Source organism: Glycine max, chromosome 3 (assembly GCF_000004515.6).
Source record: "Glycine max cultivar Williams 82 chromosome 3, Glycine_max_v4.0, whole genome shotgun sequence".
Taxonomy (NCBI): domain Eukaryota; kingdom Viridiplantae; phylum Streptophyta; class Magnoliopsida; order Fabales; family Fabaceae; genus Glycine; species Glycine max.
The window spans coordinates 33,064,380-33,136,468 of NC_016090.4; the positions used below are offsets into that span (position 1 = coordinate 33,064,380).

General features: G+C 34.8%; 7 protein-coding genes and 1 long non-coding RNA gene across 8 annotated transcripts in view; 3 read left to right on the forward strand and 5 right to left on the reverse strand.

Moving 5' to 3' along the window:
• Positions 1–4,340, reverse strand: part of LOC106798243 (uncharacterized) — a 15,003-nt gene extending 10,663 nt beyond the window's left edge. The window contains exons 1-2 of the mRNA XM_014774225.1: positions 4,164–4,340; positions 3,858–4,073 (exon numbers count right to left, since the gene is read on the reverse strand). Coding sequence (XP_014629711.1) covers positions 3,858–4,073; positions 4,164–4,340 — 393 coding nt within the window. The remainder of the gene's footprint in view (positions 1–3,857; positions 4,074–4,163) is intronic.
• Positions 4,341–5,642: 1,302 nt separating this feature from the next.
• LOC106798244 (uncharacterized) lies at positions 5,643–9,993 on the forward strand. The gene is made up of 5 exons (XM_041013939.1): positions 5,643–6,948; positions 7,063–7,654; positions 7,725–8,339; positions 9,313–9,435; positions 9,902–9,993. Exons 1-5 carry the CDS (start codon positions 5,668–5,670, stop codon positions 9,991–9,993), a joined length of 2,703 nt encoding a protein of 900 aa, XP_040869873.1. The 5' UTR covers positions 5,643–5,667.
• Positions 9,994–20,167: 10,174 nt separating this feature from the next.
• Positions 20,168–20,934, reverse strand: LOC100793710 (ethylene-responsive transcription factor 1). The gene has a single exon (XM_003520382.5). The coding sequence runs from the start codon at positions 20,912–20,914 to the stop codon at positions 20,351–20,353; it is 564 nt and encodes a 187-aa protein (XP_003520430.1). The 5' UTR covers positions 20,915–20,934; the 3' UTR covers positions 20,168–20,350.
• Positions 20,935–24,533: 3,599 nt separating this feature from the next.
• Positions 24,534–28,321, forward strand: LOC102661394 (uncharacterized). The gene is made up of 7 exons (XM_006577581.1): positions 24,534–24,662; positions 24,743–24,887; positions 24,978–25,113; positions 25,411–25,527; positions 25,609–25,702; positions 27,117–28,046; positions 28,121–28,321. Exons 1-7 carry the CDS (start codon positions 24,534–24,536, stop codon positions 28,319–28,321), a joined length of 1,752 nt encoding a protein of 583 aa, XP_006577644.1.
• A 7,504-nt stretch (positions 28,322–35,825) lies between these two features.
• Positions 35,826–36,224, reverse strand: LOC106798245 (uncharacterized). The gene has a single exon (XM_014774227.1). The coding sequence runs from the start codon at positions 36,222–36,224 to the stop codon at positions 35,826–35,828; it is 399 nt and encodes a 132-aa protein (XP_014629713.1).
• A 555-nt stretch (positions 36,225–36,779) lies between these two features.
• LOC121174589 (uncharacterized) lies at positions 36,780–37,210 on the reverse strand. Its single transcript, XR_005890712.1, has 3 exons — positions 37,151–37,210; positions 37,016–37,076; positions 36,780–36,936 (listed from the first exon to the last, which is right to left on the reverse strand). It is a non-coding gene; the product is annotated as an uncharacterized lncRNA (long non-coding RNA).
• Positions 37,211–64,853: 27,643 nt separating this feature from the next.
• LOC100527194 (DNA-binding domain-containing protein) lies at positions 64,854–65,939 on the reverse strand. The gene has a single exon (NM_001249317.4). The coding sequence runs from the start codon at positions 65,742–65,744 to the stop codon at positions 65,073–65,075; it is 672 nt and encodes a 223-aa protein (NP_001236246.2). The 5' UTR covers positions 65,745–65,939; the 3' UTR covers positions 64,854–65,072.
• A 2,934-nt stretch (positions 65,940–68,873) lies between these two features.
• Positions 68,874–69,626, forward strand: LOC102661516 (ethylene-responsive transcription factor 13). The gene has a single exon (XM_006577582.3). The coding sequence runs from the start codon at positions 68,984–68,986 to the stop codon at positions 69,437–69,439; it is 456 nt and encodes a 151-aa protein (XP_006577645.1). The 5' UTR covers positions 68,874–68,983; the 3' UTR covers positions 69,440–69,626.
• The last annotated feature ends 2,463 nt before the right edge of the window (positions 69,627–72,089 follow it).

The following is a 72,089-nucleotide window of genomic DNA, read 5'->3' on the forward strand; positions in this document are numbered from 1 at the left end:
TCATATCTAAAAGGTTTGATGAACTTGATGTGGCTGGCAAAGTAACTCTGAAGAGTAAACTTTGAGAAATTGCATACCCTGATCATAACTCTATGTGCCCTCCTCCGTCAAAGGTCAACACTAAAGGTGCACCGAAGAAACCGATGAAAAGAAGTCAAAGATCCACAAAGTGTGATCCATCTTACTGGGAGTATGTTGATGCTTTTCATTCTGTTCAAAGCAGCAACTCTCCAGTGAAACGAAGTGCATCATGTTCTGAACCGCCTCAGCCAACAAGGATCATCCCGATATTGGATCAATTTGCGCCATTCATTCAAGGTTTCATTCGTGACGTTGTGGATGTGAAAGCGGACGGTAACTGTGGATATCGGTCCATTGCCGCTTTATTAGGTATGGGGGAAGATTCGTGGCCGTTAGTGCGTATTGAATTGATTAAAGAACTTGGCAGGTGGTCGCATGAGTACATGAACCTCTTCGGTGGCACAGAGAGATTTGAACAATTAAAGTTGTCCCTACTTGTTGATGGGTTTTCAAAGGTATGTTTTTAGGTTAATTTTTTTAATAAAAATCTTTAAATTACTTACATGTGTATGTTTGGTTCATTCAGGTTAGTGTGGACAAGTGGATGGATATAACGGACATGGGATATGTGATTGCTTCACGGTATAACATAATCCTTGTATCGTTGTCCCAACAACAAAGCATGACATTTTTTCCTCTTAGAAGTCAACCACCACCTGATTCTTTTGGCCACTGCATGATATGTGTCGATCATGTGTTTGGAAATTATTTTGTTCAGGTACATTGAATATAGTTACTATAACAATTATGCAATGACTTCGCTGGTTCGTTTGACACGGTCACTGCATGATATAATTTTTGTTCATGTACAACAGGTTTATTTGAAAGACCATTGTCTGTTACCGCCTCCAGCGTTGTTGTGGTCAAGCAATTGTTATTCTCAGGCAAAGCAGTGGACAATTCCATATATTAGTATAATGCAGCAATACACAAGCTTGATGTCATTCAAAACACACTATGTCGACCTAAATGATGACTAAACATGCATTGTTTACGTAATTGTATTCATTATGCGATATAATTTGTTGTAACTCGTTACTAACCAATTAATATTATTAAGTACTCGTTTGGTTAAGCAAGAAAATTGTTGGTCCAACAAAAATCATTTACGCGTGCAGCATACATCATTGTCATAATTGACAACACATAATGACATGCATGCGTATTACAGTTTGAGCGCGACAACACATTGGCTGACTTGACTATACATTCTGAAGGAAACATAATCACGAAACATGTTCACGCGTGTCTATTTTTTTGTAAACAAAGTTAAGCAATCGCTCGGTCACAACCATCTATATATATGGCAGACACGACTAATAAATCACACATTATCTTGCTTTCAAATAGTCTCCCAATTGATACACAAAGTATGACATTTTTAGGAGAAACTAGCAGTCAGACGATTGTCAACTCAAGGTTGGCTTTCATTTTTCCAAATGGATCAATTATTCACAATGATAATGGCATTTACTTCCAAACTTCAACTCCGGTGCCCATTCGAGTACCAAATAGCTGTGATTTCGCAAGCCTAAAAACCAGAATACACAATACCCTTCAGTTATCCGACAAACAATTTTTGGATGAAATTCACTACCGGAAACCATTCACCGATACAGGTAACCAAATTCGCTTTCAGTGTATGAAATTGATAAATGATGACGATGTCAACACAATGTTAATGTGTAATGATCAATTTTCTTGTGTTGGTCCGATTGAGTTATTATGCACCGTTGGAAGAACACCAGATGGAATAATAAACTTACTTGAACGCACTATGCCCCGTACTCATGACGCGATCCTGTATTACAACGGGAAATGGAACATGCCACCGCAGAACAAATTTGTTGGATGCGCGTTCATACGAAAAAATCCTAAGAAATTTCAAATTCCTTCAACATGTACCATCGATGAACTGAAGAATTTAATAAAGCAAGTTGCACCTAAAGGGATTCCCCCTCTTGGAATTCACGAATCACAAACGGTAAGACGATTATTTTTCCACCAACCAGCTCGCTTTGAGTATTCAGATACGCTTATAAAATATGAAATAAATGAGTTGATGACCAACAAAGAACTGCTGAAGGTGTTAGTACAATCTAACTACTGGAAAAAATATGGACCAATAGAAATTTTAGCTGTATTTACTAAATATGTTGTGAAAATTGAAGACGAGGTCACTGGGACGTAGCTAAACAACTAAATGTGATGTTTATTTTTTTTCTTTTTCGTTGATGTAACATTTATCTGTTTACGGCGTGTTTAATTCTCAAAATAAAGTTGAATGTGTTGTTTCAATGGTCCAAAAAATTAATTGTTAGAAGGGTCAGATTACTATTTTTTTTGGATTTTCAGGCTTTGTTTTTAGGTGTTATTTGACGGAACCGGGGAACAGGGATATTTTTTTTGGGTTCTTTGACGTTCAAAAATGAGAAATGGTCACCCTCCATTGTCTCACGGAACTGGCACACCCACGCAAAAAAATCCCAAACATGGGTACTTGAACATGAAAAAGGGTCGATTTCCTATTTTTTTGGATTTTCAGGCTTTGTTTTTAGGTGTTATTTGACGGAACCGGGGAACGGGACTATTGTTTTTGGGTTCTTTGACGTTTAAACATGAGAAATGGCCACCCTCCATTGTCTCACGACACTGGCACACCCACGCAAAAAATTCCCAAACATGGGTACTTGAACATGAAAAAGGGTCGATTTCCTATTTTTTTGGATTTTCAGGCTTTGTTTTTAGGTGTTATTTGATGGAACCGGGGAACGGGACTATTTTTTTTGGGTTCTTTGACGTTCAAAAATGAGAAATGGCTGCCCTACATTGTCTCACGGCACTGGCACACCCACGCAAAAAAAATCCCAAGCATGGGTACTTGAACATGAAAAAGGGTCGATTTCCTATTTTTTTGGATTTTCAGGCTTTATTTTTAGGTGTTATTTGACGGAACCGGGGAACGGGACTATTTTTTTTAGGTTCTTTGACGTCCAAACATGAGAAATGGCCGTCCTCCATTGTCTCACAGCACTGGCACACCCGCGCAAAAAAACCCCAAACATGGGTACTTGAACATGAATTTTTTTTTAAAGCCATCCTTGTAGTATCTTATATGGCGATTTCATTGTCATGTAATTTTTTTTTAAATATTTTGTTTTTGGTACGACCTTATATATTAATAGTGTAAATTATGATCGAATCATAATTTATTATATATGATAATTACTTTAAAAATCTTACTAACACATAATTATGAATTATGAATTATGAATGATTTAAAAAACATTTATTTTTTATGTAATTCTTACAAACAAAACTCATGATTTTATGTTCACTTTTTTTAAAAATAAATTTAAAACACTCGTAAACTTCGCTTAAGGACCACAATCAGAATAATAATCTATATTATAAAATTATAAACTGTGCAAAACACGTCAACTATATTAAACAAAAAATTGTAATAATTACTAATATTCATGTCAACTACAACACAAAAAATAAATACAATGATCAATGGTCCGTGCGGCGTCTCTGACGAGCCCTGACAGTCCCATCAGAACTGGGTCCCCCTCTCGCGATCGTCAGACAGTCCTGCATAATGTCATATAACTTTGTGCCTGCAGTGACTATCCTAAGGTTGAGCACACGCTCCAACCTCTATGCAATCGCCTCATATCCCTCGTAATCATCCTGTCAAAGTCATTAAAAACATTTATTATGAAATTTAAAATAAATAACAACTCATAAAACATTAAACGCGCAAAGAATCTTACCACATGTGGAGGGGGGTCAAATGCTACTGGAACCTGGGGGTTGGGCAGCTGTATGTAGTCCTCAAGGTCAGTAGCTGGTGCATCTCTCGGTTGGTCACCTGCCTGGGTCGGTATCATGAATGGGTGTGATATGCGGAAAAACCACTCCATGTAATCCGCAGATACCTGCCCAGGCACTAGACAAAGCTGACCCGCAGGTAGTAAGTGCTCCGCAAACTGCATCCACATGTCATCTATCTGATCGTGTGGCAATCGTGCACTAACAGGCGGTGGAGGGATGCTCTGAATGTAACCAAACTAGCGTACCACCCTCTCCGGTCGAGCTGTGACCACCATAGGACCCCATCTCAGCTGACCCTGGAAAGATGAAATCTCTTGAAAGGCCCTAACCCCGCGATGCTCCGTGTACGGCAACCAGGACACATTTGTGATGGTCAAACCATCACAGCGTGCCCTGTAAGGTGCTCCTATGATTCCCTTCATGTGCGCCTTCGACGTCAACCACCGAGAAGCACGTGGGGACGTCTCCTGGTATGTATCGTCTGTCACGCACTGGTGCAGACTAGGGAAGTGCTCATAGATCCAGCACTACACAATAATTGAGGTTAACATAACATAAAAACATGTTTAAATCATAATCGAACGTAACATATTAAAAAACGAGTGAATAGGCAATTTAGTCCCTGAGATTGTATCCACTTTGCATATTAGTCCCTGACTTAAATTTTAATTCATAATAGTCCCTAACTTTACCTCCGTTATGCAAATAAGTCCCTGCTGTTAAAATCTAATTTCCTCCGTTAGTCAAATGTCTATTTGGCAAACGTAAGCATCCAATGTGGCAGGTTTGAGTCCAAGTCAGCAATATTATGTGGCAAGGCAAGGACTGAATTGAAAAATTAGGTTAAAAAGAAATAAAAAATGAAGTAAATCCATTTTCCCTTTCACTGTCTTACTGCTGTAGGGTTTTTTAACTGTTTGCGGTTTGCTCTTCCCTCCCCTGCATTCTCGTGATTGAGGGTTCGCGCTTTTTGTCAGGTTGGTGGTTTCATTCAATTCGTTTGCATTGTTTTGGTGGTTTGATTTGGGGTTTTATATGTTCGAGGGGTTTCATCTGCATTGTCTTCGCGCTTCGTAGGGAGGTTTATGATCCTTTATTATTTTTGTTTATGATGGTCTGTTTTTATAGATGACAATGTTTTTGGTTTTTTATTGTGTCTTCGCGCTTTTTGACAATGTCAATGTCTTCGCGCTTTTTGAGGTAGGTTTTTTTATTTCCTAATATCTGACCATGTTTGCGATTTCTGATTGTGTAGAATGAATGACAATATAACTTTAGTATTGCACCATGGAGGAAGATTCACTCCACGTGCCAGTGATGGAAAGGTTGAATATATAGGCGGAGAATTTGACGTTTGGGAGGATATATCTGCAGATTGCCTGAATGCATTTATCTTATATGATCTGGTGAAAGCTTGTAAGAAGTATAGTAATATAGGAGAATGTTTTTGGTTGATTGATAAGGACTTAGATTTTAATCATGGGTTAAGGAGTTGTACAACTGATGGAGATATATTACACTTAGTTAGGGATGCTTTTGAAAATGAGAATGAGATAAATGTTTATTTTCATCATGAAGTAGATCCAATTTTAGAAGAAGTCCCACAGATGTTGTACTTGGAATGTGATCCAATTTGAAAAGCTGTTGAGAATGAGGATGATTTAGATGATGTACCTGTTGCTGGCCATGAGGAAGGTAAGTTTTAATTCATCTGTACTTGGTCCGACATGGTTACCATAATTAATTAATATGATTAATTTTTACTTTATCACCATTGATGCAGATGTTGGTGCTGGAGAGCAGAGAGATGCTGGTGAGCAGATGGATGCTGGTAAGCAGAGGGATGGTGGTGAGCAGAGGGATGGTGGTGAGCAGAGGGATACTGATGCTGGTGAGCAAAGAGATGGTAGTGAGCAGAGGGATACTGATGCTGGTGAGCAAAGAGATGGTAGTGAGCAGAGGGATGCTGAAGTTGGTGAGGAGAGAGATACTGATGGTGAAGAGAGAGATGTTGCTGATAGTGAGGAGGAAAAGGAAGTTGACAGTGATGAGACAGATGCTGAGTGGTTTATAAATTTCTCTTGTATGTTGAATGAAGTTGAAGCTGAAGTTGAGACAGATGGTTATCATTCAGAGGAGCTTAATATCCCCATTAGTAGTGATGATGAAGATGAGGATGTTGAAGTTTATCCTCAATATAGTCAAAGTAGTGGAGTTGGTGAACAGAAGTTGGAATTAGGGATGGAGTTTGGTACTCTAGATGAATTTAAATCTGCCTTGAGGGAGTATAGCATATTGATGGGCAGGGAGTTCAAGTGGAAGAAGAATGATAAACAGAGGGCTAGAGCAAAATGCAAGAAGGCATTTTGTGATTGGGAAATCTACTGTGCAAAGAATGAAGTTAGAAACTCTTTTCAGATAAAGACATTTAAGCATAACCATAATTGCTGCAGAGAAGTGAACAACAAACAAGCAAATAGACAGTGGGTGGTCAGTAAACTTGAGGGCAAACTCAGAATGCATCCAACCCTTAAATGTGTTGAAGCTTTGGAATATTTCAAGCAAGAGTTTGGAGTGCACATTGAAGTTACAAAGATGTGGAGAGCCATGAAAGAAGCAAAGCAATTAGTGGAAGGGAATGAGAGGAAACAATATGCCAAAGTATTTGATTATGCACATGAATTGTTGAGGAGCAATCCTGGATCAACAGTTAAGATCAACACAGTGCCAAGTCCAGAAGGTCCACCACAATTTCAGAGGCTATATATTTGTCTTGCTGGCTGTAAGAAGGGGTTTGTTGCTGGATGTAGACCATTCATAGGTCTAGATGGATGTTTCCTAAAGAGTGCATTTGGAGGAAACTTGCTCTCTGCTGTTGGGCTTGATGGCAATAACCACATCTATGTTATTGCTTATGCTGTTGTGGACATTGAGAACAAAGACAATTGGAAATGGTTTTTAACTTTGTTGCATGAAGATCTTGGGGATTACATACAGAATGGGTGGAATTTCATGTCAGACATGCAAAAGGTATGACATGGTGTGATTTGCAATTGTTATCATAAGTTAGGTATTTAATTGAAGTTAATGACATAAGTTAGGGACTAGTCCATAAGTATTTACTACTTTGCTGCAATTTTTCAGGGACTTATTCCAGCTTTACAGGAAGTCATGCCTGGTGCACCTCATAGATTTTGTGTCTTGCATCTTTGGAAAAATTTTACAAAGCAATGGAAAAGCAAGGAACTTAAAGGAATTGTGTGGCAATGTGCAAAATCCACTACTGTTGCTGAGTTTGAAGGCCATATGGCCCATTTGAAGACAATCAACTGCCAGGCTTGGGAGTATTTGAATAAATGGCCCAAACAAGCATGGACAAAAGCCCACTTCAGTACAATACCCAAGGTGGACAATATATGCAACAGCACTTGTGAGGTATTCAATTCCAGAATTCTGCAGTATAGATGCAAGCCTATTATCACAATGCTTGAAGAAATTAGAAGTTATATCATGAGAACCATGGCTGCCCACAAGGTTAAACTTTCTGGAAAACCTGGACCATTATGTCCAGTGCAGTATAAAAGACTAGAAAAAGAATTCCATTTTGCTAATCAATGGACTCCCATTTGGTGTGGTGATAACATGGGCCTGAGATATGAGGTCCACATGTGGGGGAATAAGGTTGAGGTCAATTTAGGTGAATGGACATGCACTTGTGGAGTATGGCAACTAACAGGTTGTGTTCTTTATAGTTTTTTTTTTCATTCCTAACCTACTTGTGTGCTGATTTTACAACTTTGATGTAGGGATGCCATGCCGACATGCCATTGCAACAATAACTCACAAAGGAGGGAAGCCTGAGGACATGTGTCATGAGTGGCTGTCAATAGAAGCTTATAATAAGACATACCAGCATTTTATTGAACCAGTCCAAGGACCACAATATTGGGCCCAGACACAGTATACACACCCTGTTCCACCACATAAAAGGGTCCAAAGAGGAAGGCCAAAGAAAAATAGAAGGAGATCTGTAGATGAGGACAATGTCACAGGACATAAGCTAAAGAGGAAATTGGCTGAGTTTACATGTGGAAGGTGTGGCCAAACCAATCATAACATTAGAAGCTGTAAAAATATTGGAGTTCATGTTAGGCCAAAGAAATATGTTGCACCATCAACTTCAAATGAGGATGACCACCTATTATCTCAAGATGAACAAGCTTTGAATGAGGCTGAAGAAGCTGCTGCTCATGTTCAACAAGATCCGGTGGAGATTAATTTATCTCAGCCTCATTTGTCACAAGATAGTGACATGGAGTTGATGGTAAATATTTGTCACAACAAAGTAGTTTTATCTCAACCTAATTTGTTGCAGCACTCCATTTTTATATATTACAATTATTCATGTTTGGCATTTACATGTAGGTCCCTGCAACTATTGTTCCACCAATAGCAAGGAATAAGCTAACCATAACAAGAGCCAAACAAAGGAAGGTTGCTAATAAAGATGATGCAGAAAACTGAAGAAGCATTTTTTGTTGCATTTTGAAGGTTGCTGAGTTTGAAGGTTGCTGATGAAGAAAACTGAAGAAGCATTTTTTGTTGCATTTTTATATTAGGATGTGTAGTTGTATATTTTGAAAACTTCACTGGCATGTGAAATGATGTAAACATTATGGCCTACTGAACAATTGCTTCTAACTACCATGCTTTGGGATGTCAAATATTATGTGAAATTGATCTAAAGTCATGTTTCTTCTCTTTCTTTTATAAATTATACACTGTGTTGGATTTGGAGTTGGAGTAGTACAATCCATCCCAACATACATTATGAGCTGCTTCTTATTACCTAATTCTCTTTCTTTTATTAAATTATATTTAATAAACTACAAATTTCAGCAACAAATTTCACCAACAAATTATATTTAATTGAAATGGATAATTGACAGTAGCAACAAAAGCTGCTATTACACTACAAAAGCTACTTCCTATTACAAATTCTTCAGCAAAACAACAATTGACAGTAGCAACAAAAGTTGCTATTACACTACAAAAGCTACTTCCTACTACAAATTCTTCAGCAAAACAACAATTACAATATCAAAAGCTGCTATTACACATTTTACCTAAAATACATTCCCCCTAAAACTAACATTACAATTAAAAATGAAAAACCTAAAAACACAATGTTTGTTAAATTTCTCATTTTCTTCTGCAAAGCTTCAATTTGTAGCCTCAAATCAGCCACTACCATTGTTTCTCTTGAGACAGAAGACGAATTAGAAAGTTGGTTTTCTTCTTCAACCCATTGAAAAAATTGACAGTTATCTGGGTCTGTTTGGGGTAATGCACAAGTATAGAATAACCTTCCTGGGTTCCTCCTTGTTCTTGCAGTTCGAATAGCTGCACGTCTTCCATGGTGGCATTGCCGAATGAAACTACCAGAAAATGCACAACAACTGCCACTTGCAGACATGGACAAATCAAGTGAACAAGCAGCAGGGACTGAGCCTCAGAGTAGAAGAAGAAGAAGCAACTCAGTGTGGGAAGAAGAAGAAGAAGCAACTCAGCGTGGGAAGAAGAAGAAGAAGAAGAAGAAGCAACCAGCAGCTTCGTAAACCCTAATTTTTTTGGGGAAGAAGAAGCAACCTTGCATGTGAGAGAGAATTTATAGATGCAGACCTCAGTGCCACGTTGGACAATCTACGTGGCACTGAATTGCCACCTATACACCTCACTAACGCAGTCACCTGAGAATTTAACGACAGGGACTATTTTGCAAAACTTATGTAAAGTTAGGGACTATTATGAATTAAAATTTAAGTCAGGGACTAATATGCAAAGTGGTTACAATCTCAGGGACTAAATTGCCTATTCACTCATTAAAAAACACAAAATTTACCTGAAGTAGCGTCAAGTACCCCGCAAGCTGTCGGGTGGTGGTCCTACAAGCCTCATCTAACTGGTCATACATATGAACCAGCGCGGCAACTCCCCAAGCGTAGCCACCACTCTGAGCGAGGTCCCGAAAAGCGTCAAGGTGAACCACATGCACGTATGTTGCACTCTTATTAGCAAAAAGAGTGTAACCGACAAGGTGCAGCAGATAAGTGAGAGCTGCGACAATTCACTGCCGGGCCTGACATCTCGTCTCATAAATGTCTCGAACCCATCCTAGTCGTACATATGCCCCACGTGTGAGTGTTGTCTCGGCTCTGGCCTCCTCGACAGACACCTCGAGCAACTCTGTCAGCAAAAATATGGCCTCCTCCGTAGAAAGAGCTTGGAAACTGTGCAAGGCGCCAGTGATGGGCAAATGAAGGAGTGACGACACATCATCCAATGTGATCATCAGCTTTCCTACAGGAAGGTGGAAGGTGCTAGTCTCACCGTGCCACCTCTCCACGAATGCGGATATCAGTCCAGGATCGCCAGTAATAACTGAACAATCGATCAGTGGACTTAATCCTGTGGCAGCCACCAGGCCTTCAATCTCAGGCACTGGCCTCCCAATCAGTGCCACCTTCCTCCCATGTGACACTAACTTCAAATCAGGACGTTCCTGATTTGAAGTACAAATTATACAATTATTAAAATAAATTAATGACAAACAAATAAATCAACAATGATAAATAATTAACAAATTAAAATACCTGTCCACTCCAAACAGCATGTGCAACATGCTCGGCAAATGATGTGAGCACTGACGGGTCACGTGGCCCACCAGGGAATCCCTCAGCAGCATCATCAGCATCTGACCCCTCACCATCGTCAGCACTCTGTATGTCCGCACGCATCTCAGGTGCCTCCGCAGCCAGCTCAGGGACATCGTCAGTCATGTCAGCAACATCCTCAGCCATATCATGTCCCTCCGCAGTCATTTGATGAGCCCGTAGCCTACGGGCTGAGGCAGTAGGCCTATGCCTCTCGGGAACATCAGCAGCATCCTGGTCATCAGGTCTATCTCTGCCTACAAGTCTACCTATGGCACGACCTAAACCTCGTGTTCTAGCCATGATCTGCAAATCATGTCGAACACGTATTTTTTTCGGTCAAAATATACGCAACTTTCTTTATAAAAATAAAACAAGTTTATTTATAAACAAATAAAACTAATTTAAATCAAATTATTTGAAAACATACACAACATAATTTTTTTAAAAAAATAAAACAACTTCATTTATAAAAAAAACACAACTAATGTAAAAAAATTAATTAGTAAACATCCACAACTTAGTTTTAAAAAAAACAACTTCATTTATAAAAAAACACAACTAATGTAAAAATAATTAATTAGTAAACATCCACAATTTAATTTAAAAAAAAAATAAACAACTTCATTTAAAAAAACACACAACTAATGTAAAATTAATTAATTCAAAAATATCTGCAACTTAATTTAAAAAAAAAAAATAAACAACTTCATTTATAAAAAAAACACAACTAATGTAAAAACAATTAATTAGTAAACATCCACAACTTTTTAAAAAAAAAAATACTTCCTTTATAATAAAATATAATTTATATCATTTATAAAAAAAATTAGTATTTTTAAAAAATTTCCAAAACACTCACAACTTTATTTATAAAAATAAACAACTTCATTTATAAACAACAAACACTAATTTTAAAAAAAAACAATAAACAAAAACAAACACAACTACTTTTATAAAAAAAATAAATAATTTACAAATTAATATTTAGTAAAAATACATAATTTAAATTAATAAAAAAAACATGACATCAAAAACCTAAACCTCATTTTTCATAAAATCTCAAAAACAAAATAACCAAAAAAAATATATAATAATTCATTTTTAAAAAAAAACAAAACAATTTTTGTTTTAAAAAAAAAATTGACTTTCCGAAAGAAGTGGTTCTTCCGGAATTGTTCCGGAAGAACCACTTCTTCTGGAAGGTTCTTCTGAAAATTTGAAAGGTCATCTGGAATAACCCTTCTTCCGGAATTCTTCCAGAAGAACTACTCCTTCCGAAAAGTATCCGGAAGAGGTGTTCCGGGAGACTTCCGGAAGACGTTTGGTTACTTCCGGAAGAACACTTCTTCCGGGAATTTTCCGGAACAGGTTCTTCCGGAACTTCCGGAAGAACCCCTAACGGGTCTTTCGGAAGCCTCCGCCGTGAGCCATTTTATCCATTTTTTCCGGCGTACTCTCGTCTTCTACCCTCTCGTCTTCTACCCTAAGGTTACTATCCTAAGGTAACTATCGTAAGGTTCCATTGCTACAACAATGCTGCATATTACAAGCAAAGGGTAGGGAGACTAACCTGTTCGCGGAGAAGAAGACAACCTTGGGCGCGCCTCGCGGAGAAGCAGGTTCACGGAAGAGAAGAAAAAGTTGTTCGAAGAAAGTGTTTCTTCCGGGAGGTAATTCACGCTTTTTATAATTTTATCTTAAAGGGTAAAATGACTCATTCATAAAAATTGCTGGGTGCACCAACAATATTGTTGGGTGCACCTAACATTTCCCATTGATGTTTTCCAACTACTCCTTCCCCAGTCCATTGAACAATGCGTCCATAGGCTAAATCAGTGTAAGGGTCATGAGAGGGACGGAGGCAAACTTGGACTAGAGAGGAACCTATTATAAAAAATACAATATATATGTGAAGCATTCTTGATTTTTTTTTTCTATCGATGGTTTTGTATATGAGACACTAATTACTTAGAGTTTTATCCCAAACTTTTATTTCTTTATCATTAATTACTTGGCTTCTTCAAAAAAATTTACTTGAGTAGTCTATTGACCCGTTCAATCCATAAAGCCTACATTTTAAATGAATCAAACAAGTTAGACCCATGAAATAAATAGATTTCTTTTAAGTTTATATTTGACTTGCTAAATTCATAAATAAATGGATCAATCCACATATCAAAATAATGATTTAAAAAATAAAAAAAATGTATAAAATTAAAAAAAATCCGTTCATTTTATAAACTAAAATCTATCATATTAAAATATACCATTTATAATGATATTCAACACTAAATATTAAAGTGTTAAGACTTAAAATTTACTAACATTTATAAATGTCTTAACAATACTAGTTACAAGATAACTTGGGAGTTCCCGGATAAAGCCCACTAAATTTATGAGTTTAACCACCTAACTCAACAACTCAATACAATTATGTAGACTTTAAAAAAGATATCCATTATCCAAAAAATTTATAAGTTTAACATACTGATAAAAAATCTAGATCCATATATCAACTCCTAGCCTTATTGCAAACAAGCACAATAATCACGTTGCATTTTGTAAAACCTTGTGCAAAAGTTATTGATATCCAGAAAATTTTCAAATAGATCGATAAAAAAATACATACACAAAACAAAATTGGAGAACATATATATACTGAAGTGCACAATAGTTATACATTATCATTCTTCATAAATTATCATATATAAGAATAATTTAACTTTTATAATAATTATTTTGAAAATTAAATCCAACTATTAATTGACCGAATAAAGATATATATACTAATAGTATGTAATCATTAAATTCAATAAATTTTAGCGGGAAAAGAAATCTAGAATTTATTCAAATAATTCTTAAATCACACAACTGTAAAATAAGATTTCAATGACATAAGATTAACTTTAAATTCTAATACCTTGGATTGGAAGAAGATGCTACCAAACATGAGGTGGGACAAGTCCTTGATTTAGGACCCTAAAAATAGTAGTTTACTATGACTATTTTTTTATTTCTATTTTTTCGTGATACTATCCTTCAATTAATAGATTGTCTCATTAATATATTAATTTTCGTCAAATTTAAAATCAATTATCCATTAATTTTAATTAAATAAATTATCTCTTAATATATTATTTTTTACCAAATATAAAATCAATTAGTCATTATTTTTAATTAATAAATTGTCTCTTCGTGTATAATTATATCATTCTCACTAAATTTTGCCTATGTTCTTGAATTAATTAATAAGGCCCCATTTCAAAAGTTACTCTAAGCCTAAAAATATATTGTGCCAGTCAAGAGAGAAAAGAGGTGGGAACGATTTGAAGAACAATGAAGACCGGGTGTGAAGAATAAGGTTATAGGTTTTTTTAATAAAAAAAAAAAAGTATTTAGGCAATAAAAATATTAAAACCGAAATCTAATAACTTGGGAACTGCTTGGACATCTAACATTTTTGTTAGTACAGCCATCAGTTTTTCAAAATATCAAAAATGTTCTTATGGGTATTTTCGGTTATAAATAATATAGTAGGTTTTTTATTTTTGCAGTGCCTTTTTTTTTTCGTAAAATCGTACTCTCTTAATGTAATTTGTTTCCGTTAGCATCCTTTTTTAAGTATTTGTTGTCTTCGGTAGTGTACATGCGTTGTTTACGAACATACAGTGAAGTTCGGTGGTTTTTCATCGCCGGAGAAGAAGAGGTGCATATTTTTTTCAAAACATACGAATTGACAATCCGTATGATTCATACAGACTGTTAATTCATATGAACCATATAGATTGTTAATCCGTATGTTTTGAATTTTTTTAAAAAATTATAATTTATTTAATTTTTTTTAAAAAAATTAGTATTTATTTAGAATGTTTTTAAAAAATTGTAATTTAGTTAGAATTTTTTTATATATTTAATTTATTTACAAAATTTGATAATTAAATAAATTTAATATTTAACTGAATGTTATATTTAGATGTTTATTACAGTAATTAATAATGAAATAAATTTTGTATTTAATTGAATGATGTATTTAGATGTTTATTACCGTAATTGAAAATTAAACAAATTTGGTATTTAATCGAATGATGTATTTCGATGTTTATATATGTAAACAAATATATTATTAGATCAAAATTAACTGTAATAAGGTCAAAAAATACATTAGTAGATTTATGTTAATAATGTATTTTTTTACATATGTAAATTTTTATTAAACTTATGATTTTTATTTACAATTTATATATGTAAATAAATTAATTATTAGATAAAAATTAATTGTCACAAAATTTATTATGTAAATTTACATGTGCATTAAATATACATTATAAATTTTAGTGTTACATATAGCAATATTAATTATTATATAACATAATTAATCTATTAGTTCAGTTGGTCAGAGCGATGCGCTAATAATACGAAAGTCACAAATTCGCTTCCTGTTTAGATCATTAATTTTTAATTAATTTGTAAAACACATTTTAAATTGACAATCCGTCGGCTTACGGATTGCATATCCTATCAATTTTAGGGAAAAGGTAAAACCGAAATTTCACATGCTATGTTGGTGTTCCAGCAAAAATGATAGATGTTCAAAGCAATTTCCTAATAACTTTTGTACTTGAATTTTTAAAGCCCAATAATTTAGAGTGAATTGAGATCCAACTGACTCAAGGGATGTGCCTTCCTAGCCAACAAATAGGAGTGAGAATAGGCCAGGTCGGCCTACAGGGGCCTACGACCTGGCCTACATAAAGTCTGGCATGAACTGACCTATTTAATTAAAAGATTAGGCTCGAGCTTTTTTAAAAGCCTATTAAATTAAATATACCAGACTTAGGGTTATTAAAAAGCCTTATAAAACCTGATAGACCGGCCTATATATATGTATATATACTTATATTATTTTTTGGGTACAATTAATTTTATTTTTTTTAAACTACCAAACTTTGATTACACATTACTACTCCATAACTTTCATTCCTATAATCAAGTAAGACTTTAATTACAATTTAGGTGTGAGTCATGTGCTCCTTTATATTTATCATTATTTTTATTGGTTTTCCTATTTTCCTTTCACTTTCCTATTGCCTTCCTACTCTTGAGCAAAGGAATATTAAAAGATTTAGTGTGAAGAAGGCTTATAAAAAGACTATCAGGCCAGACTAGACTTTTAAAAAGGTCAGGTCGAGCCAAAATAAAAGCCTTTGATAGGCTCTAGGCCAGGCTCAAGCCTCAAAAATTCATCGTAGGTTAGGCTCTGACCTTTTAAAGTCAAGTATGGCCTATTCTCACCCCTACCGACAAACTAAAAGTCGTTTTCTCTTCCATTACATTCTAAAAAGTTCACTCTGATATGCAATTTACATTTTGGAACGAGTTTTTCAAAATACAATGAAAAATGTAGGAAGCAATAATAACATAGTACAAACTAGCCCAAAGTATATACAATGGAGCACTGCCAAGCCCAATTGGATTAGAAATTCACACATCTAAATTGCTGCCATTGTTTCTTTTATTCCATAAAAATCAAGGAGTACATCCTTTACATTTTAGAAAAACAAATTCAGATACTCACAAAAAGTAAAGACAAATTCAGATTAGCCTTTTCTTGAATGTGGAATGTAAAGGGAGTGTTACTTAACTTTTATGAGGTGCAGGAAAAAAAAACCCCTAAATTGCTCCTATTCAAATAAAAAAATTTCTCAATCCATAATTAGATGTTCAAACTAAAGATAGATATTTAAATTTAATACGTCTAACATGCAAAATATTGCTTCTGTTACAAACTTTAGTTGCCTAGTAGAGAATGGAGATGGTAGATCAAAGTTGCAACTATGGGCTAATTAAATTTTATTATTTTAATATATGACACTTCATATAAAAGCTTAAACTTTTTTTTTGAGATATATAAAAGCTTAAACTATTGCAGGAATATTTTTCTTTTTGTTTTTTTTACAATATTAAAGGAGTACTTGAAAAGGAATTTTTAACGCAACATTTAACGTATTGTGATCTACTTATCATTTTTGTTTTTACTAGATTCACCAAGGGGCACAGTTAAGCCAACCAAACACTGGTATTCTTGAAAGTAAAATCTTAGATATAATTGTTTAGGTGTTTTTGGAATTGTAATTCTTTTATTAGAATTTAAGTTTTGTTTTGATAATTTGTATTAAATTTTAATGTAAATTTTTATTGCATGAATTATTGAAGTAAAATCTCAATTTCAATTAAAAATAATTTTTAAAAAAAAAATAAAGAATTGGACCTAAGTTTTTTCTGTATATAGTTGGACCCGTAGAAAATGTGGGAATTAAATCTCAACTATCTCTTTCGAAATGTTTATGCAACCGGATGTAGAACAGTAGAGGTGAGAAAACAGCCTCTGCATGCCAAAATTAACATCAGAGTTGTGTATGTAACATCTTTTCTCTAGCTGCCTAAAGTAAGTTTTGGATTGGCAATAGGCAATTGAAAGATGAGAATTTCCATGAGGATAATTAACGAAAATTTATTTTAGTTTATTGATATTTTATTTGAAAATACTGAGAATTAAGCTAAGGTGGTCACGAGTTGGATTTTCATGGCAATCATCACTAGGCTGTTTTGTTATATCATTGGTAATCTTGGTACGTTTTATTCTTTTGGAGGTTATATATTTTCTTATTGCTCAGTAAAAAAAAGTTAAATTATTATTTACGTCTTCTAATTTATTTTTAATGTTCAATTAGTTCATTTAATTATTAAATGGTTCAATTGGATTTTCTAATTATTTAAAATGATTCAATTCAATCATTTCGATCAATTAAGTATAAACATGGTTAATAGAAGTCTACTTTGTAGGCTTCTATTAACCATGGTTGTCTACTTTTATAAAAAAAATTAATTTATCTTTTATATTAATTATTTTTTAAGCTTTCAATTGAATTTTAAGCTTTCAATACCTACCTACATCATGATCTCATGATGTAGGTATTGAAAACTTAAAATTCAACTATCCTCAAAGACTTTTTTTTTTCAATTTTGTTTGTCTACTTTTATAAAAAAAATTTAATTTATCTTTTATATTAATTATTTTTTTACTCAAATACTCTTAGTTTCTTTATAAAAATGTTATGTATTAAAAGATAAATGTATTATCTCTTTTATGAGGATTGGATAAAAAAAAATAATGCAAATTAACTAAGTATATGTGAGAAAGTAAGTAAGTGGAAAAAGAGAGATTATGAGTTTCAACAATTTTAAGGATAAAATAACAAAATTTGTTAACAAATCTAATTCTACTAATTAATTATATTAACCAACTTTCTTAAATGATGTAAATTAATTTAAAAAGTCTAATATTTAAGAACAAAGTTAGTATAAATTAATTTCTTCTAAAAAATGGTAGTATGAACTTAATGAAACATTTAAGATAACTAGCCTATGATCTCATGATGTAGGTATTGAAAGCTTAAAATTCAATTATTTTGTATATTTGTTTCTCTTAAAATGATAGTTGTTTTGTTTCAGTCTCTTTCAAATTTAACACTTGGTAATTGAAACCTAAAGGAGTTTGAATTAAAGCTTCGGTTACGAGAAGTAATATTTGCTATAAACAACTATACCAGATAAAGTATTCAATCAGGACGAGAGAATACTTGATGCTTCCAACTGAGTATCCTCTCGACCATATCTCCACATATTTCATGTCTTGGCCTTCAACATATGCAAATGATGAGTACCATTCGACCATGATTATCACCAATAAACTCACTTAAGGGTATTTACTTGATTAGAAGTACTTAAGTAGGATTAGGAGATGTATCACTTAACTGTTAATTAGAACGTGCAGGCCCATAGACCTCAAACCTAGTAAGGATAATATAAAAAGGGGAGAACCCCCTAGGTAAGGGGATTGATTCTCATTCTTACATATTTACTAAAAATCATCAACAGATCTGGGTCGAACCCTCACTTGAGTGTTGGAATGCCTTTTTCAGGTACCCCCCCCCCCCTCTTTGCTCTAACAAATTCATACACACCGGAGACTTCAACAAGAAACCACCAGAGAAGACCCTTTAGCACAACAAAAGACCCTTTAGAAAAAGGGTAAGTGTACAGTCCATTTGTGACAGAAACATTTTAGTGTCCACCGTGGGACCATGTAAGTTATATCCCGACCCCAAAAGATTATAGCAATAACGACAACTGAAGCGAATACAATAGCAATGGAGCAACCGACTGATCAGAAAAACAGAGAGATTGTTGTAGAGGACTAGACTGACTTCTCTTTGATATTGTAAAGGTTACAAGCTCAGGTCTCAAAAATGCAAAGGCATCGTCGTCACCCTTAATGTACCCAGGAAGCATGATAGGGGGAGGCAAGCGTTTCTCCTTCAGCACAGGGCGCTTCTTGGGCGGAGGTGCAACTCCTATGGAAGTCCCCGCCTTAGCAATAGGATACATCATTGGAGCCACAACATTCTCACCCACCTTTTTTGAATACTAGCTCAAAAATGTCGAAAGGTCACTAGACCCCTTGGTCCTCAAAAGGTCAATTGAACTAGAAAAATCCGACCCCAAGGAGTGAGAGTTAGACGACACTTTAAAAACTTCATCATTGTACCCACGAACCTCAGACCCATTTCCAACCGACTCCCTAGACGTAGAACCTTCAACCAAAACCATTATTATGTACCTAAAAAGGAATTATCTCACGAATACTATTTGGCTCAGAGCAAAGAAATAAATATCAGAGGTAAAAAGTAAAGAGGGGTTCCCCCCTATTTATAAGAGTTAGGCTTTCGAAGAGGCCAAACAACAACCACTAGCCACCATTCGATCGAAATGGATCTAGGCTAAAATCACGAGATGTTCTAATACCCAACATGGGAAGTTGAGCGGATATGCTGTTACATCCACAATGTAATCATTATATTGTGCCAATCAAGGCACATAACTGTCAAAGGAGTTAATGGTAACCATTCCGACAAAGCATAAAGCCCTTCTTTTTGGTCGAGGTCAAAAAACGACTTAGGGGGCTAGTATATCGGATAAAATATTTAGTCAGAACAATAGGATACCTAATTCATCCAACCGAGTATCCTCTCGGCCATATACACATATATTTCGAACAACAAATCTTGGCCTTCAACATATGCAAATGACGAGTATCATTTGACCATAATTATCACCAATAAACGGACCACTAAAGCGAAATTACTTGATTAGAAGTACTTGAGTAGGAATAGGAAGTGTATTGCTTAATTGGTAAATAGAACATGTGGACCCATAAACCCTAGGTCCAATAAAATTAGTATAAAAAGGGGAGAATCCTAGGTAAGGGGACTTATTTTCATTCTTACATATTCACTAAATATCATCCAAAGTTTTGACCCAAACCCTCACTTAAGTCACCCCTCTCGTAACATTATACGATTGTATATCTAGCTAGCTTGTGAAAAACCTTCCATAGTAGTCTAATAATCTTCAAAAGCGCTTTCCAAAATATTAATTTTGATCTACTTTGAAAAGTTTTTAAACAATTTTAAAGTCCAATTCAATTCTTTTTCTTTTGTTTTGAATTAATACTGAAATATAGATCAATGAAACGACTCCAATTAAAAGACTAAAACAGCAAAAACAGAGCTACTACCAATTTCAAGACTTAGTGCAACTATCTCACAGCATGTTAGTTCAAGATCTAAATTGAATTCCCACAAGTACAAGTAGTCCTAAGCATAAATTTTAGCTGAGATCTCAGAACTTTTAAACCCAACCCTTTTTCTATTTTTGGCCAACCTATTCAACAAATCAACTAGGTTCTTCTTTTTCTTTGATCCTTGTGACTCCAATGGCAACAAACAAGGCTCATGTGAGTTTGTCGCCACCACTCTCATTGGCTCTGACAATGATACGTCAGAGCCAATGAGATGAGGAAAATTCAGCTTAGCTTTGCTGCCATGTATCTTAAAAGCTGCTCTATCATAAGCCAAACCTGCTTCTTCTTCAGTAACATAAGTCCCAAGCCAAACCCTAGCACTGTTTTTGTTCGGGTCCCTTATCTCCGCCGCGAACTTCCCCCACGGCCTTCGCCTCACGCCACGGTAGTGCTTCCATTTGGGTGGCGCGTGAACTTCAGGTGATGCCCTAGGCTGATCCCTTTTGCACTCTGACAATTTCTTTGCATCATTGATGCTCTCCACGCCATTAGAGACCAAGTGTTTGGAACCATGTTTAAGCAGATAGTGTTGAAGAGGTTCCAACGAAGAAAAATCACAAGATGTTGTAGCAGCCATGTTGCTGGACGATGATAATGATATTTGGCGGTGTTTCTTCTTTTGGAATGCGGTACATATTTATACTACTGGGTTTCAGATTTATTTATTCTTCTATTTTATATGTACCTTTTAAAACTGAGTTTAGCTAGAACATGATTTCAATTATTTTAATATTTTCATGTGGGTTGGTTCTTTCGAAACTTCGAGGAATAGTGGAATTAAACCATCAACGGTACCATCCAAACCATGGCTGCTACAATTAATATTTTGTGATTGTCATATATTTAAGTCTATTTTATTTCATAGGGAAATAATATGAGTCCAACAATCGAGGCTGTGTGGGAGACGGGAGACCACTATGTGCAGTCTTTCTTGAATCCACTATCCTGCAAGAAAGAAATTATTGGTAGATTTCGTTGAGTTGATAAGAGTGAAAAGAAAGGAAATAGAGAAAAAAAAAACATTTGAATTAAATTAAAGGAGAATGAAAGAAAGGTGTGATGCATATAAATTATTTTTTATTTTTTTTCTTTTCTTCCTATTTGAACTCAACTAAATCACCCAAAAAGGAGGCTGCATGGGAAGGATGAAATTGATGAATCATATCAGGGCTGCCTATGATAATAAGAGGGTGAAATTTCGAAGTCCCAAACAGTTTTTCTATCACAAAAGAACACTTTACTCATTTTTAGGTTTTTGACTGGCTACATTTTTTTAATATTGCAACAAAAAAAATAGATAAATGTGGTTGATATATAGTTACAATTATGATTGCATTGCAGTCACAAACACCCACAGAAATCTTAATATTCTGTTTTTGGATCAGCAAAAATACTTATATCATTAAGAAATTAAAGGGTATAAAATATTAGTGTCCAGTATTGACTAGCTCTATGGCATTGGCTCAATGAGCATAAAGCTAGAACGAATTATACAATTTTTTTAAGGCCAAAAAAAAAAATTGTACAACGTTTTAAAATTTATATATCAAAACATACACATTTTAATTTGGGGATAACGAATATGCTTATGTATTGGCTGACAATAGGTCTTTTCAACAACATTAATTTTAATAAGAGCCACATATAATAAGCTCACGGATAGTGTTTCATCTTGATTGTCGTTGAGCCTGCCGCAGCCTCAGAGAGAGTGGAGCCTGCTTTTCTTTCTTACTTATTTTATTGTGTTATTGGAATTGTTTATGAATGCATGGCAACTATATCCAGAGGTAAAAATGGATAATTTAAACAAGATTTTGTTTAAATAGATGTAATTTATTTAAAAAATTAAAGACATGAATTTTGTTTGTTATTTGTCATGGACTTTATTCTTAGACCTGACTTAACCTATTTGAAAACCTATTTTAATTGATTAAATATTAACATCTATTCCATATTAAAGTTTAGTAAATATTAATTAGTATCTTTGAAAACTTATTAAGGAATAAAACATAGAAAAATGTTTTCATTAAAAACTGTGATTAAGGTCTAAATGCGTTGAATTGATGCACCGGCATGGAGGAGGACAAAATGCCTCGCCGTGGAGGGTGATTCCATCATATCAAAATAAAGCTCAGTCTCCCAACAGGAAACCAGTCTGGGCGGGCGGAATTACTCGGTCAATAGAGTCCATTGTACTTAATGTAATTTCCAATGCATTCCAATGTAATCCGTATGTTCCTAATTATAAAGTATTTTTTAAGAATTTGTTTGTTTTTTTTATAAGATTTATTAATTTTATATATATATATTTTTAGTTAATTATTTTTTCTTCAAATATTATTGAAAAATAAATAAGTATATTGAAAAAAGAGATAATTTTAAATCATAGTATAAATAATTGACAAATTTAATGTGATAACTATTTTTTCTTAACGAACATAAATTAATTTAAAATATCTTATAATCAGAAACGGAATAAATAATATTCAATAAAAATTATTTTAAATTCATTAATGGTGTTCTAAATTATGACACTGATTAGCATAAACTTCAAAAAATTTATATGTGTAATTTATTTTTACATGGACACTAACTATGAGAAAAATTCTGTAAGTTATTGCTTTGGATCTGTGAAAAAAGGCTTGGTAAAGGCAAGTAATATATCTTTTCTAGCATTGATTCAAAAGGTCGTTAATCCTATTAGATGAGTACGGGTCAATCTTTTTATAGCTTTGAAGCTCAATTTTGTCCATTTAGATGCGTTATTTTTGCACAAAATGATATTGATTCAATTAGTTTTTATGTCGGCCTATCTAATGGTTAGCATTTACGTGCCTCAAATCGTACTAAAAATCAGAGTAAAACAAGCCTAAAAAAACAAAAACAAAATGTGTTGTAGAAAAGAAAAAAATTTCCTATCAGCAAGCTGTTTTGAAGCTCAACTTTGTCCGCTTAGATGTGTTATTTTTGCATGAAATGATGTTGATTTGATTAATTTTCATGTGGGGGTATCTAATGATAGCATTCAGTGCCTCGAATCCCACTAAAAACAGAGTAAAAGTCTAAAAATGAAAAAAACAAAAATCATGCAAAATAACATCACCGGTTCTAATAAGACACTTGAAAAGGTGACAAACATTAGAATGACAACTCCCAAGTGACCAAACGTTGGGGAATTGCTAGGGGCACCCAGCAACATTGCTGGTGCACCCAGCAATTTTTCAAAAACTCGAAAATGCCTCTGAATATTTTTCTTTTATAAAAAGCTACATTTTTTTATTTCATGGTTGCTTTCTTCGTTTTCTCCGTGGTGGTGCTTGTGTTGTGCGATATTTCTCCATGCTGGTTGTGTTTGTGCTCTGCTTTGGTGTGATATTTGTCAACTAAGGTACATAGCTTTTCTGTAGTTTTTCTGTGTTTGATTGTTTATTTTGGGTAGTAGAATGGTGTAAGCGTTTCAGATTCGACGCAAGAAATTTTCTTCCGCCGGTGACATTACTACTGCGAAAGAAAAAAACTTCATCCGTGGAGTCTCACGGAAGACATACTTCTTCCGTGGAATCTCGCTGAAAATGTCTTCCGCGAGACTCCACGGAAGAAGCTATCTTCCGCAGTTGTCGTTACAACTGTGGAAAAATACTTCTTCCATGGAATCTCGTGGAAAATGTCTTCCGCGAGACTCCACAGATGAAGGTTTCTTCCGCTATTGTAATGTCAACTGCAGAAGACAGCTTCTTCCGTGAGTGCTCACGGAAGATGTCTTCCGCGAGACTCCACGGAAGAAGGTTTCTTCCGCTGTTGACATTACAACTGCGGAAGACTGCTTCTTCCGTGGAGTAATTTGTTTTATGATTTTTTAGTTTTAAGATTATTTTGAATGTTATTTTGGTTAATTCAATTTGTAATTTATGTGAAACATAAAAATATATTTGCTGGTTGAAGTGCTGATTTTTTTGGTTAGGTTGAAGTATTTTTTGGTTAAATGAACTTTGTAGGTTATAATTTTGAAATTATGTAATTAAAAGTTGAATTTGGTTGTTGTTAAAATATTGATGTATATGTAGATTAAATATTTGTGTGAGGTTGTCAAATGTTGAATTAGTTTGATATTCATAGTTTGTAAATTTTTTTGGGTTGCTGTATTGTTCAAATTATTTAGTTGAATATTGAATTATTTAGTTATAGTTTGAATTAAGATGGACGAAGATCAATGGGCATATTACAGTGCGATGTTCGAAGAAGTTGATATGGATTTTCAAGATGAACAAGATTGTGGTGTGAATGAAGGACATGTTGATTGTTCAGATGCTTTTAATACTTCTCAGGTAATCATGTCGATCAGTTTTAGTTGTTTGGTCTAATGTATGATTTGTGTAAAAATTAATATGTCATGGTTGTGTCCTAGGTCTTTGCAACCCGAGAAGATGTTTTGAAGTGGGCTCGAACGGTTGCCCATGAAAACAGTTTTGTTGCAGTATTTATGAGGTCTGATACATATACTGGTAGCAGAGGAAGAACTTCCTTTGTGTTAATTGGGTGTGAAAGGAGCGGTAAGTACAAGTGTAGGAAGAAAGAATTTGTTAGAAGAGACACAGGCACTAGAAAATGTGGTTGTCTCTTTAAGATTCGTGGAAAATCAGTGCATGGAGGTGAAGGTTGGGCGGTGAAGCTGATATGTGGGATTCACAACCATGAATTGGCGAAGACCTTAGTTGGACATCCATATGCTGGGAGATTGACAGATGATGAGAAGAATATCATTGTTGATATGACGAAGTCGAATGTGAAACCAAGAAACATTCTACTAACGTTGAAGGAGCACAACGCCAACAGTTGCACCACAATCAAACAAATCTACAATGCAAGAAGTGCATATCGTTCTTCAATCAGAGGAGATGACATTGAAATGCAACACCTAATGAGGCTCCTTGAACGTGACCAATACATTCATTGGCATAGATTGAAGGATGAAGATGTGGTGCGTGATTTGTTTTGGTGTCACCCAGATGCAGTTAAGTTATGTAACGCATGTTATCTTGTTTTTTTGATAGACAACACCTATAAAACAAATAGGTACAGGCTCCCATTGCTTGACTTTGTGGGGGTGACACCAACCGGGATGACTTTCTCTGCTGGGTTTGCATATCTGGAGGGTGAGCACGTGAACAATCTTGTATGGGCATTGGAACGGTTTCAAGGCCTTTTTTTAAGAAACGATCGCCTTCCTGTTGTGAAAGTTGTGTTTCCGGAGTGTACAAATTTGTTATGCAGGTTTCACATAGACAAGAATGTGAAGGCAAAGTGCAAATCGCTAATTGGTCAGAAGAATGCCTGGGACTACGTAATGGATAGCTGGGGTAACCTGGTAGATTGTCCTTCAGAATAGGAGTTCCCTGAGCACCTTCAAAGGTTTCAAGTAGCGTGTTCCCCGTGGCCAATGTTCGTTGACTACATATGTGAGACATGGATTGTCCCACACAAGGAGAAATTTATCACGGCCTGGACGAATAAGGTGATGCACCTTGGCAACATAACAACAAGTAGGTATTTAAATGTGTTAGACAAGTGGCCTCAGATATCTTAAGAAGGGGGGTTGAATTAAGATATCACAACTTATTTCCCCAATTAAAATTCTATTTCACTTTCTATTCAAGTTATAAATTCCCTTAATAATGAATTTCTTAAATATTGATTCAAATGGAACAATTTGAATATGAATATAAAACAATAATAAATAAAGGAGTTTAAGGGAAGAGAAAATGCAAACTCAGATTTATACTGGTTCGGCCACACCCTTGTGCTTACATCCAGTCCCCAAGCAACCCGCTTGAGAGTTCCACTATCTTGTAAATTCCTTTTACAAGTTCTAAACACACAAGGACAACCCTTCCTTTGTGTTTAGAATTCTTTCACAACAAGAGACCCTCAGTCTCTTAATCCCTTTTCAGAATGAAGAAGAAGAAAAGAAGAAATCTCTCTTGAAAGAGATAGATTTAACAATTTGAGCACTCAAATAATTCCTTATTGAATCACAAGTAATTTGGCCAAGGAATTTGTAAGAGGATAAAACGATTTTCCTTTTTAAGAGGATAAGACCTTTTTTTTCTGGAAAACTCTTGACCAAATCGTGTCTCAAGTCACATATATATAGGCCTATGATAGCCATTCAAGAACCACACAAAAAGATGTGACTGTTGAGAATGTTTTCTGAAAAACTCCTCTGGTAATCGATTACAATATGTGTGTAATCGATTACACGCTTTAAAATTTGAATTAAAACGTTCAGAAACTACTGGTAACCGATTACCATATATGTGTAATCGATTACACAGTGCAAATTTTGAATTCAAATTTTAATAGCTATTGTAAATCAGTTTTGGCCATTGGTAATCGATTACATCCTCTAGTAATCGATTACCAGAGAGAAAATTTGTTGAAAAAGACTTTTTAACTTAAAATTCTTGGCCAAACCTTTTGCTACTTCAATTGGAATTCCCTTCCTATTTAATATACCCTTTCTAAGACTTTATAGACTGTCTTGATCATCTATCTTGAATATCTTTAATTGCTTTGTCTTGAATAAATCTTTGAGACGCATGTGATCTTTTGGCATCATCAAAACATCGGCTTGATCCTTTGTTTACAAAATGTTTTATTATTTTAGTCAAGTTTCTTTTAATGATTGTTTGGAACATTATTGTTATTAATTTGTCTTGTCTGTTGTGTGTTTTAAATGTATGGTTGAATCTGCTCATTGGTCTTTGAAAAGGGTATTACAGAATAGCGTTGGAGACCTCTGTAGAGTTTGGGATGCAATGAACAACATGATGACGCTACATCACACTGAAATTAGAGCATCATTCGAAACAAGTACGCATGTCGTTGGTCATGTTTTTAAGAAAACCTTATACAAGAGGCTTCTGGGAATGGTGTCAAGGTACGCTTTAAATGAAATTTTGATTGAGTTTGAGCGCGTACGTCATTTCAAAGACAATCTGTCTTCTTGTGGGTGTGTCTTGAGAACCACACTAGGTCTTCCTTGTGCATGTGAGCTACAAAGGTATGATGGTGGCAGCATCCCACTGGATGCAGTCCATATGTACTGGAGAAGACTTAATTTTTCAGACCAGGGGCTATGTGAGGCCGAAGTGAGCATCAAGGAAGAGATGGATAGAATATATAAAAGATTCAAGGAACTTGATGTTTGCGGGAAAGTTACTTTCAAGAGTAAACTCCGAGAATTCGCGTTTCCCGATAAGACCTCTATGTGTCCTCCTCCAACAAAGGTTAAGACGAAAGGTGCCCCAAAAAAGGTAATGAAAAGAAGTGAAAGATCGACAAAGTGTGATCCATCTTATTGGGAGTATGTTGATGCTTATCATTCGGTTCAAAACAGCAACACCTCAGTCAAACCCAATCCATCATCTTTTGAACCACTGAAGCCAACAAGGATGATCCCCATGTTGGATCAATTTCCGCCATTTATGCATGGTTTCATTGAGGATGTTGTTGATGTGAAAGCGGATGGTAATTGTGGATATCGGTCAGTTTCCGCTTTGTTAGGTATGGGAGAAGAGTGTTGGGCCATGATGCGCAACGAATTGATTAAAGAACTTGACAAATGGTCGCAAGACTACATAAAGATCTTTGGTGGCACGAAGAGATATGAACAGATGAGGTTGTCCCTACATGTGGATGGGTTATCCAAGGTATGCGTTTTATGCTTTTTATTTATATAAATAATGTTTACATGAGTGACACGTGTATTTGTTTTGTGATTTAGGTTAGTATGGACAAATGGATGGATATAATGGATATGGGATATGTAATTGCGTCAAGATATAATGTAATCTTTGTATCGTTGTCACGGCAACAGAGCTTCACATTTTTTCCTCTCAGAAGTCGACCACCGGCCAATTCTTCTGCGCACCGCAAGATATGCGTCGGTCATGTGTTTAGCAATCATTTTGTTCAGGTCCATTGAAAATTCGTTTACTCAAATAATTTCAATTATTGAATGAGTTGGTTTGTTTGTTTAAGTTATTATTGTAATTTCACTTACAACAGGTTTATCTGAAAGATCGTTGTCCCTTACCTCCTATGGCGTTGTTGTGGTCAAGCAATTCGTATCCGGAGGCAAAACAATGGCCAACTGCATATGTAGGTAGAATACAACACTACTTAAGCCTAATGACAATTAATACAACGCACATAGACCTAAGCGGACACTGAACTTGTAATATTTATGTATCTATATTTACATTGGATTTATGTTCATGTAATTAATGAATTGTTCTATGAACAAATGTTAGTGTGTCAAATTGTTATATTTGTGTTCAACTGAATGCTAGTTATATGTTTCTAACATGCCGAAAACCAACTTTTTTTATTTTTGGTGCCTCGATTTGAGGTGCGATTCGATGGAACGGGGTGCTGCTTTTATTTTTTTTGGGTTCCTTGACGTGCAAACATGCCAAATAGCGGCCCTAGACAGTCTCAAGCGGCTCCCACATAATTTAAAAAAAGCCCAAACAGGGGTACTTAGGCATGTTTCTAATAGGCCCAAAACCAACTTTTTTTATTTTTGGTGCCTTGGTTTGAGGTGCGATTCGATGGAACGGGGTGCTGCTTTTATTTTTTTGTGTTCCTTGACATGCAAACATGCCAAATAGTGGCCCTGGATAGTCTCAAGCGGCTCCCACATAATTTAAAAAAAAAGCCCGAACAGGGGTACTTAGACATGTTTCTAAAAGGCCGAAAACCAACCTTTTTATTTTTGGTGCCTCGGTTTGAGGTGCGATTAGATGGAACGGGCCGCTGCTTTTATTTTTTTGGGTTCCTTGACGTGCAAACATGTCAAATAGCGGCCCTGGATAGACTCAAGCGGCTCCCACATAATTTTAAAAAAAAAGCCCGAACAGGGATAGGCATGTTTCTAACAGGCCCAAAACCAACTTTTTTTATTCTTTACTATACCTATATATATGGTTAAATTATATAATTTCAGAATAGTTATAAATTTTAACATTTAAATTAAAAATTAAATTTTAATAACAAAGCAAATTTAACCAAAATTGGGATGAATTAATTTTACCTCACTTTCAAAATGGTTTTTCATCAATTTTTCTTCTAAAAAAACTAGATGTACTGAAAACAAAAAATAGAGATGTTTTGATTATTTTTTTAAAGTTTCTTAGTCACCATAACATTGTATTAGTTTAACATATTTTTTCCAACATGACAATTTTTTTTCTTTTCCGAAAACAAGTAATATTTATATATTGATATTAAATTACAAAGCAGGCGAAAATCTCCTTGTTAAATTATTTTATCTTCTTTATTTTATATATTCAAATACCATTATAAATGTGACTCATGTGTGTGATTTATATTTAAATTTCAAACTATATATTTATAGAGAGACAAACATAAATCATAAATGATGTAAGTAAATGTGTTTTATCACATACATAAACAAATACTAAAATTAATAATTTAAGTACAATAAAAATATAAATCCTAATCTATGTGGCGTCTCTGGCGCCGCCTAAGACTTTCATCTGCGGCGTCACCTCTAGCTCTCCTCAGACAACGAGTCATGATGTCATGTAAGTCAGTGCCTTCAGTGACCATCTTGAGGTTGATGACCCGCTCCAAATCCTCAGCAATCGCTCCTAAATCCTCAGCCATTCCCTGACATCCTTCGCAGTGAACCTGTCACAGTCAAAATAACAAAGTTAGTATCACATTTTTAAAAAATTTAAATTATGAAAAACTACAGAAGTTATGCTTACCACTGAATGCGTAGGGAGATTGGTTGCGACTGAAAACTCGGGGATGGGTGGCTCGACGAGCTCCTCATCATGAGGGGGAAGCGGATGTCTCGGCTCAGCAGTCTCCTCGGTCCGCGTGACGAATGAGTGCGATATCCGGAAAAACCACTCTTTGTAGTCTGGTGCCACCTATCCAGGAACTACACAGAGCTCCCCTGAAGGCACCAAATGGTCTGAAAAATGCAGCCACTGGTCATCTATATCATCACTTGTCACAAAATCACAAACCGGCGACGGAGGGACCGTCTGAAGGTAGCCAAACTGTTAAAGAACCCGCTCAGGTCGAACGTACACCACAATCTGACCCCATCTGAGTTGGCCGATATACGGCGATATCAAGTCAAAGCCCCTGACTCCCCGGTGCTCAGCATAGAGCATCCAACACACGTCAGTCACAGTCAGGGCATCCCGACGTCTCCGATACGGGGCTCCCTTGATCCCCGTCATATGAGCCTTACCCGTAAGCCACCTGCAGGCCCGTGGGCTCCCTTCATCATAAGCATCATGAATGACGGATGTATGCACTGTAGGAAAGTGCTCGTATATCCAGCACTACAAACACATAGTCAACATCAATAAAAAAAAAAAAAGAGATTCAATGCTACTTCAATTTAAATTATCAGTAATAATACGTACCTAGAGAAGTGTAATATAACCGCCCAACGCTGCCGCGTAGAGGTCTGCGACGCGTCGTTCAGATGCTCGTACATGTGGACTAATAAAGCCGCTCCCCAGGCGAATCCCCCTGCCTGGGGCCAGGTCCCTGAAAGCCTCCAGGTGCACGACATGTACATGGGTTGAATTCTTGTTGGCGAAAAAAGTACAACCCACCAAGTGGAGCAGATACATGCGGGTGCTACAACCCATCATCTGGCCCTGCACTCGCTCTCATACAAGTCCCAAAGCCACCCCAACCGTACATGAGGCCCACCAGCCTGTCGGGTCTCAAATGTAGCCTCCTCATGACTGACCTCAAGAAGTTTCGTCAGTAGACCAATCATGTCTGAAGTAACCAGCGGCTCGAACGTATGCAGCGCGCCAGTGATGGGAACGTGTAGGAGTGACGCCATGTCATCCAGCGTGATTGTCAACTCGCCTACTGGCAAGTTGAACGTGCTAGTCTTGCGATGCCACCTCTCGACAAAGGCGGATATGAGTCCAAGATCAGTGGTGATAACAGAACACCTGATCAGTGGACTCAATCCGGTGGCAGCAATCATGCCTTCGATCTCAGGCACTAGTCTCCCAATTTTATCTACTTTTCTACCGTGGGAGACCAACTTCAGATTGGGTCGTTCTTAAATTAAATAACAATTTATAATAACGTGTATATAAAAAACAATCCAACTACAAATAATTTTTATGTAATTAGTCAACATTAAAAACTACGTACCTATCCACTCCAGATGTTGTGTGTGACATGCTCAGCAAAACCGGTCAAAATTGATGGGTCGCGTGATCCACCGGGGAATCCCTCATCTGCAGCAGGTGACCCCAAGCTCCCATCAGTAGCCACTCCCTCTGTCTGAACAGCATCGGCAGCGCCTGTCATCTCTGGGGTGGCATCAGACACATGAGGAACATCCTCATGCAACTGAGGCACATCCTCAGGTCTCTCTGTGACGTCCTCACGCTGACGAACCCGTTGCCTACGTGCTGAAGCAGTAGGCCTGCGACGCCGAGGAACATCAGCCTGATGCGTATCCTCACTAATGTCTCTACCTCTACCAGCTCCTAAAGCACGACCTAAACCTCGTGTTCTAACCATGATCTGAAATCATGAAGAACATTTACTTTTTTCGATCAAATTAAATATTCAAATAATTGGTAACAAAGCTTTGTCATTACAAATTTGTTCAAACACATGTTTTGTATGTTTCTTACTAATTTGGTCAAATTAAGTTTTCAATGTTTCTTGGACATGATGTTCTCATGATATGTGTGACATTGTCACTTATGATATGTGTGACATTATGCTTCATTATGAGGGACATGTAGAATCAAGGCATGTTTTTTTGTTTTTTGGTTTAGTATTTTGAAAATAGGACAAAGAATTTAGGAGACACAATTCTACTAAAAGCTAAAATTGAATAATGAAATAGTTTGCTTCCAAGGGAATAATCAAATCAAACATTATAAAATTTACTTCCAAGGGAAAAATAATAGGCACAATTTTTGGTTTTTGTTTGGATCATGTTTAAATTCTTTTTACAGCTCCAACAAGATTAACACTTACCCTTCTCTCATTAGTAACACAAAGCCCAAGATGAATGATGAGTGCTTCAAATCATGAGCAGATCCGAAGGGGGGAAAAAACAGCCTAGAGGATCACTTAAAAAAATTCCCGCTGTTTTATCTCTATCTGACACATTTATTCTTTTCAATGAAGAAGTTTGAGTTCCATATTGCAGTTGGTCTAACAATCAGAGATTGGATTTAAGTTGTCTTAATTTATATGATATTGTGGAGCGCGTGCATGTTCAGAAGGAATTCCAAAGAAAAGAAAAAGCTCATGGCACTTTCTAGGTTTCTTTATATCAGGAAAATGTGTATTTTATATGTTTCTGTTCTTTGGTTTTGTATTTTCAAGATTGCTATCTTGTTAGCATTCAGTGTGCATGCGTGCTTGATTGTAGCACTCTGATTAGCATCAAGTTTGCTTGTGTAAGTGTCGTTATACATTTTTAGTGAATGATCAATTGATCTTTTGACAAAAAAAGAAAAAAGAAAAAAAAGAAAGCATTTACATAAAAGAGATGGAGAGCAGCAGATTGATGGCAGAGGAGTTTGAGTTCATTCAATTTTCGGTCATGCGATTAATTGCAAGCATATGAAATTACATCAAGTTTCTTCACTTCAAGAGATGGTTTCTCCAATAGGATTTACTTCCAAAATCTTGTGACAAAATTATCAAGGGATCAAGAGATGGTTGCTTCTCAAATATGTTGAGATCTAAGTTGTTGGCCAAAACATATCTAGGCTTTGATGTTGCAGATCTGAGTTGTTGGCCAAAATTATCAAGGGATCAAGAGATGGTTCCTTATTATCTTCCTCACATAGGCCACTGCTTGATGCGTAATTTAAAGAATCAGGAGATGGTTGCTTCTCAAATATGTCTCATGATGAAACTTATCCAGAACACAGCTTGGTGAAACAAAAATATTTCACTAATTCAGTCTTTAATGAGATCTCAAATATGTCTCATTTATTTCACTGATTCAATGTAGAAAGCAAACTAATACTTTCCAACAAATGTAAAGCACTATCAAATGTTGCCTTACTTTTGGCTTATTCTTATTTTTTGGTACGTAGAATCCAAACTAAAAGCTAGCCCTCAACTACTTCCTGATTAATATCACTAAGTTTTGTTTCTTATTCTTTTACCTTTCAGTTTCCTCCATTTTTCTCTCTCTCTCTTTAATTCTATTAGCCTGAAATGAATTCTATTAGCCTGTAACATTGTGTGATGATGAGATGCGATGTTGTATTTGTGATTCACAGGTTCCTATTTATCTCATATGGTATCAGCTTTGAATTCCCATGCTTATAACATTGCTTAGATTGTGTAGGTATCAGATTAGACAAATTTGTTTTCAATATCAAAAGAATTCTCATTGTACTTGACAGGTTGCAGGCTATTAGATTCGATTAGACAAATTTCTTTTCAATATCAAAATAAATTTAGAAACAGAGTAGCACATGAACTTTGTTTTCTTGTCTCATATTTTTTCTTAAATACAAGTCTAACAGCAGTCTAATAGTTGCATATTAGTATCCTAGCTTACCTTGTTTTTTTTTTTCTTAACCCTCTCATTCATCAGGGAAAAAGAATCCTAACTAATCCACATAATTTATGCACTATATACAGTCATTTAGACATCCTAACCCAATGACAGCAAATAATAATTCAATTTAGACATCCTAACCAAATGAAAGCAAAATACAATAGGTGATGCATCAAAATTAGGGAGCTTGTGTAAGTTAAATACCATATACACTTTGTAATAGCAAATAAATAAATAAAATAATTATTAATATCAATAAATTGGTGGTTCAGACAAAATTTTCAAGAAAAAAAACAAAAAACAGCAAAACATGGTCCGCGAAAGAAGTTTCGCATGTTCTTCCGCGAGAAGGATAGGTAGCCTGCGGAAGAAGGTTCCGCAGGTTCTTCCGCGACCACGAAATGTTGCCTGCGGAATAAGGTTCCGCGGGATCTGCGAAAGACATAGTTCTTCCGCGGGATCCGCGAAAGACATAGTTCTTCCGCTGGATCCCGCGGAAGAACCTGCTGAACCTTCTTCCACCGAAACCCGGAAGAACCTTTCCACCTTTCTTTCGCAGGAGCCCGCGGAAGAACTCCTTCTTCCGCTACAATATCCAACTTCTCCTTCCACACGCGCGGAAAAAGGTTCTTCTCGTGGAAGAACCTTCGTCTTCAACCTCAGCAACACACATCACTAATGTCGTCCATCCTACGGCCATTTACGCGAGAAATGAAGACACGATGTTAGAACACTAACCTGAATGGTAGAAGAAACGAACAAAGCTAGCCAATGGAGGATGCCAATAGCTGTGGAGGAGAAGAAGGGAACCAAATTTGAAATCGATAAGCAAATGAAGGGCGCGGAGGAAGAACGAAAGAAGACGAAGGAAGAAGACGAACCTTTTTGGAAGGAGAAGAACGAAAGCGCGGAAGAAGAAGCTTGCTGGGAGGGAGATTGTTGGGTGCACGAGAGAAGAAGGAAAGCGCGGAAGAAGAAAATGTTTTTTTTAAAAAAATATATTAACTTTTATTTTTTAAATGAAGGGTATTTTTGGAAGTTCATTGAATTGCTGGGTGCACCTAGCAACACCCCTCACATTACTAACCTAACATGAATCACCCTTGGCACACTTAGATAGAAAAAAAAAACTATTTTGGTAAAAAAACAAAAAAGCCCAATTCGGTGTCTCCCCGCTTTCTCTCCCTCTCATTTCCTCTCTCTCCTTGCTTGATTTGATCTCTCATCTGTATTCGCTCTCTTCTTGATTTGTCTATTTATTTTTTTCTCAAATCATTTCTAAGTTAAAAGAAACTACTACTTTAACTTGTGTAATTCACATGATAAAAATTTATTTTATAACTAAAATTTATAATAAATAAATGTTTGTAAATATATAAAATATTATAATTACAATTTGTAACAAATTAATATTTTTGAACATATAAATTATATTTAAAATTTACGATAAACAACTTATATTATAATATAAGTTTATTTTTAACTCTTAATAATTTTTTTAAAAAATATTGAAATTAAATTTAGAAATAAAGATGAAAAAGTACATTGAAAGATATAAGAATTTTTTTTAAAAAAACTCTTAATAACATGCTAATATTGTAAAATGATTCTTAAAAACATTCTTTTTTAAAATAATTATTCTAATTTTTTTAATCAATGGGAAATAAAGATCAATGGCAACAAGAGCAAAACAAAAACAAAAAGGCTACACTCGTAGGGAAAACATTCCAAGAGCATCAGCCAACGACATAGGGAATAAAGAAACTGGACAAGAAACCAAAGTAGGCATAGGTTCTCTAGAGGATGAACCCTTCTTTGAAAGCTAATCTTCACAAATGTTGGCTTCTTTATAAACATGAAGAAACGGTAGCTACCACTGCTTTGTCTTGAAAGTACAAATACGGTTGATAATGGATGCATACGGATGATAGGTTGTAACACCCTTTGCAACTAACTGAAGGGCTAGCAATGAATCTGAATCACACTCGACGCTCTTGTAGCCGGAGTTCCAAGTGAGAGAGAGGCCATGAAATAAGGCATGTAATTCTGCATTAAGAGAGGTTGCAAAATCACAACTACCTGAAAAACTTGAGAGCCATTGACCAAGGTTGTCACAAAGGATTCCACTGAAACCCGCCTTGCCTGTGTTACCTAACAAACTACCACTACTAGAAAAAAGGCCTTCTACATTGGTTCTGAAGGCCTTTCTACATCGCTTATGACCCGTGGTGGTAGTAGGTGTCGTTGAAAAGCCTAAGCCCTTTAACATCGGTTGAACGACCGATGTAGAAGAGGAGTTTTCTACATCAGTTGTGAAGGGAGGACCGATGTAGAAGGGGAGTGTTTCTACATCGGTTGTGTAGGCAGAACCGATGTAGAAGAGAAGTTTTCTACATCGATTGTGAAGGGAGGACCGATGTAGAAAGGGAGTTTTCTACATTGGTTGTGAAGGGAGGACCGATGTAGAAGGGAAGTGTTTCTACATCGATTGTGATGTTAGAATCGATGTAGAATGGTGATTGTTTCTACATCGGTTATATTTGAACCGATGTAGAATGAGACATTTTTTTTATTTTTTTGGCAAAATTTAGGAATGCAGGTCAATTTTCAGCTATCAAATTAGTTACTGAATACAGTACAAATATGTAATACAATACAAGAAGCTATGAAAGAATCAAGAATCTTTAAAAGTGTCGAGTAATAGCCTAATAAGCATCTAGAAACACAATATATTCATGGACACTCATGTGAATATATACTTAGAAAGAGTAAGAGAAACAGATATAAGAGATAAAGGTTTAAATGTGATAAGTGATATGGTATAACAAAAAGAGGGAAATAAATACAAATAAAAAAACATTAAGAGAAGAACTTATGTGATTTAGTATGTTTGATGCATGGAAAAGATAATGGAAGTGTGTAGTTTACATTATCAATGGCAGAAGATGAGAACAAAGCGTTGTCACCCTTGAGTCGAGCAACTGAAAGGAGAGAATCACAAAAGTGAAGATAAAATTAAAAAGAAAAGAAAAGCGTACAATAGAAAGAAAAGAAAGATACCGTAACGAGCAATGGCATTGCTCTCAAAGACTGGACCATCGGGCGTTTCCAAGACAGGAACCTGAAAGGAGAAGCATGAAAGTAAATTTTGATTTTGATTGATTAAGTAATAAGACGGGAACAAGCAAAGCGTACCTTTCCAATGGGATTCATTTTAAGGAATTCAGGAGTTCTATTAGAGGCACCAATGACTCCAAGAGTGGTAAGCCTCAAATACTCAAATAATCTGGACTTACTGGTTGTATTAAGGAAGGGATACAAATAGAGGTATATGAGTTGCAGATGAGAAAAAGGTAAGTGTAAAGAGTGAACAGAGTAATATCTTTTCCCTTCAAGTGTAAATTTCAATGAGCAAAAACCCTACTGAAACATATATGGTAATGTCAAAGCAATCTCCTTAATTTTATATTAACAAAAAGGGTTGAAAAATATTCTTACAAAATAGAAAAGAATGAATTGAAAAATATTAAAGTAAGAAAATTTAAAAAAGAAAAAAAATTCTGAAAATACAATATTTTCAGAATTAAAATAAAAATCTTAACACATGTTTAAAAATTAACACATATTTAAAAATTAAAATAACAATATTTTCAGAACAATATTAACCTAACTATTAATATTAACACATGTTTAAAAATTAAAATAACAATAAATATTTAGAAACTTATTTAATATTCTAAAAACTTATTTTAAATTTTCTTAACTACAGGACCCATTCATGTGAATCAGCGTACTTAAGTCCATCCAAGACTGCGAAGCAAGCAAAAAGATGTGAGCAAAACAAGTGAATTAGGCCTCTGCTTCCACATGCAAATAGATAACAAAAATAAAGTGATAAGCATCTGGAGAAAGAAAAAGGAGGCAAGAGATGAGATCTGGAGGCAGAAGAGAGTTCGAGTGCATTGGCAGTGGCAGAAGAGAGTTTGATTTAATTAACTACTGTAATCATTTTACAAAAGGGCTCTATTAGTCATTTTATATTTGAAATTTATTTTCAATTAAAAAAATTAACTACTGTACCCACTAACTATATATATATATATACACACGATGACATCAATCAATTAAAAGTTATTCAGGCTCAAGTTACATTGAAGTACATAAAAACATAGATTTAACATAAAGTTTTATTTTTATGAGAGGCAAATAGTTTAAACTACATTTGAATGTGTTATAAGAAGAAGTAATTACTGATTAGATTACTTCAAAATTTCACTAGTTTACATTTTAAAAATTCTAAAAAATTACATTCCACTTAGCTTAGGAAATTAAAATTAGAAAATGAATAACAAACTAAACAGTAAAAAAAAATAACGAAAATTCAATTGTGTGAAAGTCTAGCCCAAATATCATCAGCCTTATTCTTAGGATGTATCATTGGATCATAGATGTGCTTTTTTATGTAAAATAAAGTAGTTATAGTTATTAACAAATTTTAATGATTAATGTTATTAAGATACATTTGCCTGAAACATGTAGTATTATTCCTTTTCGTATTTTTAATAAAAATCACATCTTTTTTTTAACTCATTCAGAAATCACAAAAACCATCTTCAACAATAACAATTAAATATTACCAACAATAATATCAAAGGAAGAAAAAAAGTGTGACATCTTCTACTGAAAGAACTTACTAACAATGTGTGTGTTCCTTCTTCCAGCATCTTTACTTCCAAAAAAAAAATACTTAATAGAATAATTAGACAATTGATAAAATACTTAACTTATATAGAGGCAGAACTTGTATACCTAATATTGATAGAATAATTAGACAATTGATTTTGAAAGCACATAAAAGTAAGTATGCAGTGTACAAAAAGATAGGGAGAGATTGGATCAGCTTGACGTATACCATGGGATGGGCTTAAAGGATTCAGTGCCACACCATATTAACAAAGGAGTGTGTGATCCAGCTTAAAGGATCCCTTTTAATGCAAAGAAATCTGGTTTTAAAAATCACATAGTTCACCAATCAAACTCTTAATAAACAAATTGCATATTAATCTTTGTACAAAATTATCCAAAGTCCGGCTGCACAATTAATATTTACACCAAAAGTCACCTCTTCCAGAAATTCCGGCTGTTCCTCATATATTTGCCTCAGCTCATCCAACTACACAATAACAAAATTATCCAAAGTCCAAAAATTAAAAAGTCCCGATCAATAATAAATTTTATAAATGATAATATTAAATATAATAAAATTAAAGACTAAAATATTTAAGAGGTTAAAAAAAAGATATTTAAGAGGAAAATGAAATGAAACGTATCATTAATTAAAGATGCAAAGAAAAATATTTAAGAGGTTAAAAAACAAGATAGTATTTGTACATTTTGTAATTTTGTTGACTAGTGTATGTTGGTAGCAGAATAGTATTAGTTGTATTTTACTGAAAAGTAACAGTATTCAAGAACTGTGATTTGGTACATGTACAATCTGTAGAACTGTGATTATCAGTGCAATTCCCTGTTGGAACAACCAATGAAAAAGAAATTATGATTAAACGGACAGTGACTATCTTTGATGTATGACTTTTCAGCATGCTTGAACCACCTGCACAGGAAAACAAAATAAGATTCTTCTACAACATTGTGGAGGAAGTGAGGAACATAATGACAACTTCAATTAAAAAGGACATAAAAGAATGCAAGATTGGAAACTCAAACATTCTAGAACACAACATCATCAATGTTTGAAATTTGAAAATTACTCTCAAATTTGAGGAAAGAAGAGACTAATTTACCTTATGACATGATTTTCACCAGTACAAGGTATTAAAGCATGCTGATCCTATATCATTTGAAACATTTATATAATATATAATATACTTTTTGAAAATAATTAATGAAATATACATTTAAATGAAAAGGTAAGATAATTCTTTTAATGCTTAAGAAATCAAGCTGATCATGAAATAAAAAAGGCAACCCATCCAAATTCCAACAGGATCTATTATTGTCATAAAACACATGTCAACTCTCCCCGGATCCAATTTGAGCTTCTCAAATAATTAAAGAGGAATTGATTTAAAAAATAAAATATGGTAACCTTGATAAATGGATACTAAGACCAAAAATTATTAATAACATTCATTTAAGATGATACACCACACCTGGACAAAAGAGCAACCAAGCATGTTTGCAAGCCCTACACATACAAGAAAAAATGTGGTTAGCGATGACTTGGCAGCGAATAACATGGAAAATTGGCAATAGCAGGAAAGACAGAATTTGAATTTGGTTATGGAAACAAAGAATTTTTATAAAATGCACTCATGCAGCAATGTCATAGACATTAAACTGTTGGCTTCTTTTTCCTACATAGATATAATAGGTAATAGATTTTTTTCCCTCACAGATGCAAAAATATCAAATTTTAGACTGATTTAGTGGAAGTTCATACCTCAATACCACCAATACAGAAGAGAACAACCAAAACGTCAATGAACCATGACGACATCAGTTTGTAAAGCATAAACAGGAAACACAAAGCAAATACAACAAAAAGCACTGCAGCTTTCACATTCATGTTTACAACTCCACTAACACTAGCATATTTAGTGTTTGGGATTTCATCTAAAGCATCCTATAAAAAAGAAAAAATTAACAGTCAGTAGTAGCATCAACAACATATTAAGAAAAGAAATGAGAATCCAAATTGAGAAAATACTAAAAGAATAGGAAAAACATACCTTTAGTAGCTTATCCTGTTCAATAACTGCTTCTCGGGTTGTCCTAGCTGACCAATATGATGCACACAATATTGTAAGAACTGCCATCATCCAAAGAAATACTTCTGCTATGTCAACAGCTGGTCGAAATGGTGAGTACAGCTGCACAGACACTACAAAACGGAAAAAAAAAATTAGAAAGAGGGTTAGGAATCCACCCATGTCAAAGTACAAAACAAAAAACAACAAAGAAAAAAAATTCAAAGGAACAAGTCTTGGATTATGAATCTTGTTCCCTAATAAATCAGATGGTAAATTCTTAGTTCAAGATTAGCTTTAGCTCGGGTCATGAAGAGGCTTCCTTACCATGTGCCTGCAAAAGCTGTAAATCCATATCTCTAACAATTCTATCAGATGCATGCTCCTAAAAACCGCAAAATTAATAGCCACAACCTCAACACACTAACATCAATTTCAATTTCCGCTCCTAATAATAATAGTAATTTAATAAATATAAGAAATTTCAAATTGTAACTAGTGGAATATCGCAAAAAGAAAAGGAAATGTATGTATCGGGTGGTGACAGAGGCGGCGGAGAGAATCAGCGGCTTGAGTTCGGTGTCAAGCCCTAGATCGAGAGCACTTCGTCCCAATCGATGCCTTCTGAAGTGGAATAGCTCTGAAGCTCTCATCATACACTGCGAATCATGATTCAATGTTCGGTGGTTTCTGTCTCAGCATGCGAATGACGCGGTGAGGTGAAGAGTTGCGAGATATGGAGAAAAAGGAAAGGGAAAGAAAGAGAGTTCAATGACAACTGGCAAGTTCGATGAAGAAGTGGAACACTGTCTGCGATGACAGAGGACAGGCATGGAAGACTACGGAGTGGCCTGGGGTTCACGGAGGGCATGATGCGACGATGTCACTGGAGCGGCAGCTAGCTAGGGCTTTTTGTCGCGTGGGTTAGTGGTGAAGCTAAGGAATATAAATGACTAAGCAAACAAAGATGGGTGGTAGGAAAACACCTTTGTACCGTAGTACAAAATTACCACTCTGCCATCCTGCACACTCAACAAAGGCGGTTCTACATAAACGTCGTTGTTGTGTTTGATTTTATTACAAAAATGTCACCACAAAACTTTCTAAGACGGTTCTCTAGAACCATTTTAGAATCAACGACGTAAATAATAGCATTTTTAGTAGTGTACCATCCACATTCAACTTGATTGAGTTCTTTGCTGGTAAAGTGGTAGGGACCAAGATACTGTAAGCGGTTGCTTCTGAGCCATTGAATTGGGGGAAGGAGAGAAAGCAATATCATATGTTATTTTTGCTTGATTTATAATTAAGTAACCAAGGTTGTCATTTCTTATCATTGAAAATCTCCATATTCCGCGCACGTTGGTAGTTGGTCAGATGATAGTTGATAGTTGATAATTGATAGTTGATAGTTTTAGAGAATTGTTTTAGAAAGAAGGCTATGTCATTGATTTTTTGGATTATCAATTACAACATACTAATTGCCTATTTATAGGTTCAAGTCACCAACCTCTCAATGATGGTGAATGTTTCTACATTACTTTAGGTTTTTCTAGAGTTTTCATGATAGATTAGTATCATGATAGTTCTAGGTTCTTCTAGACTTAGTTGTAGACACGGTAGCCCTTAGAGATATTGCTGATGGCTTCTTCTCGTTCCAAGCTTCAATTGGAATCTTGTCTTTTACAGACTTAGTTGGACATCTGTTGAGTATGTAAACAGCAGTGTAGACTGCTTCAACCCAGAATGTGTTAGGTAATCCCTTCTCCTTGAGCATCACTCTAGCCATTTCCATAACTGTCCAATTCTTTCTCTCGGACACTCCATTTTGTTGGGGAGAATATGCGACTATAAGTTGTATTGCTCTTATTCATCTTTACTTGGGCTATCTCAGACCTTTTATTTTTGTTGTCTAAGATTTTGCATACACCTCCTTCAAAGTGAAGTGTGTAGCCTCTCTCCATCATTTGGACAATGCTTAGAAGATTTTCTTAAGTTGCTTCAACTTCTCTGATAAAGTGATACTTGATTGCTATGTGTTTTGTTCTGCTGTGATGAATTGGATTCTTCACCATTGTAATTGCTGATTTGTTGTCGCAGTTGATTTTAGTAGGCTCATCTTGTTTTTCTCCCATGTCTTCAAGTATCCTATGAAGCCATATAAATTGACTCGTTGCTTCAGCGGTTGCCACGTACTCTGCTTCTGCTGTTGATTGTGCTACTGTAGCTTGCTTCTTCGACGCCCAAGAGAAAATTCCCGATCCTAGTGAGAAAGCATAGCCAAAGGTACTCTTCATGTCATCTGTCGAACCTGCCCAATCACTGTTGGTGTAGCCAAGTAATTCTGAGTTGGTTTCGATAGTATACCATATACCGAACTCTTTTGTTCCTGTAGATACCTCAAAATTCTTTTTCCTGCTCCAAAGTGTATTTGACTTGGGCTTTGCATGAATCTTGATAGAAGACTTGTAGCATAAATTATGTCAGGCCGTGTAGCTTGAGACTTGATGTAAAGTGTAGGCTCACTCTTGCTCCTCTTGAATCCTCGATCCATGAAATACTGATCGATTCTGCTATATCATGCTCGAGGTGCTTGCTTCAAACCGTAGAGTGCTTTTCTTAGTCTTAACACTTTGCTTTCTTTTGCCTTCAGGCATGAATCATTGTGGCTGCTCCACATAGATATCTTCTTCAAGTACGCCGTTAAGGAAGGCGGATTTGACATCTAGTTGATGGATACTCCATCCTTTTTGTGACGCAAGAGCTATTAGAGCTCTTATGGTATCAAGACGAGCTACTGGTGCAAATGTCTCATTGTTGTCAATTCCAAGTTGCTGTGAGTAACCCTTAGCTACTAGCCTCGCCTTGTGTTTTTGTATGGTGCCATCAGGGTTGAGCTTTGTCTTATAGACCCACTTAACCCCAATGATATCTTTTTCATGGGGACGATTTACTAACTCCCATGTGTTGTTTTTCTTGATCATCTGTATCTCTTCTTCCATTGCCTTGACTCATACTTCCTGCATTGACGCTTCTTCAAAGCTTCCAAGTTCAAGTATGGCCAATTTCAGGTTTCATATATGTTCACCAAAGATCTTACTCGTCTTGGAGTAGACTCTGGTGATGATAGTTCTTGATCTTGTTGTTGTGGTGGAGGTGAAGGTGGTTCACCTGGGTCTTCTTCCTCAGCTTCTTCTTGAGGTAGTTGAGCAGGTATAAGAACGTTCTTTTCCACTTTTTCTTCATCCCAATTCCAAGAAGCGTACTCATCAACTTCAACATCTCGACTGATGACAAGTTTCTTAGTTTGCAAGTTGTAGACACGGTAGCCCTTAGAGATATTGCTATACCCAAGGAAGATACCTCGTATAGTCTTGTCTTTAAGCTTGTGCCTCTTCACGTCTGGAAAATGAACCTTAGAGATTGGTGATGGCTTCTTCTCGTTCCAAGCTTCAATTGGAATCTTGTCTTTTACAGACTTAGTTGGACATCTGTTGAGTATGTAAACAGCAGTGTAGACTGCTTCAACCCAGAATGTGTTAGGTAATCCCTTCTCCTTGAGCATCACTCTAGCCATTTCCATAACTGTCCAATTCTTTCTCTCGGACACTCCATTTTGTTGGGGAGAATATGCGACTATAAGTTGTATTGCTCTTATTCATCTTTACTTGGGCTATCTCAGACCTTTTATTTTTGTTGTCTAAGATTTTGCATACACCTCCTTCAAAGTGAAGTGTGTAGCCTCTCTCCATCATTTGGACAATGCTTAGAAGATTTTCTTTTAGGCTGGGAACTAGTAAGACATCATGGATGAATTGTGTACCTTTATTTGTCTCCACCATGACAGTGCCTTTGCCTTTTGATTCAACCACACTTCCATTTCCCAGCCAAATTTTGACTTTGACAGACTCGTCAATGCTTTTGAAAATAGTCTCTTCCTTGGCCATGTGATTGCTACATCCACTATCCAAGTATCAGCTTCCTCCCTTTTCTTTTATTGAGTCTTGAGTGGCATAGACCATACATTGTTCTTGATCATGCTCCTCTGCGATATTGGCTTGATGCCTATTTTTGTTGCGACAATTTTTCTCTACGTGCCCGAACTTCTTGCAATGGTTGCATTGTGGCATATTACGGAACCAACAATTTTTCTCTGTGTGGCCTTGCCTTTTGCATATATTGCATGGAGGATTTTTATCTGTTTTGTTCTTAAGGAAATTCCTAAAACCTTATCTTCTTCTGGAAGTTTCTCCATAATTTTTCTTTCCTCTATTTTCTTTGTTTTGGGGCTGAAATTTAAACTTTGACTGGAAGGCATTTTCAAGTGTATCTTCTTTATGCCTATACAGTCTTTGCTCATATGCTTCAAGAGAGTCCACAAGTTCTATCTCTGATAGAGTGGACAGATCTTTGGTTTCCTCAATCGTTGTCACAATTGGGTCAAACTTTTGGGGCATAGTAATTAGAATTTTCTCAACAATTTTCTTGTCTAGAATATCTTCCCCAAAATCTCTCATTTGATTAACTATTTCTTTAACTTTAGAATAGTAATCTTTAACTGTCTCAGACTCCTTCATCTTCAATAGTTCAAAATCTCTTCTTAGAGATTGAAGTTTAACGGCACGTACCTTAACACTTCCTTGAAACTCCTCCTGCAATGTGTTCCACGCTTCTTTGGCAGTCTTAGCTCCCATAATTCTTGGGAAAATTGGATCAGACACTGCTTGTTGCAAGGTGAACAATGCCTTTGAATTTTTCTGTTTATTTTTCTTCAACTCTTTTTCTTAAGATGCATTAAGAGCTTAAGTATCCGCAGGAACGGTGAAGCCTTCTTCTACTATGTCCCATAAATCTTGAGATGAAAAATATGTTTCCATTTTAACACGCCAAAAATCATAATTTTCACCATTGAAGATAGGGACAAAAATAGTTGACGATTGAGTAGTGTTATCCATAGCTTAGAAAAAATATTATTGGAGTGGGTTAATAGTACAAAGGAAATTTTTGAAGTAGTTAGGAAGATTTTGGAATGGTAGGTAAGTAATATAACTATGCCCAATGTATGACCGAACGTAGCTCTGATACCACTGTTGGTAGTTGGTTAGATTATAGTTGATAGTTGATAGTTTTAGAGAATTTTTTTAGAAAGAAGGCTATGTCATTGATTTCTTAGATTATCAATTACAATATGCCAATTGTCTATTTATAGACTCAAGTCACCAACCTCTCAATGATGGTGAATGTTTCTACATTACTTTAGGCCTTTCTAGAGTTTTCATGATAGATTAATATCATGATAGTTCTAGGTTCTTCTATCTTATACATACACTTATAGTTCTAGATTTTTCTACCATATTCATACACATTATAGTTCTAGATTGTTCTACCATATTCATACACACTATAGTTCTAGGATATTCTACCATTTTCATACATATTATATTTAAGAATATTCTAGAAATTTGTAGCAATTTCAACATAACCAACATGCACATGCAAAAAGACCACCACGAGAAAGATTCATCTGGGTCGAGATCTAATCCATTGCATCGTTGCTTTGGAAGCTTGTCTGTGATGAAAACTGTAGAATATTCCAAACCATCTTTGAATTGGGAAAGTCGCGCAAAAAATGAAGACTTTCCTCTACTATGTTGCACATGTGACAAGAAAAATCAAGACAAAGGTGTCGTTGAAAATGGACTTGGTTAGTTGGAAGTTTATCCTTAAAGACAAGTGTTTGACAATTTCTGGTAGTAATCCACGCAAAAGATGAGGTTGTGTTGTATTAACCAATTGGAGAAGGGTCCCAAATAATAACATCACCCAACTGGTCTTCTAGAACAATGCTCAATAACTTATTCTTAATATCATCGGACAAAGGAGTTGCTAACATGTTGAAATGCCAACCTCCTTGAAAGAAACATCCTTAACTAGTAGTTGAGTGTCATAAATATGAACAAAATCTAGTAGTTGATTGATAGCACCATCCTCCATGAATTTGTCAAAGAATAAGGACACCTCCCCCCTTCCCAGATGCATACAAAATCCATCTCGAAGCTCATTTAAAGCCTTCACTTTGGAAGCCTAAGTGTAAAAAGCACCCTGATCGAGCATCAATAACATGCATGAAGTGAGTGTGTTGGATATTAATTACGGGCCATTTGAACCCATAATCTATAGGGTTCATACCAAACTTTCTTCCCCAACATGGCAATGTTAACTTGCTCTACGAATAACTAAGCCATCCTTAACTTCAGGTCTAGTTATTTTTTCCCAACTGACTTGTTAGCACACCCTTCGGATACCAGATGTTTTGCATTGTGTAAGTTTGAATAGCTGAGAGTACTGAATGGACGAGAGTGACTCTATAAGCCCTATTCAAAAGGTGGCTTTTCCAACCATGCCAACTTGTTATTTATACGGTCCATAATGAAGAAAAAATCAACAGATTTAACCCTATGAGAAAAATAGGAAATCCCAAATACTTCCCCATATTAGTAGTTTGCATAAATTCTATAATTAGCTACCATATAATTTTTTACTTTATTTTTAAATTTCTAATTGTAAGTAGCTTTATGTTAAATTACAGCTTATATAATTGTTGGGAAATCAATGTTCTAATGCCACTATTGGGTAATTAACACTCCCCCAAATAAAATTACCTACCTCCATAAAGGGTGGTAAGAACGCAGCAAAGATTACACCGTAGGAAAAATAATAACACACAAGAATTTAACATGGTTCGACACCTCTTGCCTATGTCCACGAAACCGTCTCAAAAATATTTTCACTATCACAAAAATGATTACAAGATTGTAACTCATCCTAAATAGTATATTACTCTACAAACTCGAGTACCACACTCAATAGTTACAAGAAATGATAACACTCTCACACAAAGACACTTTTCTCTCAACAAAGTGACTTTGTTTCATAATTTCTCTTCTCACACACTCTATCTTCATGTGTTGTGTTTCTCTACTAATTCTCTTCTCTATTTATAGTGAAGATTGTCGCCAACTATAATAAATAAGTTCTCTTGGAAGTTGAAACAAAAACAAATTCCAATGCATCCATTCAACTAAGGTTCATCTAGCAAAATGCAATCTTTCACTTTGCATTTAAGCCACATAAACCTTAGTGATTAAAATTAAATTCTCAATGTGCATGCACCTTATCTTTTGACTTGAAATGTTGGAATTTTTAATAAACCTTATAAAATACCAAATGAACACCAAAAACACATTACATCAGATTATCAAGAGCTTTTAAGGAATACTTGGATCCATAAAGCTTGATCAACACGCAGCGGAATCTTATAGCAGTCACGAACAATTGGTTTAATGACCTTCCTCAACCAAATCACCTTCTTCCTTATGGGACCTTCATTTTCTCTTCAGATAGGGAGAGGAGAAATCGTTTCTTGATTTGGTGTCTTGGAGACCATAACCATGTCTTAGGTTTTAACCTATTAGGGTTCCCATTATCCCCTAATGGACCAAATTGATTTCCGCTCATTAAGCCCATACCAATTTTTTGTTGTCATTCTAATGGGCTCATTGAATTAGATCACTATATATTGAACCCATCTAAATGTAAATAACTAATATAAATGTTATAATATAATATGTAGCCCATATTAATTAATTAGGAATTATAAAATTCCTAACAATATTCCACTTGGTCTTCATATTAACCTTAGACATTTATATCACAAAATTCTTTAGGCACGCAACCATATGTTATTTACTTTTAGACTCCTTTTATACAATTTGGTCCATCTCATATAGCAATAGGAAACCACTACAGTTTTCATCAATGTTACTCATACTCGATGACATAGATCAAATATGGATAAACGACATGAAAATTACATACAATGTGATCTTAATCATGTTTATTTTCAACTAGTCCAAACTTTATTCTTTATAGAGATCAATCCAAAATGCAATACAAATATTGCACACAAAACAAGCTCAGAATAGAATGATAACCATCAACTTTATTTCTGCAGAAAATCCAAACAATACAAATATCTGGTAAACATAAGATATAAAACATAAATGGGACTCCCACTAAACTAAGTTATTGATAGGAACTACACCCATATGAGCAGTGTTCTCATGAAAAACTCTAGATACCAAACCTTTAGTAAGTGGGTCTGCTAGCATGGAATCAGTTCCTATATGTTCTATGAAAATATGCATATTCGGAACTCTTTCCTTCACAACTAGAAACATGATGTCAATGAATTTTGAATTGGTTGTACTCCTATTGTTGTTGGAGTAAAGAACTGCAGAGTTATTGTCACAATAAATTTTCATTGATGCCTCAAAACAAGTAATGAACTCCGCAACCATGGTCGAAGAAGCTATGAGAATTTGTTTAGTAGACTTCCAAGAGATAGCTCCTCCAGCCAACATATATATGTATCCAGAAGTGGAACATTTGTTGTCTTGACATCTAGCAAAATCAGAGTTTGAGTACCCGATGATCTCCAAATTGTCAGACTTCTGATAAGTGAGCATTTAGCCTTTTGTTCTCTTCAAGTAATGCATTATGTGTTTCACTGCCTTCCAATGCTACAATCCAGGATTACTCAAGTATCTGCCCAGAACTCCTATGACAAATGTTATGTCGGGACGAGTACAAACTTGAGCATACATCAGACTTCCTACTGCTGACGCATAAGAAATCTTCTGCATCTCAATTCTTTCAAGGTCATTATTGGGGCATTGTTTAAGACTGAATTTGCCTCCTTTAGCTTATGGGGTATCTCCTGGTTTACTATCTTTCATGTTGAATCTATCAAGTACTTTATCGATAGAACTCTCTTGTGACAACCTTAGGATACCTTGAAAGCGATCTCGTAGTATCTTAATACCAAACACAAAAGAAGCTTCCCCAAGATCTTTCATTTCGAAATTTTTTGTTAGAAATCTCTTGATCTCCTGTAAGATGTGACATCCTGGAAATTTCTACCCGGAATTTTGTGAACGATGTGTTTTGAATAATTATATATAAGTATTATTCAGTATATATATATATATATATATATATATATATATATATATATATATATATATATATATATATATATATATTCCTGGTAAAAATAACTACATTGGGAAAAAGATACGCGGGTTAGGCTAATTAAGGAAGAGAAATCCATAACTGGATAGTTATAGGTTAATTCTCAATTAATTAGTCTAAAAATTATCATTTTGCATGCAACTTAAAATTTAACAAAACCAACCTCTGAACCACGCTCGGGGTTTCACTCTGAGCGTTTTGATATATATATTGCCTACTTTCAAAAACTGGCCCCGACGGTTGCAGAGAAACGCGAGGGACTGGAATCAGAGAAACAACACACAAATCGAGACAGGATTTTAGCATTTCAAAAAGGTCAGATTTTTCTCTTCTTGTGACTGAGTATGGACCCTTTTTACTCCACTCAAAAGAAGACATGTGGCACAACTTCTTTAAAAAAAAAAAAAGAGAAAGCCTTTTAAACACAAGCCACGTTCTCTCTCCTCACTCAGCCCAAAAAAATTTCAGAAGCTTTTCTCCCTCTCTTTCTCACGTTGCTATTCCTTTCTTCTTCCTCACCATTGAAGCTCCATCAAAGCTCCAACCTTTGCTCACCATTTCTGCTCCAAATCGCAAAAGGAAGTCATTTTTAGAGTCGTGAAGCGCATCTCTACAAAGCGGGACTTCAGATTTCAGGTTTAGGTAGACTTCTTCTCACATAAATTTTCGTGGGTATTGGATTTTGGGAGATATGATGGGTAGTTTTACTAGGTTTATGCCTCATGATAGTTATTTGTGAAGAAATTTGATGAAAGCATGTTAAACTCGTCATTTTTGGTATGAGTCAAGCTTACCCATTCTGTTTTGGGGTTTTTATGATGATGCTTGTGAAGCTTGTGTGCTGAAATGGCTAATGGAAAACTGATAGAGATGAAGGGTAGAGTTAACCTAGGGTTTAAACGTGAGAATGTAGTGATATGAGTGGAAAAGTGTGATGCTTTGAGGATTTGAAAAGCCAAATCTGGATTTAGTGGTAATTGGAGGTTAGAGTGAGGTAATCCTAGTTTAAAATGTCATTTAGGACTGCGGGAAAGCTTGGGCTGTGCAAAGGAGGAAAATGAGAGACCAAAGTGAAGGCAAGAGCCATTTCTAGGGTAAATTGGGTGTTGAGAAGTCAAATTTTGATTCGGTAGAGTTTTCTTCGTAAAAACAATTTGAGCAAGTTTAGATTAATGTTATAGACTTGTTTGAGATGAGAGTTTGCTCCAAAATTACCCCATTCTCATTTTCACTTCTCAAACCTTGAAAATCCACTAAAATGAGGGGGTTTAGATACCTAGATTTTGAGTTGCCTTGGTCTGAAGCTTGTCTTTGGTTTAGATATGATTTATACATGATTTAGGACTTGTAGGACCTAATTTGGGCAAAATTGGATGAAGGCAAGAGTGATTTCGAAAATCTGCACTTTTATGCAGAATTTTGTTGTTGAAATGTGCAGCAGAATTTTGTGCTTGTGCAAAAAATTCTTATGCATGGCTGGTTGTGGAAAGGGTTGTACATATTGGGTTCTGGACGTTTTCTAGCAGATCCCAACGGTAAAAATGTAGACTTATGTACTAGGAACCTCCAGTAAAATTTTCGAGTCGATCCAACGGTGAACAAATTGGAACAAAGGGAATGTTACTGGGGTATTTGAGTAAGAAAAGTTGTGGTATTGGTTTGTGTTTTTTGGGCAGAGTTTTCTGCCTCTACCCTGTTTTTTCTTGGTTTTGATAGTTCATGATGTTTGGATGTTGAAATTGCTTGGATGTTGTGGAAGCTTGGAGGGATTGATGGGGACCCGATGTTGAGAGGAACGAGGATAAGGGCTACGTGGGAGTACGTGAGCTCAGTTGAAGGTGGGCAACTGGGGATGGTGGATTTATGTGTGATTTGTGGATGTGGATAGTCGACTTGCACCATTGCTCGATCGCCACCTAGTACCACATGTGACGGGTACCCCATAATCCTACAAGCTTGAAGTGAGGAAGTGGGGAATGGTGAGACTTCCTACTTTTATTCGTTGACCACAAAGTGGTACCTGGAGATATGTCGCGGGGGTCAGGAGACCTTGGGGACGTCAGGTGGGGTGCTATTGCCCAAAACCAAGCTTGACCAATCCCGACCCAACCCGGGCATAGTCAGTCAGTGAGAACCTGTGACGTACCTAAACAGGCGAGCTCCTGGCAGTCAACCGATAAAAGAACAAAGACCACAAAGCAAGGAGGCTTGTGTGGTGGCTGGCCAGCTATGGATCTTGAGTAATATTTGGAGTATGGCCTCTGGTAATCGATTACCAAGGGTGGGTAATCGATTACAAGGCTTAAAAATGAAGGCAGGAAGTTAAGATGGCCTCTGGTAATCGATTACCAAGGATGTGTAATTGATTACCAGGCCTAGAAATGGGATCAGGAACGTGAGAAGGCTTCTGGTAATCGATTACCAATGTTGTGTAATCGATTACCAGGCTTAGAAATGGAGACAGTATGTTGTGGAGGCCTTTGGTAATCAATTACCAATACAGTGTAATCGATTACACAGAGTAACAAGCCACTGGTAATCGATTACCAGTTATGTGTAATCGATTACACAGTGCATATTGTAGGTTTTCATGTTCTGAAGCTGTGTAACTCAAGTTTGGCCTCTGGTAATCGATTACCAATGTTGTGTAATCGATTACCAGAGAAGAAAAGCCTTGAGGCACAACTTTTAATTGCATGTAGTGGTTATGGGACGCATTGTGTTGCTACTGTAGTTAGATCTCTCGTGAAAGAGTCTACCCCTTTCTTTTGTTTCTTGTAAATCGTGATGGCAGCGCAGTTCATCCATGACCGAGTGGAGATGGAGTGCCTAGGGGGTGCTTGGGAGACCCTCGAAGGCAATGCAAGGTGCCGATTCCGTGGCACGATCCGACTCACGGCTACTTCGTTGGTACATCCAGAGGAACCAGCACGCATGCTTCAGCGCACTGTGGAGTGGATATTACCTACACCTACTCCATATCTACTAGTGGAGCCAGTCCAAGTGATTGAGGTGATGTCATCTGAGGAAGATCTCGAGGAGGACCCAGAGGAGCTACCTCCTGAGCCTGTTGTGGATGCTCTTGACTTTCTAGAGGGTGATGAGGACCCACTCCCTGAGGTGGATTCTCCCGAGGACGTCATGTCGGCATCTGAGGCAGACTCTACGGAGGAGAGCGGTCCCGGAGGGATAGCAACTAGTGGAGGTTCTTCATCATAGCAGACGGCCCCTTAGACTAGGATTATATACCTTTTTGGGGGTGGGTGTATCTAGTACAGACGATTAGGTTTACTCTTTTTGTTTTTGTATGGGTAGACCTATTGTATAGGAATTTGATGAATGTATACATGTGGCTGAAGCCACCACATTGGATACCTTTGCTCTGGATAACACTATGTATTTTGCAAAAACTCCCATATTTTGGACAGCTTTAGATGATGAATGTACTTATGTTTAATCTTGTTATTTGAAAAGAAAGTGTTAACAAACTTTATTTGAAAGAGAGTTCATCGACCGCATTTTATTTTATTATTTTACACGTGACGACCTAAAATGATGGCTGATACACTTTTATTTTTGAAAGAGCAACATATTTTAAATGTTATGTGGGATCAGAAAGAAATGACTCCGAATAGAGTTGTGAACTGGCCATTCAGGACTCTATAGTGATGATTTTCCTTCTGAACTTAATTACTGTGAAAAAGAGAAAGAAATGAAAAAGAAAAAGAAAAAGAAAAAAAATTCCCATGGTTTTGTTATTTAAATCATTACTATTAAAGCAGTCATTATTTAGGGACGCCACATAAGAGGCCTATATCTCTACTAGTAAGCAGTATATCATCGACATAGAATACCAAGAATATGTATTTACTCCCACTAAACTTATGATATACACAATCATCAACTACATTTGCCTCAAAACCATATGAGGTAATGATTTGATGGAACTTGTAATACCATTGACGGGAAGCCTGTTTGAGACCATGGATGGATTTCTTTAGTTTCCATACCATGGACTTTGAGTCACCTAACACAAAGTTTTCTGATTGCACCATATAAATCATTTCTTCAATGCCACCATTTAGAAACACAGTCTTGACATCCATCTGATGTAGCTCTAAGTCAAAATGAGCTACCAGTGTCATTATAGTTCTAAAAGACTCCTTTGAAGATACTGGAGAAAAGGTTTCTTTATAGTCAATGTCTTCCTTCTAAGTAAAGTCTTTAGCAACTAGACGAGCCTTATATCTCTCGATATTACCCTTTGAATCCTTCTTGGTTTTAAATATCCATTTACGACCAATAGGTTTCACACCTTCAGACAATTCGACTAGATCCCAAACTTCATTGTCTTTCATAGACTCCATCTCATCCTTCATGGCGCCAATCCATTTTTAAGAGTTAGAACTACGTATAGCTTGACAGAAGTTGATTGGATCATCCTCTATTAAACCAACGCCATCCTCATGTTCTTGTAGAAATATAATATAATAATTTGAGATTGCACTTCTCCTCTCTCTAATGGATCTTCTTAATGACACTTCTTGAGGTTGTTGAGGTTTCTCTAAAGGTATTTGAGGGAGAACCTCATTATTTTCTTGTTCTGGAACAATGTCAATAGTTTGAACATTGTCTTCCATTACTAGAGTTGTATCTTGAACAATAATAGGTACGAGGACTTGATCACTATAAATAACAGGTTTTTTCTCAAAGACAACATTCCTTATGTTCTTTTCCTTCCCAAACTCAACTTCCTCAAGAAATCTCGCATTCCCGTCTCGAAAAAGGATCTTAAGGTGGGATTGTAAAATTTATAGCCCCGAGAGAGTTCAGCATAGCCAACAAAATAACAGCTAATTATTCTTGAGTCCAACTTTCTTTCATATGGCCTATGAGGCCGTGCCTCAACCGGACAACCCCAAATGTGCAAATATTTAATGCTTGGCCTTTTACCAGTCCAAAGTTCATAAGGGGTTTTGTTAACTGCTTTACTTGTCACTCTATTAAGGATGTAAACTGCGGTCTTTAAGGCTTCTCCCCAAAGTGAATATGGCAAAGAAGAATGACTAATCATACTTCTCACCATATCCTTAAGAGTTCGGTTTCTTCGTTCTGCTACACCATTCATGTTAGGTTTGTCAGGCATAGTGTATTGCGGAACAATTCCACACTCTTTGAGGAAAAGGGCAAAAGGTCTTAGACGTTGTTCTCCTGATCCATCATATCTGTCATAGTACTTACCACCACAATCAGATTTGACAACCTTAATTTTCTTTCCAAGTTGAAGTTCAACCTCAGCCTTGAAAGTCTTAAAAATGTCTAGGGATTAGGACTTCTCATGTATCAAACATAGGTAACCATATCTAGAGTAGTCATCTATGAACGTAATGAAATATTGTTGTCCATTCCAAGAAGTTGTAGGAAAAAGACCACAAATGTCTGTATACACTAGTTCTAAGACATTTTTAGCTCTTTTGGCACCTAATTTCCTTATGTTTTTTCGTTTTCCCTTTATGTATTCAACACAGACCTCAAAGTTCGATAAATCCAAAGGGTCAAGAATTTCATACAACACAAGTCTCTTAATTCTCTGTTTAAAGATATGGCCCAAATGCTTATGCCATAAGGTGGCTGAATTCTCATTCAACTTTCGTTTTGTACCACGTGAACTTGTTTGTAGTATTTTATTATAGGAAATAACAACATCAATCATGTAAAGATTATCAATTAAAGAACCAGAACCAACCATATTAGCATTTTGATAGAGACTAACTTTATTATTTCCAAATGAACAAGAAAATCCAAATTTATCCAAACTAGAAATAGAAATCAAATTCCATCTAAAAGACGGTACAACAAAAGTCTCAAATAAATCCAAATAAAATCCAGTTTTTAACTGTAATCTAAAAGTTCCAATAGCTTCCACTGCAACCTTCTTGCCATCTGATCGAGGCCATACCCGAATCAAATAAACACTAAAAATGCAGTATCTAGGAAGTGATCCTAGGTCGTTTCCCAACAAGCAATGATAAATCAAATGTTCATAACAGATAGTAGGAAAATAGTAACGAATAGGGGGGTTGTTTGCTTTTGTAAATTAAACAGCGAATAGATGTGAATTATAAAATATCATAACTAAAACACGTTGCTTCCCCTTGATTCACAAGCAAGTCTCTTATCCTAGGTTACGAGAGTTTATCCTTTATCAGTTCAACCACTTAATCCAACCCTAAATTAAATTACTAAGCGAAATTTAACATAAGGCGTTCATTATGTGATTAAGCAACACATACACCAATTAATCATAAATGATCATTAAGCATGAACGTAAATTAAGCGTAGAGACAATTAATCAAGCACTAAGCATGCATGAATTAATAGCAACAAATTCAGAGTAATTAGTGAAAAGGAAAAACTGAACAGAATTTAATAGTAATAATAGAACCTCAGAGAGAACTGTGCTTGATCCTCAAGAGAAAACAACGCTGGAGACTTAGCCTTCCATTAATCAATAGATAACGAAATTATGGATTGAAGAACGAAATTTTATTGCTGAACGAAAAGTAAAAACTGGAATTGCAAAATGAAAAAATGTCTAAAAGAAGAAGAGAAGCCTAACACTCAAAAAACGAAAAAAGGAGAAAGAGAGGAGAGAAGGGAAGAGAAGAGCCTAAACTAGAACCTTGGTGTTGTTATATAGTTTTCCAGCCCCAAAGCTTACAAATCTGTTTTAAATCCAAGCCCTTAAATAAAACCAAATCAAATCTAGATAAGATAAGATCTAGATGAAATAATATCTAGATGAGATCAAATCTAAATAATATCTAGGTAAGATAAAGTCTAGATAAGATAAAATTTTGTAGAATAAAATAGTCTGTCCTCTTCATGTTCAAGCCCAATTCTGGATTCAAGCCCAATGCTTCGTTAATTCCTGAAATTAGATTAAAAACATCAAATTAGCTGAATGGGCCCAAATGATAAAACTGCATAATTAATTTGATAATTAAGGCTAATCAGTAATTAAAATGGTGACAAAAAGGGTTAAGAAATAGGAGAAAATGATGACACATCACCATCACCCACAAAGATGAACATTTCATCATCACTTGGCCATCGGCTCCACAGGCAACCCTGCATAGTAATACTTATGTGAGTAGTAGCACCAAAATCTACCCACCAAGTATCTTTAGGTACAAAAGCCAAATTAACTTCAGAATAAACTAGAGTAAGAAATTTACCTTTCTTCACACGCCATGTGGCATACTTGGGACACTCTTTCGCAGCACCCTTAGTCTTCTTCCTTTTCTTATTCTGAGAGGTCAAAGTCAAGTGAGTACTTTCAACCTCTCCTCCTCTTGCACACAGTGAGATATAAGCTCATTGAGGGACCATTTGTCCTTCTGAGTGTTATAGCTCACTTTGAATTTCCCAAAGTGTGCAGGAAGAGAGATCAAAACCAAGTGCACGAGCAGGTCTTCACCAAGTTCTAACTTAAGTGACTTGAGTTTCGATGCGAGATTGGACATCTCCATAATGTACTCCTTTATGTTTCCTTTGCCTTTATACTTCATGGAGATGAGTTAAGCCAAAAGGTTACTCGTCTCTGTTTTATCATTTTTGGCAAAGTATTATTCAATTTCCTCAAGGAATTTGTTTGCACTTTAACCCTCAGAAATAGAGCCCCAAAACGCCTCTGGAATAGAGCGCGTCATGATCATAAGGCACATTTAGTTGGACTAATCCCACTTCTCAATTTTTACCTCATTAGAGGTTTCCGTAGTGGAAATGGGTCGTTCCGTTCTCAGTGCCAAGTCCAAATCCATACAGCCAAGAACAATTTCTACGGCTTCTTTCCAAACCTTAAAATTTGTCCCATTCAACATTGGGATAGAATTCACTTGGGCAGTAACATTTGTAGCACTGAAAATATTAACTAAAGAGAGAACAAAAATTAATAACACGTTCACAAATAATCAAGCAAGTAATATAAAGTATATATAACAAGACATGCAAATATTTCCCATAACAGATCCATCACAAGATATCCAACACAACATTAATTCTAGTCTTTGGACATAGAAATTAATTTGTAATTGGTACTCTCAATGCAATGATCAAATATTGACAATTATTTCTGACAAATAATATGATGCAATCCTACCCCCAAAGGGTATTGGATAGCAGAATCCAAGAGCATTGGGCTAGAGCTACTAAAGAAGGCCCTAGGATTCTCATGAACCTCAAGGTAGATTTTTGAGCCCATGGGTCAAGGTTGGATCCACTCTTCTTTCTAAATATTAAAATAGGTTTTTGCTTCTTTTGGGCCTTGTATTTTGGTCATTCTAGTAGTATAGGGTTTTAGCCTTGTATTTCAGGGCATTTTGAGTAGTCTTTGTAGTAGGGACTCTTTTTTGTATTTTTGGAATGGGGTGAACTTAGCTATTATAGAGGTTGTGTAGCTAAGCTCTAGCTTCTCATCTCAAGGAGGTGAGCTTAGCTATTAGAGAGGTATGTGTAGCTAAGCTCTAGCTTCTTTAGGAATCTTTTCAAGGAAGCTTCTCAAGGAAGATAACTTAGTTATTAGAGCGGTGTGTGTAGCTAAGCTCTAGCTTCTCAAGGAAGTTTTCTCAAAGAAGCTTCTCAAGGAATTTTTCTCAAGAAAGCTTCTCAAGGAAGCTACCTAGTCTATAAGTAGAAGCATGTGTAATACTTGTTGTAACTTTGATGAATGAAAGTATTATGAGACACACTTCAAAGTTCCACTTCTCTCCCTCTTTTATTCCTTCAATTTTGTGCTCCCCCTTCTCTCTTTCTTTTCCTCCATTAAAGCATCCTTTTTAAGCTTCTTATCCAAGGCATATTCTTGGTGGTGAAGCTCCTTCTTCCATGGCTTATTCCCTAGTGGATGACGCCTCCTCTCACCTCTTCTCCTTTATCTTCCGCTGCATCTCCATGGTGGAAAATCACCATTGAAGGACCTCATTGATGCTCAAAGATCCAGCCTCCATAGAAGCTCCACAAGCAAGCTTCCATCAAGTGGTAATCAGAGCACAAGAGCTTCAAGTAGGTGCTCCTTAAACCTTCATTAATTTTTTGCTTTACCTTCTCTTCCATTGTTGTTTCTTCATTTTTCTCCATGTATCTCCTCACATGTCTTGTTCTAAATGTTTTTAACATGATTTTTTAGAGTTTCCACCGATTAAACTTGCTATAGAAGCTGGATTTGATTTTCTATGGTTCAAATTTCTTGTTCTTGTTCTTGAACCATGAATTGTGTTGAGTTTAGGTTCCTTTGAGTTTTGTCTTGCTATTTTTTGTGGCTAAAACATAAACCATAAGATTCTTACAAAAATATTAAAGTAGAAGAAAACCTCAAAAAATCTAGAGTGACTTGTTCACCTATTGTAGTTTTGTCATAGAAGTCATGTCTAGTCATGAAACTTGTCTCATAAGATTTCTTATGTTGTGCTGAATTTTATTTTTCTTGTTTCTTTGTCTAACTCATTTGTTCATGAGTGTATGAAATTCTTTTAGCCTATTAGTTGATTTGAGTCAAATCTTGCATGTTAATTAGTCCTTAACATGTTCATGCAAAATTCTTAGAGAGTCTTCGATTGTGAACTTTTTCTTGAACTTTTAGGTTTCCTTATGATTGTGTCTATTGTGAATTTGAGTTTTGGTGATTGAATTGCTGGCTGAAATTTTGATCCTAAGTGAATATTGAACTCCTAAAACTATGGTAAACAAGCCTAGTGAGTTCAACATACACAGGAAGGTTAAAAGTAAGCCCAAGGCAATCAATATTCCATGCTGAAAAAAAATTCAAAGTCTGAAATCGCTAGTGCTAGAAGATTAGACGTACGAACTTGTAAAAATTACTAGAGTTGGTCACTGCAAATTTTGAGCTGAAATTTTTACTGAATTTTATAGACATCTGGAAAAAGGTTAGAAAAAAAAGTGATTTGGATAAAAGGAAAAAATACGAAAAATCACACAAGTTGGCAGAAAAATCAGTATCCAGAAAAAAAAGGTGAAAGGGAAGTGTGCTTATTGTTTTGGCTCAAAATTTATTCTATAAGTACTGCCTATTTTATATCAATCTTAGTTCCGAAATTTCAGTTGAAAATTAGTGTGAAAACAAATGCCATAACTTTTTTTTTATGAGTCTTTTTTTTTTTTAGTTTTTTTACTCTACTCTAGAGTCATTCTAAGTTTCTCTTTGAGTCCAAGCTTTCTTCTATATCCTTTTCATTGCTTTAATTGTTGAATAATCCTTGAAAAAAATTGTCTTGTTAAAACTCCATTGGTTTAGCTTTCATTTCATTTTTTTTTTTTTTGTCTTTGGTTATTACTTGTCTCTTTGTTTCCTTGTTTGTGAGTTTCCATATAGGGAATTGGAAAGGAGGATTTGTGTCATCCATTAAAGAATTTCAGTCAAGAAGCGATGGGCCAACCACCTTAAGAGCTATTGGACTAAGAAGCACTCCAAATTGAGTGAATCACCAAAGAGAGAACAACCACCAAAATTGAAGACCATTTTGTAATTTTGTAATTTTCAATTTACTTACCTTCATTGCTTTCAAGTTTTGTAACAAAAAGGCCTTTCATTGGAAGTGTGTTGGGAGCCTCCAATAGGTTACCAAACTTACATTTGTGTGTAATAATTTTAGGCAATTTTCCCTTAGAATTGTGAGTGTTTTGTTGGGAACCTTAAATGTGGTCATCCAAACACTCTTAGGATTCGCCTAGTCTACATTTCTTGCTTACTTTCATAGCTTATTTCCTTTACCTTTCATTGTCAAACCGCCTAGATAGCTTGCCTTTTACCAATTAGTTTTTCCCTTATCTTCCACACCTCTTTTAGTGTTTATTTTGGCTAGTTTCAACCATAGTTTCTTTTACCTTTTGTTTTCAAATCCCCAACAAGAAAGAACCACAACTTAGGAACCAACATGAGTCATCATTCAACTAGCGTTAATGGTGAGGATACTAGTCATAAGGACCCTCTATCTAGAATCTTAGACGAGTTGAGTTCCCTCAATTTATGGAAAGAAAAACAAGAGAGAAAAGAAAAAGGAAAAAAAAAAGAGTGGAAGAAATAAGTCAAGATGAAAAAGAGAAAATAAGGGAAGAAGAAAGAAGGAAAATACTAAAAGAGTTAAGAAAAGAAAAAGGAAAATAAAGAGTGGAATAAATAAGTCAAGATGAAAAAGAGAAAATAAGGGAAGAAGAAGAAGGAAAATACTAAAAGAGAAAAACATGCCTCCTATAGTAGTCATAACTCTTGCAAAAGCCTAAGTGAAGAACTTCGTGACTATTATAAAGGAAGGCATAGGTCACATCTTAGACCTCACTCCCATAGGAGAGAAAAGGAAAGAAAGCCTCAAGAGGCTAACATTAACCTCCCATACGTTTATGGGAAGGACAATGTAGAGGCTAACTTAGATTGTGAAATAAGGGTAGAGCAACAACTTAAAAGGAAGTCTACTTCAAAATCTTATGACTCTTACTTTTATCCAAAGAAAGACAAAGGTCAAGGCATCCTAGGGGTGACACCTTCTAAGCCCAAATATGATAAGGGGAAGATAATAGAAAAGCAACCCCTTAAGGCTAGTATGCAAGAGAATATTAGCTCCATAAAGTACTTTAAATGTCTTGGAAGAGGACACATTACTTCTCAATGCCCCACCAAGAAAACCATGATTATGAGGGGCCAAGACATTTATAGTAGCCAAGATAAGGCTACTACTTCACCTCCCTCTAGTGAAAGTGAAGAAGCAAAGGGGAAGAATCTACTGAAGAAATCTACCCCCAAGAAGAAGGACAACTTTTAATGGTTAAGGAGCCGTGTAAGGAGGTAAGTATCTCCTCCAAGAGGTTAGCTAAGAAGGAAATTCATTTTGAAATAAAGACAAATATTAAAGAAACTTTCCCTCTTAGACAACCTCCACATCTTCTCCTTTGTAAAAAGGCACTTGTTAGCACAGCCACACCTCTAGGGCTTGAGGTTATTCCTCAAGTAAAGGAGTTGTTGGATGAGGGTTTGGTTCGTAAGAGCTTAAATCCTTGTGCTTTGTTGGTGCCCAAAATAGGTATTATTAGACACCAAATCCCTAAAATAAGTGATATGATTCTTTTGTAAAATCAGTCATGCACCCAACATCTTCATGATTCATGTACATAGGGACTCATTAGGTAGGTTTGTTCTTATTTTTTATTTTGATACAAACCTAGGTGCTCGTATGGGACATCTTAGGTTTCTTATATTTTTTTGTAGGAATAATCAACATGAAAATACATAAAAAGGTACGTTTTATTGCATTACTTTCTTTAATTTTTTAAATAGTGATCAAGGGGTTCCCACAGACCTTAAGAGAATAAAGGTCATTCCTGATTGGCCCACTTTACCAAGTATAAGGGAAATTTGGGGCTGTCATGACTTAACAAACTTTTATAAAAAGGTTTGTCCCATATTTTTTATACTTGTAGCATCACTCATTGAGTTGGTGAGGAACCATGTTCCCTCATGGAAAGATGTCCATGAAAGGGGTTTTCAGACCTTACCCTACTTTAACATACCCAACACCACTAATATATATATTTTTATTCTTTTTACAGGTGTCGAGGGAAGGAGCTCAGAGTATAAAGAACCTCAGAATTTGAGATCAAATCCTTTCCAAGCTAAGCTTTGGTTTGAAGCTTTCATCATCACTTTCACAGGCTTCGAAGGCGCGTGAGAGCCTATGAGATGAGGAAAATTCAGTTTTACTTTGCTACCACGCATCTCGAAAGCAGCTCTATCACAAGCTAAACTTGCTTCTTCTTCAGTTTCGTAAGTTCCAAGCCAAACCCTTGCACCATTCTTCTTTGGATCTCTTATCTCCGTCGCTCACGCCCCGGTTCCGAAGGAGCGTGAACTTCATGCGCCACCTTATGGTGTTCCCTTTTGCATGCCAACATTTATTCGTGTCAGTAACACTCTCGGAGTTGAGATCAGGGTTCGAATAGTGTTGGGATAGTGTTGGAATAACATATTTCATGGTTGGAAACACTCGTGAGTGTTGGAATATATCGTGTTTAAGTTCAAGAAGGTATTGTTGAATAGATTCCAACGAAGAGAAATCACATGATGTTGTGGTGGCCATGTTTTGGATGGTGACGGAGACAATGGTGTTTTTTATTTTGGAGTTAACTTTGTTGTTACTTAAAGCAGTATGAAGAATAATGCGTTGTGTATTTATACCACTAGGTTTTGGAGTTGTTCGTAATTTTTTATGTATTGGTTGAAAGTTGAAACTAAGTTTGAACAACGTGATATGTTGTTTTCTTTAAATTAATGTTGTTTTCATGTTAGATGTTTCTTTGAAGCTTCAATGTTAGATATTTGAAACGGCATTGAAACTTGAAGTGGCAGAGCTCTGCGCCACGTTTGGTTATAGTTTATATAAATACTTTTTTCTTTTGCTTTTAAAATAAAAAAAAAAGAAATTAAGAAACATTTGACACGAATATTTAGATAGTATCATAGTAATAAAATTAAACCAGTTATCTTGAAGTTACCATAAACGTTAATAATAGTCGAGTCTAGCAAAAATGATGATAAATCCCTTGAAAATGGTAAAATGTGATTCATGTATATTTGCGTAAAGAATAATAAGTTAAAATGTATGTGTATAACTCTCAATTGAAAAAGTAAATTTATCTAACATACATACAAAATAGCAATACTATTTAAATGTATCATTTTATCATCAACATTTTTGTTAAAATATCCTAGCTATATACTAGAAGATTGCTAACTATTCTCTCCTTCTTTTAAGTTGAAGTATTTTAACAACCTACCCAAAACATTTTTACTATGTTAAAAGGGATATTCACTATATTATAGAAATAAATTTGTTTCCTATATGAACAAAAAATAAGAGCAACTTCAACTTTGTGTTTCTTATAAAGTTGTTTAAGGGTATATTTGATTTAATGGATGAAAATAAAGAGAGAATAAAAATAAATAAATAAATTGAATTAAATTAGAATATAAAATATATGAATTAATTTAGTATACGAACTATAAAGTTTCTCTCTATTTTTCCCTTTTACACTAAATCAAACACAGCGTCTGACTTTTTGGAGGGTCCTATATACACATCACACTTAACTACTTAAGAACTTTTAACATTTTTTTCTCCAGCAATAGAAAAACCTTTCATCTCTTTAATGTTCCAGAGTATTAATTCCTCATGTTCAACCTTCTTTAATAACCTTTCATTTCTTCAATGCTTTCGCTTCCACACCTCTATTTCTTTTTTGCTCGGTGTTCTTTCAATCTCAACGATTACACATGACGCTCCCTTTGCTCTACAGATTTCTCTCGCTACTCCGTCAAACGCCACTTAGTGATTCAACCTCAAAAATCAATCTTGGTTTGATTTGAGTTTGGTTGTGAACTTAAATGATTTTTTTAGCATTGATTTTTATTTCAATTGTAAACACAAGAGCAACCCTAAACTCCCTAGCTGAGGATCTCAGATGATAAAGAAGCTTAATGAAGAGTTTTGATAATGACAAAGTTAATTACTGAGCACTCTCTATCATAAGTAAAGCCAAAGCCAAAATCAAAATCAAAAAGGAATGAAGATACTTAAAGAAATATGCCCAAGAACTTACGTATTTTTGTAAACCACCTGGCCTGCTCATCTATTTTAAGCTAAGCTTAAGCCGCATGATTTATTCTGGGGCTTCAAAATTGAATTAGGGACTCTGTAAATGTCTAGTGAACCACATTAACAGCCTTTTATATAATAACGACATCTCAAGAAATAATTTTTCTATATATAACGATTTTGATATTTGATGAGTAGTAGAAGCGTATCGTTGGCCGACAGTATTATAACAATTATAATGTTTAAATATATGTAGCTCCTAATAATAAAATGTTTGCATCTCATTTTAGGCATCAAATTATATCAATCCAGGAAATGAAAAAAAAAAAGTATGAAAATTATGCCGTTGTATTTTTCAACGATTAATTAGTTAAGGTAAGCTATATGGCATGTCAATTATTTTTTATGCCTAGGATTCTCATTTGAAATTCGTGGCAAACGTACATTTCACCCCCTGAATTTCATCAAAAGGAGGGTACGTAAAAATCATTGGAAAAATAGAAACTAGGGAAACAAACAACTGTATACAGTCCTTGGAAAACACTAGAACCTTATGGGCACCACATGCATTACACCCGGACACAATCATTCAACTTAATTACTCCACCATTGATCAACATTGACATCATTTGATGCATGTAAACTCATTTCAAACACCTCCACTTGTTTCCTATTCTTGGCCAACCTGTTCAACAAGTCGGTCAAATTTTTTCTCTTCTTTGACTCTTGCGTCTGTGGAGCCGATGAGTATGACAAATCAGACTCTAACAAATTTTGCTTCAAAGTCTTTGTCAATACTCTTATCGGCTTCAGAGGCGCGTGAGAACCAATGAGGTGAGGAAAATTTAACTTAGCTTTGCTGCCACGCATCTTAAAAGCAGCTCTATCATAAGCTAAACCCGCTTCTTCTTCAGTTTCGTAAGTCCCAAGCCATATCCTAGCACCATTCTTCTTTGGATCTCTTATTTCCGCCGCGAACTTGCCCCAAGGTCTACGCCTCACGCCCCGGTAACGCTTCCATGCTGGTGGCGCGTGAAATTCACGCTCCACCTTAGGGTGTTCTCTTTTGCATGCTAACGACCCTTCTGCATCATGGACACCTTCCAAGCGGAACGTAGTAGAGCTTGGGAATGAATTGTACGTTGGAGAATAGCAAATTTCGTGATTGGAAGCGTTCATGAGTGTGTTGAAATCGTGTTCAAGCTCAAGAAGATAGTGTTGAATAGATTCCACTGAAGAGAAATCACAAGATATCGTGGTGGCCATGTTTTGAATGGTGATGGAGACGATTGTGTTTCTGATTTTGGTGTTAATTAACTTTTTTGTTTCTTGAAGCACTGTGAAGAATAATGCGTTGTGTATTTATACCACTAGGTTCTGGAGTTTTGTTTAGACTTTTTTATGTAGTCGTTGAAACTATTGAAATTGAGTTTGAACAACGTGATGCTAATTATTTCTTTAACATGCTAATTATTTCTTTAATATTGTTTTCATGTAGGATGTTTCATTGAAGCTACCATGAGTATTTGAAATGGCATTGAAAGTTGAAGTGGGTGATTCTTCCCCACGTGTGGTTAGTTGATATGATGCGTTATCTTTTTCTTTTTAAATAAAAATCATAAAAACCTTTAACACGAATATTTAGAATTTTAGATATTGTTATGTTTTTTATTATTAAGTTTAAACTCAATCTTATAAAATCAATTTATAAGATAAAAAAAATTACTTATATATTTAAATTTGGTTATATTATTAATTAATATAAAAAATTTTATACCACAATCATTAATAAATATTCTAATATCATCTTAAAATTTAATTCAAACCTATAAAAGATGAAATTTATTTTCACTTCTATACTTTAATTTGGTCATATTATTATAATTATTTTTCTTATTATACAACTACATTAAATATTTAGAGTAATATTTTTTTATTCAACTCAAGTAAAATTGTCTTCCGTTAAATATATTTGTGATTTATGTATATAAAAAAGATACTTGGAGAAGAAAAAAAGATTTATATGTATTATTAATGATGTGATGCAATAGGAATAGGAAGAGAAAAATAGAGAAAAAATAATAAGTACTGATAGAGTGTTTGATATATAAATATATCATTACTTTCATAAAAAAAAACAAAAGCTAGCAAAAATATCAATAATATATTTTTTACACATTTTAAAAAAATTATAGATTAAAATTTATTATAAATAGCATTATATCATCACTTCTTATTTAATAAGTTATTCATATTTTAATTATTATTTTGAAAAATTTTAACTCGTAATAATATGTCAGAAAGTATGTTAATAATACTTCACTAAAAATTAAACCAATATACTTGAACCTTCCGTAAACGTTACCAATAGTTGAGTCCCGTCAAAATGATTAATCTCATGTATTTTGAAATAATAAAATATAAAAATGTATTTGAAGTAATTGTATATGATGTCACATCTAGTCATGCAGTATTTTTTTTTTTATATTTAAACAATGAAAGTGCATCTTCATACGCATTTTGATATAAATCGTGTATCAAAAGTTTAAGGACTTGATTAGCTTAATTAGCTAGCTCCTTTACAGTTGGATTAATACACATTGATCATCAATATATTTAATTAGGTTTTTCTTTTAAAAATACTTTTATGCTTAAAATTAACTAATTCAAACATATAAATTTAGCATTAGAAAACGAAGGGAACAAATTTTACGTGCATTCGTTGTCCTAAATCAAAGTGTACATGTGTAGTTGAAGGCAAGCAATCATCTAAACCGATTACAAATTAAGCAAAAGATTAGGCTACCCAATCGTAAAAGAAAATCAAAACCTTATTTCCTAATAATATTGGAAGTAGGAAACAAGTTGTTTTTCATGTTTTACACAATGTGAACATGTAACCAAACATCCCCGTACAAAGTAGTCAACTAGATCCAGTGTATATATATGACCCGTGATATTATTTGTTGACCTTTGAAAGCACTATAGTGTTACATTATTACCTACAACCCGAAATAAAGAGTAGAAGGGACATATATTATTTCTCATCTAAGGGATATTAAAATGATGCCTACCATGTTTGAACAATAAAATAGTAGTCAAAGATTGACTAAGCGTCCTCTGGTATTCATAACACTTTTTTGTAGATTGATAAACTTTTTATACACCAATATAGTTATACTTTTATTTTATCAGCACCAATAGCTATACTTAGTTAGTAAATATACAGCTAACACTTTGATTGTTGCTATCTTTTTCCTAAACAAGAAGTATCTTTTACTCAAGAACATTTTGTTTCGATCAGACAAGGTTATTATGCATCACAAAATTATTTCTTTAAGTAATTAACACGACTGTATATCTAAAATTTGAATCTAAAATCTCTGGTTAAATTGAAATAATATATGTTATATGAATTGATTTACATATTTAATAGTTTGATTATTACTAATTAAATATATATGTATAAGTGTAAGCATAAATTTCTTTTATTTGGGGTATACAGAGTTTTTAATTAATTATATGTAAATCGCAAAGGCTCATCATTGTGTTTATAATGATGTTTATAATTTGTGTCTTAGTGAAGATGTAGAAAATATCTCTCAGATTTTTGTGTCTCCACCATGGAGAGCCGTACCTAGTTGAAAAAAAAAAAAAAGCTCACTGTTTATAATTTTCAAGACCACACATCTATTTATTAATTCTGAATTTTACCGGAGAACGAGGTATGCATGTCAATTTAGTGAATATATAATTAAATCATTTTTTTAAGGATTCTACTCCCCTAAATTAAATAAACATCATTAATATTTTAACACATATATTTACTTACTTTATAATCTTAAGCGAATTATTCGATTTATTTTTAAAAAATATTCTTCAAAAAAATAATAGACGACAATTTTTTTTCTCTAAATATTTTAACACATTTCATGACTCAAATTCAAACCTACTAATAATTAAAACAATTCTAGATTAATCATTCACACACTCAATGGTGCAGATTATTCATTCTAGAGCAATCATGTTTTTTTTTTCCGAAACATTAAGTAAATTTTCACTGCTATACTGTTACCTATGTGTGAATGTATAATTTCATCATTTGAAATCTAGTTTACGTAAGCGCGTGACAAAATCAAACCAAAGAAAAGGTACATCACCCACTCCTTTTAATTTTTTACACAAAAAAGGAATTGTTTAATTACTCAGAGTCATTAATACTATTATTATAGTACTATCCAACCCATTATTACACCACGTGATTTAAAACTTTTGTTCAATTAACAATACCTAAAAACCCATTTCAGCACCTGCTTAAAAAAAAAAAAAAAAAAACTAAGGAGGATGCTTCAACAAAATGGCAAAAATAAAAATACCACTTTTTTTCAACAACATTTCACTCATATAAATACACATTATGAATCACATACTCCTATGTACAATACCCTCACATATCACACACTAATACAACACTTCACTTTCAAGTTCCAAAAGACCAAAGCCAAATGAACAATTTCAACACCACTCTTGAATCCGATGATTTCTCTCTTCTAGAATCCATTCAACGTTACCTCCTTGATGATAACGAAGATTTCAACGCTCTAACGGAGGTTTTAGCAACACCCAATAATGTCGATGCCGTTAACTCTCCATTATCTTTGTCAGAACATGCAACAACGACTGCCACGGCGGCGCGTGGGGCTTCAGTTTCGGTGGCGCGTGCTAGCCACGCCCGTAGCCAAAATTATAAGGGGGTGAGGCGTAGGCCTTGGGGCAAGTTTGCAGCTGAGATAAGGGACCCGAATAAGAACGTGAGAGTGTGGCTTGGGACTTACGAGTCGGCTGAGGATGCGGCTCTGGCTTATGATCGAGCCGCTTTTGAAATGCGTGGCTCGAAAGCTAAGCTCAATTTTCCTCATTTAATTGGGTGCAATGATGCCGAGCCGAGCCAAAGACAGTAATGGCTAAGCTGGGTTTGATGGAGCTAAAAATGAAGATGAGCTGAGCCACTGCAGTGGAATATAGAGTCCATGTCTTCATGATATTTTATGATGCTATAAGCAATCATTTTCTGGGTCATTGGTTGATTTGTTTTTAGGAATGTTATATCTCTTCTAAATTTTATTACAAATTATTTTAATATTTCAATGATATTTTAAAGTATTAATGAAAATAAATATGTAAAAAAATTCAATATTTTCTGTATTTAATAACTAAGAAAAATATTGTATCATATTAAGAATTATTTTAAAAGTAGAATATTCACAAACAAACAAAAAATCAAATTTAAAAGTAAAATTTGTCTACTAATGTTATGTTACTTGAATTTCTTAGATAAGATGAGAGTCTTGAGGATAAAAAAAATCTTATTGGGAAAAATAAAATCTAAAAGTGAATAGTTAATTTTTTCGATAAACATTATTTACGGTCATATATTAATTTACAATTTACACAACAAATAAAAAGTACTGTAAATTATAAATAAATGTCATGGAGCACAGCATGATTTTATTTTGAACAAAGAAAAAATTAGGAAGAAAAAAAAACAATTTACATTACACGAGACTTAAAATATCACGGTTATGTTAATTATTTTGAAAAAAATAAATAAGTTAAGATTGTACATAATACAAAATAGCATGATTATCCATATATCTCTGTACGATTTTTATAACACTAAAATATAATGTAAACTACACCAACTTTATAAATAGTTGGGAGAATTTTAGAATAAATATTTTATTTATTATATGTGTGAGATGTTTATTTGATTAATTGAAAATAAAAAATTTAATTAATTGGACAGGCTTAATGTATGTTTGCATTAAAGAGTTTAAATCAAAAGTATCTTGTAAACTTAAGTTTAAAAAATCAGTTTACTATAACATGATTTATATTTGGATATTTTTTGTTAAAAATATGTTGATAAAATTAAATTTATTTAGAAATACATAATCAAAAGTACTTTTACCTCATGTTTCTATTCTAAATATATAAACTAAAAGTATTTTAATTTAAAAGCATCAAATTTGTTGCTTTTGATCCAAACCAGGTTTTCCCCAAACCTAAGTTGCAGAAGTAATTTTTTTGGAAACACAAACATCATATCAAATTGAGTTTGAGACATGTCTGTGGACAACTGTTGTGAGAGATATTCAAACATGTATCCAAACATATTATTAACCATCGGACAACGTGTTGATAAAAAATGTTAAATTAATTTTTTAGTTTTTTAAATTTTTTTAGATTTATTTTGATACTCTAATTTTTTAGGTTTAATTTAGTTTTTTAATTTGATTCTTCAATTTAAATTATAAGAAATTATATTTTATGACCGATCAAAACTATTAATAAATTATTTTAAACTATCACAAAATTTGCATTTTTTAAAAAATTGAATCGACTTTAAAAATTAGAAAACTAAATTAAAAAAAATTAAAGAATCAAATTGAATTAATTTTAAAAATTAAAATATCAAATTGAATAAAAAAAATTAAAAGATTAAATTAAACTTCAATAATAAATTAGAGAAAAAAACTAATTTAACCTAAAAAATGTATTTTTTATTAATAGCTATTTTTTTTTCTTTTCTTGCTTTTACCTATTTAAATATCTCCAAACTTTTTTCTTCTTCCCCTCTTTCTCATTATTACATCTTTAATTCTTTTTTATTTGTTTTCTTACTCTCTTTAATTGATTATCTTTTTTTTATAACAACTTTATGTTTTCTAACACGCTCTTCCTCCCCATTAATTTTCTAATACGATCCCATTATGTTTTGTCATGCTTCCATATTGCTTGGCATGCAGCGGTCAAATAATTGCCCATAAAGCAAAGCTTCTCTGTCCTTTACAGTATGACACAAAAATACGGATTAAGATTATTTTTTTTGGCCAATATTTCGGATTAAGATATGGAGAATATCATTTATTTTTCTAAAATCATAGAAATGGAGAAATTTTTTTTCCCAAAAATACCTGTGTCATCAGCATGAAATATAAATAACATTTAAGAATATGTTTTGCTATATAACACGTGAATTTGGTGGTTTCCTCAATTCATGTACTGGATATATATATTGGGTCACCAATTAGATGTGACAACTGCAAATTGATGTTTTCCAACTAAATTCCATCCCCAGTCCATTGAACAATGCACATAGGCTAAATCAGTGTAAGGGTCATGACAGGGACGGAAGCAAACTTGGACAAGAGAGGGACCTATTATAAAAAATACAATATATATGTGAAGCATTCTTTACTTTTTTTTCTTTTTTTTTTCTATTGATGATGTTGTATATGAGACATTAATTACTTATAATTTTATCCCAAACTCTTATTTCTTTATCATTAATTATTTGGGTTTCTTAAAAAAAAAATTACTTTGGTGGGTATACGAATCGATTGGGCCTGTAAAGCCTGCAATTTAAGTGGGTTAAACAAATTTGATCCATAAAATAAATAGATTTCTTTTAAGTTTTTTCCGGTCCGCCAAATCCACAAATAAACATATAAGTTCTCAGGCCAAAATAATAATTTAAAAAAACTTAAAATAAAAAATGTATAAAATCAGAAAAAAAAAATTCCGTTCATTTTATAAACTGAAATCTAC

What these genes read in the sequence shown, in the direction of transcription:
- LOC102661394 (XM_006577581.1), top strand. Translation starts at nt 24,534, where the DNA reads ATGGACGAAGATCAATGGGCATATTACAGTGCGATGTTCGAAGAAGTT. An exon ending in TGGATAGCTGGGGTAACCTG is followed by an intron (nt 25,703 to 27,116) that starts GTAGATTGTCCT and finishes AGGGTATTACAG; the next exon opens with AATAGCGTTGGAGACCTCTG. An exon ending in ATGTGGATGGGTTATCCAAG is followed by an intron (nt 28,047 to 28,120) that starts GTATGCGTTTTA and finishes TTTGTGATTTAG; the next exon opens with GTTAGTATGGACAAATGGAT.
- LOC106798245 (XM_014774227.1), bottom strand. Translation starts at nt 36,224, where the DNA reads ATGTTAAAGGGCTTAGGCTTTTCAACGACACCTACTACCACCACGGGT.
- LOC100793710 (XM_003520382.5), bottom strand. Translation starts at nt 20,914, where the DNA reads ATGGCTGCTACAACATCTTGTGATTTTTCTTCGTTGGAACCTCTTCAA.
- LOC102661516 (XM_006577582.3), top strand. Translation starts at nt 68,984, where the DNA reads ATGAACAATTTCAACACCACTCTTGAATCCGATGATTTCTCTCTTCTA.
- LOC106798244 (XM_041013939.1), top strand. Translation starts at nt 5,668, where the DNA reads ATGATTAATTTTTACTTTATCACCATTGATGCAGATGTTGGTGCTGGA. An exon ending in TCATGTCAGACATGCAAAAG is followed by an intron (nt 6,949 to 7,062) that starts GTATGACATGGT and finishes GCAATTTTTCAG; the next exon opens with GGACTTATTCCAGCTTTACA. An exon ending in TGGAGTATGGCAACTAACAG is followed by an intron (nt 7,655 to 7,724) that starts GTTGTGTTCTTT and finishes ACTTTGATGTAG; the next exon opens with GGATGCCATGCCGACATGCC.
- LOC100527194 (NM_001249317.4), bottom strand. Translation starts at nt 65,744, where the DNA reads ATGGCCACCACGATATCTTGTGATTTCTCTTCAGTGGAATCTATTCAA.